This window comes from Apodemus sylvaticus, chromosome 2, assembly GCF_947179515.1.
Source record: "Apodemus sylvaticus chromosome 2, mApoSyl1.1, whole genome shotgun sequence".
Taxonomy (NCBI): Eukaryota; Metazoa; Chordata; class Mammalia; order Rodentia; family Muridae; genus Apodemus; species Apodemus sylvaticus.
The window spans coordinates 25825134-25891974 of NC_067473.1; the positions used below are offsets into that span (position 1 = coordinate 25825134).

The window sequence follows — 66841 nt, forward strand, 5'->3', positions numbered from 1 at the left end:
GGAAACATGAGGTTCCCAGGACCCAAGGGGGAGGATTTTAGCCCAAATGTGCAGAGAAGGGGAAAATAGAACCTGTAGAGACCACATCCATGGGATAGGTATACCTCCACACTTAAACAACCCTGAGATCCCCCTCCTTAAAGGGATGATACCACACACTCATTTCCAAATTTTAATTCATAAATGTTCCTCAGCAAATTAAGAACAGGGACAACAAATGGAGCAGAGACAGAAGGAAGGGACATCCAGGGGCTGCCGTACATTGGGATCCATCATAATTACAGACACCAAACCAGACACTGATGGTGTGGTCAAAAGATGTTTGCAGACAGGAACCTCTTGTGAAGGTTCTTAGGGAAGTCCAGCAGGCAACTTACCCTTGGTGCCACCCATTAGACTGAGGTCTGGAAAACTGGTGGGGAAGTTAGGGGAAAAGCTGAAGGGTCAAGGGGAATTGTAACCTCACTGGAAGAACAACATCTGTTGCCAGGATCACCCAATGTTCCCAGTGAGTAGACCATAAACAGAGGAGTGTACAGGGAGGGATCTTTAGCTCCAGATACATTGTAGCAGAGGATGGCCCTGCCTGACAACAATGGGAGGAGAGGCCCTTAGTCCGGTGGAGGATTGATGCCCCAGGGTAGTGTGATGCTGAATCTGTAGGGCAGGAAAGGGGGAGTGGGGGAGGCCCTCATACAGGCAAACGGGAGGGAGAAAGGGAAAATGTGGTTTGAGGGGTCGTTGGAGGCATAACCAGGAAGTGGTATATCATTTGAGATTTATTCAAACGGAATGATTAATAAATACATTTAAAACAATACACATATGCCAGCCATTTAATTTTAACAATGAAGACTCAGGAGCCAGATGCTGGGGTGAAACCTGCCAGGTCAGAGAGTCAGGGAAAGCCTTAAGCTGTCTTTGCTACCCTGCTGACCTCCCAGAAGGAAAGCATTCTTTATCCCTCTCCACACTGTTTTAAATATCTTTCAACTTAAAAACCTTCCTTTTGTTTAGTTATATTGATTCCATTTCAATTGGTTCCTTGCTCTGCCTTGCCCTGGAATTAACATTTGTTTGCCCTGCAATAAAGGTGTGTTCTTGGGCTAAGCCAAAGGACAATAAAGTACTTGTTTACAGTAAACAGAAAGCTCTTAGATTAAAGGTCTGTGCTAGGTCAGAGCTACACCATACAAAATGTATTTGGTAAACAACACAATCTTGGGGTTTCCAATGATAATGAATACACTGCAACATAAGTAAACAATGTTCTCTCTGCTATAGAAATCATGATGGGAACACCATGATCCTAAAGAAAATCAGAACTGGACTCTTGAAGCTGTTGCACATGACCAACAAAGACATAAAGAGCACCAAGGAGACTCTTGATCCTTATCACAAGGGATAAATTATCCATTCCTTTTGTCACATATTTTAGGTCAAGATATCACCATTCCTGGCCTTGGCTCATTGTCCTAGGTGCTGCTGAAGGGAAGGGTTGGTGTCCAGGGGTCACCCAACAAACCACAGAAACACTGAATTAAGTTAAACAGGGATGGTTTGATGAATACACACCTCACTATGGACCAATGAGGGCAACAGCTCAAACCTGAGCAGGAGACATTGTAGCAGGGAGTGGCCTTGCCTCAACAGTTGGGAGGCCCTTAGTCCCATGGAAGATTGATGCCCCAGTGGAGTGGAGTGCTGAAGCAGTAGGGGAGGAGAAGGTGCATAGGTGAGGGAGAACCATCATACAAGCAAAGGGCCCTGACTCAAGCCATTTTAGACATAATAGTGCATATTGACTTTGAATTTGATGGGTACTAGGTGAAGGATATAGATGTGAAATTTCCTAATTAAAATCCTCAAAACATGCAGTACATGACATGGTAAATGGACAGCATGACCCTGGTCTGAATCAAGATTCTTTTCTTTTGTTTTGCATGAAGGTCATGTAGGCATTTTACAACAGCAGTATAAAATAGATGGCTAGCATGTCACAAATTTGCTACAGTTATGCTATGGCACAAAAAATTATCAGAAAAAAATGTATCATTATGAAAAATTTCTGCATGACCTTACAGTTTAGACAAGTTCTGTGGCCTCAAAAGGAGCTACTTAGAGGTAGAACAGAAAAGGTGTTTGTTACCTGAAGGAGGGGCCTGAGCAGTGTTGCTCAGCCTTCTCAGTGACAATTGCACCTCACTCTGTCCCTGCAGGGGATCCCAAAGTGTCCTTCCAACTTCCCTGTGAACCAGTCTAGGCACACAAAGGCCAGGAACCAGTGCGGGTTTCCCACTCTTCACTTATGCTCCATTTTCAACAATGTACATGTAGAAGCAAATATAGCATGGCCACTTGACATTGATATTCTCCACATCTTGCTGAGGGCAGCAATTGCTTGACTACACCCAAATCTATAAAATATGTGGGCACTAGGGAAGTATATCAAGATAAAGCTAGGAGAGAGGTGCATGAACTCTGCCCTGGATTGAATGCAGAAATGTGGGCATGGGAGAAACATGTATGGTTAAATATCCCACTAAGTTCACATTGTATCTGCTTGATTTACTCTCAGGGCAAGGAAGGGTAGTATCTCTGATAATGTCTGTCAAGTCCCTCGAAAAGTTTACTGGGTTTTGGCCTCAGCACTTGATATGTGGTGATGTGGCAGTGGCACTCAGGAAAGCTGGAGTTTGTAACTGGCACTGTATCATGCTAGCAGCATTGGATAATACTCAGTTGTCCAGATGGTGATACCCACTCTCATTATTTCTTTTTTTAAAATATTTTTATTTTCTATATTCTTTGTTTACATTCCATATGATTTTCCCTTTCCCAGATCCCCCCTCCCCATATGTCCCATAAACCTTCTTCATTTCTTAATGTGAACCCAGGGAAAGAGAGAACAAAATCCTTAGAAAAGAAAGAACATTTCCCCTTCTCCATCTTCCCAGCTAGAAACACTTGCAGAGAGAAAATGGTAAATTCATTAAAATAGACAAAGATGGTAGGTGACACCTTGAATGGAGGGTGTGTTTCAGTGTTTTCTCTGAAACCAAGTCTTAAAAATTCCATTTCATCCTCTACCTGGCCTCCCAGGCTAACCTTCACCTCAGATAATCCTGCTTCCACTTTACTGTTGTTAGGCTTACAAGTGGGGCTCCTAGGAATGGTAGGACAGGACTAGTCACTGACAGAGACCTGGGTTTTCTAATGCTGAGGTGTGTACCCACCAGTGTAGCTACAGACATTTTGTTCTATGTCAGCTCCCTAGTTCAGATTGTTGCTATAATGTGCCTGCCAAATCACTGACACAGAAAAGTAACTTGTCTCAGAGGAAGGTCATGTTGACACATACTCTTATGTTCTTTATGACATTTGTTAAACTTATCATGTTCAACAAAATTTACATAGGACCCATCAAATTAATGGTCAATATACACTCTTATATCTAAAATGACCTAATCAGAAATGAGCACTGGACACTTCCTACAACTTCATAAAAGCTACATGTATTTTGGGTTTTCTGTTTGTTTGTTTTTGTTTTTTGCTTTAGAAGTTGATGAATATAGATGTTTTTAGCCATGGCTCAGCTCCCAAAATCTGATATGTGGCTGTATTCAATCAGTATTATGGTCTACATTCATTAATCCATCCCTATTTATTTGAGAAAGGTGTTTTTCTGGTTTGTGGGGCCGATCATGAACCCAAGCACAAGATGTTAGGCCCTTGCTCTGTGCACTAACATACATCTATTATATTTTCATACACCCTTACCAATTTTGACTATTTTATTTTGTTCTGACATAATCTCATTTTATAGATTATACAGGGCTATAAGCAATCCTCCTTTGGTGACACTGGTGCAGAAATGAGACTCTGCCTTAGGGCCTTTACATTGGTGGCTTCAATATTTTAGTTCCCTCTGTCAACTGATCTCCAGACTCTTGCCAGAACCATGAGGACTGCAACTCTCTCTCTCTCTCTCTCTCTCTCTCTCTCTCTCTCTCTCTCTCTCTCTCTCTCTCTCTCTCTCTCTCTCTCTCTCTCTCTCCTGTCTTTCTGCTTAGACATCTTGGGGCAGCTTTAAAAAAGCTAAGCACAAGATATCATGAGTGTAGCCCCTAACACACATCCACATATTAACCTGCCCTTCAGGCTCAGCCTGGATGTAATTTCATGCACCTGTACCAAAGACAGGAGAACTTTTGACTGCACTTTAGAACTGGAGTTATTTCTCAGTACATTTTAAAGGTTCATATTGCTGATTGAGGAAAATTTGAGATAGGATGAGACATTTCTGAGAAGGGTTTGAAAAGGAAACCCTCAGTTAGAAACACAGGGATTACTGAGGTGATGGCAATTAAGCCCAGAGTAAACCATGGCCTTGGAAGGAAGATGGGCTCAGTGGCCATGCCCCAGGAGAGTCTTCAGGAAAGAGCACTTAAGCTTCATGTTCAGTACAGGGGGAAAATTAGTAGGGAGCCAAAGGCTGTATGTAACCCATGACATCAGCAGTCCCTTCTTGAACATTCTATAATCTTCCAGAGAGTTCTTGGCATGAGCTGTGATGTCACCAGTGTTGTAGCAACAGCAGAGCATTGAGGTTTCTCAGTCGGTGTCTAGAGGATACACTGATAGACATGTTTGCTCGACTCAGAAAACTCTTTCGGAGAACCAATGTGGATGGGAGAGAGACTAGAGAGAGGAGGAAGGGAGCTGGCCTTTCATCTGAGAGTAATGAAGGACAAAGGAGGTGGTCATGGAGAATGTGGAGTAAGTACTGGGAAGTGGATAGTGAGCTTCCTGGCAGGGTGGCCCGAGCTGGCCTTTCTAGCAAATTCCAATTCTTCACTTTCACTGAATATTGTGATTGTTACTTGGGAACAGAATGAGAGCATCAGGAGTCACAGAGGATCTAACCTACACCAATTTAGGGAAGGGCATCACTGCCTTCACTACCATGCTTCTAGCTTCAGCTTCTCTGACAATAGTACCAGGGAGAGATTTGTGCCCCTGCTGATAACCTCTTGTTCTCAGAACTCCTCTGACTTCCTCTCCCTCAAAGTTCCCACCTTAGATTTCCCACTGGTTGTGGGTGGCAGGAATATTTGTACTGTAACCAAAGACCTGTCAGAGTTGATAAACCCAGCAGAGATTCCATCCTGTGGCCACTTCTGGAGTGCTTGTTGTTTCAATAGAGGAAATAAATCAGTGTGTTCTCCCCCTGCAGGATGTTTTAAGGCCATTTCCTGGGCCTACAGTAACAGAATAGGAGATCTGAACATCATATAACACTCAAGTACTTGTGAATAGTGAATTTATAGTATGACTTGTGAAACCACAGGACTGAGGACTCTGAAGCCAAGTTGTACTCTGTATATTTGTTAATAAGCCAGGAGAAGCCATCTCTGTGGTCATCATAAGAATACATAGGGAGACAGAGGACACACATGGCTGCTTACATCTCCTAGTCTCTATAGAGTGAGGGAATAACTGAGGTCCACTGAGGATGCATCTAAAGCTTGGATGAAACTCTGTGTGGTGTCACTGGGTTCTAGGCCTGTGGTATACTTTATAGGCCTCAGAGTAGACTGTCTATATTCTATGCATTCCAAAAATGTAAGTTCACTTGTGTTCTTTTACCTACAGGGGCTGGCAGGCAGACATCATCACCTGTAACTGTCCTAAGCAAGAAGCAGGCCAAGGAGGAAGAGGAGAGGCTGACCAGAGAGCTGCAGCTTGTTACCCAAGAGAGAAATGAGCTGAGAGATCGCTTGATCTATGTCACAGAGGGAGCCATGAACAAGAGGTATGCATTGCTCCAAATGCTGTGGTGTTCATCTGGAGTCAATGCCACACTTGTCTTTTTAAGGTGGTTGATTATAGGAAGGTGTGTCTTCATGATATCCCTGGGTCAAATCTTATGTCCCTAAATACTTCTTAGAGGAGAGACAGAACCTGAAGCTTGGTCAGGAGTAAGAAGGGAAATGGACTCTTCTGCTTCCTCCAGGTCAAAAGTGGGACTTGTGGTCTGACTGAAGAATTCAGGGATAGAGGCAATGGTCAGTGAGTTCCCAGAGTGCTTTTGGAAAGCCCTTGAAAGGAGGTGCTTTTGTGAGGTTCTAGGACCTGAGAGTTTGCTGTGAGTGTTTGTACTGGACTGGCAGGTGACTGAGTGCTGGAAACTGCTAGATGCAGATGGAGGGGCCTGGTCCCACATTGTTCATCTCAGTGCTTGACTAGACGCCTGAGGCTCTGCCTGTTCCTCTTTCTCTGAGTGACTTATACTCTGGTACTGTAATGTTGCATGCATTTCTTCTGCATCTCATTGTGTTCTCTCTGCTTCTGTCTCTGATTCACTCTCTCTCTCTTTCTGTTACTCTGTCTCTTTTGTCCCTTACATGTGTGTACACAAGTGTGTATATCTGTTTCTGTGTGTATGCATGTGTGTGTGCACATGATTGTGGTGTCTCTTGTGAATTAATTTTTTGCATGTTTATATTTCTCTCTACTCTTTTAAATTCAGGGATCTGTGACATCCAGGATACTTTGAGACAGTAATGTTGCATATACGCCTGCTGATTCTCATTCTGTTCTCTCTGGTTCTGTCTCTGTCTTTATTTCTTATTCTCTTGCTCTGTGTCCTTTTCTCCTAATTTGCGAGTGCCCGTCTACGAGTCTCTTTGCTTCCACGTGTGCATACAAGTGCTTTTGTTTCATATGTTTATATTTACCTCCACACTTTGGAATCTTGTGGTCTGTGTATTGGACTGAGGATTTACATGCAGTTTCAAGATGATGTGAGTCCTGATGTCTGGGAGCCCCCACATTAAATAGCACTGTTCCTTCTCTTTATGGGGACATTTATGTAAACAGTTGCACCTCTTGGGCAGATTATAAAGCATTGGTTATGTCTGGTCTCATCTCAAGAATTATGTGTAATTTCTGCCTCTGAATCCAGGAATTATAATCCCTGTTGTCAAAACAGGGAAAATATAATCACAGGTGTCTAGTTGGCAACGACCTGTGGCCTATACTCTTGAGGGCACAAGGGGCCAGATTGCCCCTCCAGATCTAATGAGTAAACACAGGGAGCCAGGGCACCCTCCATCTGGATATATAGCTTATGCTGTCCTTGGGAAAAGATAAAATGTTTCCAAAGATGAAAAAGATCCCAGCATGTAGAATCCAGGAATTGACCTTCCTGTGCTGGGAGTACAAGACCCAGTCTATGTTCATGTGTTCTTAGAAAGGAGGAGTGGCCCCTGGTTATGGAAAGCAGTAGCAGAATGGGGCAATACCAGAACAGGGAAGTGGGAAGGGGTGGATGAGGGAGTAGGGTTAGGGAAGAGGGCTTATGGGATTTTTGGAGAGTGGTAAGCCAGACAAGGGGAAAACATTTGAAATGTAAATAAAAAAATATATCGAATAAAAAAAAAAGAAACACATTTTCAGCCAGGCCATGGTAGCACACACCTGTATTCCCAGCATTTGGGAGGCAGTGGCAGATGGATTTCTGAGTTTGAGGCCAGTCTTGTCTACAGAGTGAGTTGCAGGACAGCCAGGGCTACACAGAGAAACCTTGTCTCAAATATACAAATATATATATATATATATATATATATATATATATATATATATATATATATATATATATATATATATATAATACTTCGATGTGTATGTGTTCTAAAAAGGTGTTTTAAAAAAGGCACATGTTCATAGAGTTCTATCTTCCTGGGGACAGGCCATACTACACACCAAATCCGTTATATGAAAAATTGAAGTTAAAGGAGAAGGAGATTATGACATTTCTACACACCTTAGAGAAGGAGAACATTGAGGCCAAACAGACCTTCCAGGATCTCAAGAAGGAGATTAACTTCTATCGGTAAGTACTGTTCATGGAGGTCACCAGGTGTGCAATGGCCATTTCTGCCTTCCTTTGTTTCTGGACTGCAGAGTCTGCAGGTCTGATTCTATCCCTTCTGCCTTTTAGCCATCACTGTGCCTTGGGACTTCTCCTGTCAGTTTCAAAATCTGTAAGAGACTGTTACTCATCCTAACAGTGTACAGGCATCAGCAGGAGCCTCTCATTAGAAGAGTGATTCAGATCATGAGAGGGTTATGGTACAGTTCTAGGTCTGTGGGACTCAGGCATGGTTTTACAGAGCTAAATGTGATCTAACAAAAGGATACAATGCCTTCCTCTTGATTCTACTGAATGCATTGAGGGTATCTGCAACCTACTAATTGATGTTGCTGAAATGCTTTGGGCTGTCATGGATAGTTTCAGATACCTTGTTCTTTGGAGAGACATGCAACCTTATTGGTGTTTGGGCTGCAGCAATCATTTATTTCTTCCCTCAAGTTGCTATTTGCTGTTTGTGGACCTCTCAAGAATGTATTGAGATGTACTGCATTAGGTATTCCTGGGAACCTAGGTCCTGGTGGGGTTAATGGGACCTTGATGTAGGAATGGGAGGAGGAACCTGCAGGATCTTACCATGAAGATTGTGTCTCTAGCAACCTGCACAGCCGGCTCCTGATGCAGAAGAACATTATGAATAAGAGATTGGTTACACTGAAGCAGGAGAACAAGGAAGTACATGCTGATTGGACCATCATTCAGCAATACCTGATTGACTTGAACCTGAATGTTAAAGATGAACAGGACAAGACCAGCATCCTCCAGGGCCAACAACATCAGGTAGGTACAAGCAGCTCAGCCTGGCTTATACTGACTGATAACATTTTGCTACTGCATCCATCTTTGCTTTCACACAGCACCATTCTAATGCACAGTCCCAAGCAGCCACCCACCTCATGGAATGTAGCGGGTCATTGCTAGGGCTATGCACATTCTGGGTTGTGAACCTCTTGAGATAAGCTGAAATATGGCAAGTATACCTTTCGACTCCTCTTTATTCTGAAGACCAGTAAGGGTGATACATCAATATCATGCAGCATTCCTACACCTGCTCATGATAGGTGGGCTGCTTTGCAGAGCTTTGAGTAAGTTCTGGGTCCTGTGACAGAGGGCATGCAAGGGTCATATGACTTCCAAAGTGGTTAGCAATTTGCAGGGTTAAAATTCGAACACTAATAAGAAATATGTTATTCTCCTTTTCTTTGATCTTTGTAGCATGTGGCATTTTCCTTTCCTCCTGTACCCAGTGAGGTCTCTTCCAATTGCCCATTTCTTGGTGTGCCCTGATAAAAATGAGTAGCAGCTTGTCAGCCCTACTGTTAATGTAGGTTAATGTTGCTGGATATTTTGCTGTGCCTGCAGTTGTAACAGCAATGGTGTCAGTTAAAAGATCAATGATAACATTCCTGTTGATAGGGTGGGAGGCAGCAGCCTGACAGCTGCCATTTAGATTCCCAACAAGCCTCTGTCTTAATAACTGCCTTCCTCTTCTAGGATGCAGAGAGTGTAGCAAGAGCTGAAATTTCCACAGCCCAGGAAGAGGGCCTCCTGCAGAATGAGTTGCCACTTCAGGAAGCCCCTGATGAGCTCCATCCTCAACAGCCACAAAATTCCTTGGATGAGTCTTCTACCACATAATTGAACTCCTCAGGTTGAATAGGCACTAACTACCTAGCCAGTGAGCCAATCAATTCAGGAATTTATTCCCTTTCCTGTACAAACAATACCCCTTGGGGGAGAACTGAGGTGACTGCCCTGCCACCACATGTCCAAGAGAAGAAACAGACTGTAAGTCCCTGTTGCTGAAAGTGTAGTGAGAGAACTCTGGTTCATATAATTTACTGTTAGAGTTTTGGTTGCTGTTTGGTTTCTGCTATTAACTTGTTATGTTATTGGATATTATATATTATTGTTATTGCTTTTTTTCTTATGCTTTTCACTGTTTATAGTAATTATCTTTAAAAGCCTGTTTTTGAAATGTATTTCTGATGAATAAAAATTTATTTGTAATTCCTCACTTTTGAGACCATATTACTTATTCAGGTTTTCTGTCCTATCCTGTAGACATAGACCTCATAACCACAGATGGATCTCGGTAAGCCCCAGGAAGCCTGGCTACAGACTGATTTCAAAGCCCACTAGGGTATACAAGACAATGGTCTTTTGTATGAATAATGTGGCTTCTCCCATGGATACACAGTTTAGGATGTAATCACTGACATACTCTCTCCATGCTGTCATGTATTCTCGTACTCCTAAAATGTAGAACTCTATTAGAATGGAGACCGCAGCTCATATCTATTTAATATAGCCCATGAATTTCTACCTAGAGCAATCAGACAACAAAATGACATCAAGGGCATACAAAAGGTAAGGAACAATGTCAAAGTATTGCTATTTACACATGATATGATAGTATACTTAAGTGATTCCTAAAGATGTACAAAAGAACTATACCTGATAAGCACCTACAGGGAAAGTCTCTTGATTCATAATGAACTTAAAAAAGTTAGTAGCTGTTTTTATTGAAAGGATAAAGAAGCTGAAAAAAATTAGGAAAGCCACAACATACAGTACCCAGAATTAAAAAACTGTATCTTGGTATAAGTTTATGCAAGCAATGAAAGACCTATAAGACAAGATTTTCAGATCTATGCTCCAAATGCAAGTGCACCCTCATTCGTCAAAGAATCTTTACTAAAGCTCAAATCACACATTGCACCTGACACAATAGTTGTGGGTGACTTCAACACCCCACTCTCCTCAATGAACTGATCAGGAAAGCAGAAACTAAACAGGGACACAGTGAAAAAAATGAAGTTTTAGACCAATTGGATTTAACAGATTTATATAGAGAGAACATTTTATCCTAAAGCAAAAGAATATATTTTTTCTCAGAACCTCATGGTACTTTCTCCAAAATCGACCATATAATTGGTCACAAGACATACCTCAACAGATATAAGAGGATCAAAATAATTCCATACCTCCTATCAGATCACTATGGAATAAGAGTTGTCCTCAATAGCAACAAAAACAACAGAAAGCCAACATACACAGGGAAGCTGAACAATACTCAGTGACACCTAGGTCAAGGAAGAAATAAATCAAAGACTGCTTAGAATTTAAAGAAAATAGAGGCACAACATACCCAAATTATGGGACACAATGAAAGCAGTGCTAAGAGGAAAACTCATAGCCCTGAGTGCCTCCAAAAAGAAACTGGAAAGAGCATACATTAGCACCTTAAGGACACACCTGAATGGCCTGGAACAAAAAAGTTAATTCACCCAGGAGCAGTAGAAGACAGGAAATCATCAAACTAAGGGCTGAAATCAATCAAGTAGAAACAAAGAGAACCATACAAAGAAAAAAAAAACGGAAAAATTTATCATGAGAAGGAAAGAGCTCCCATGGTCAGAGTTAACAAGGTTTACCATAGAGAAAATGGACATCTGAGGGAAAACAACTTACAGATACAATACATTCCAATCAAAATCCCAACACAATTAATTACAGGTCTTGATAGAGCCCTTCTTCTGTTCATATGGATAAACAAAAAGCCCAGTGTCTTAGTTAGGTTTCCTTTACTGTGAAAAGACACACGAACAAAGCAGCTTTGTTATAAGAGGCAACATTTAATTGGGGCTGGGTGACAGGTTCCGAGGTTCAGTCCATTATCATCATTGAGAGTAGAGCAGAGTCCAAGATGGTATGGCAATGGAGGAGCTGTGAGAAGGAGCTGTGACTTCTTCTGCATGCAAACAGAAGACTGTCTAGTTTATAGCTACTTGGAGGGTCTCAAAGACCAATCTCACTGTCACACACCTACTCCAAGGAGGCCACAACTTTTAACAGTGGTATTGCCTTGGTCAAGCTTATTTAAACCACACACTCCACTCCCTGGCTAACATAAGCTTGATCAAATGGATGAGTCTATTGTGGCCATACCAATCCATAGCATAACAGAAAATATTCTTAATCCAACTCAGAGGTCCCATAGACCATAAGAAGTTCAAAAATGTTAAAAGTCCAAACTTCAAAGTCTCTTCTTACATACACACAATCTCTAAAGTGTAATCCCCTAGAAAATCAAAAGATGTAAATCATAGGCATCTAATATCACATGATATATACCACCATTTAAAAAATGCCATACTGTGAAAGTCCCAGATTAAATCAAGACAAAAACACAGCTTCACAAACTGCAACTCTAAATTTCCCTGGGTGAACATATATGTTACAAATGAGTAGGCACCCACATTCATAAAATAAACTTCACTAAAGCTCAAATCATGCATTGAATCTCACACAATAATAGTGCGAGACTTCAACACCACATCCTCATCATTGGACAGATCATGGAAACCCAAACTAAACAGATACAGAATGAAACTAACAGCAGTTATTGACCATGTTATAACAGATATCAAAAGAATATTTTATCATAAACCAGAAGAATATATCTTCTCAGCACCTCATGGTACCTGCTCCAAAGTTGACCATCCTCTCAATCACAAAACAAGCTACACCTGATACAAGAAAATTGAAATAATTCCATGTATCCTATTGGATCACCACAGTCTAAGGCTGGTCTTCAATGGCAACAAAAACAACAGAAATCCCACATACACATGTAAGCTAAACTATACCATACTCAATGATAACTTGGTCAAGGAAGAAATAAGAAAACATTTTAGAATTTAATGAAGATGAAGACACAACATCCCCAAACTTATGGGACACAATGAATGCAGTGCTAAGATGAACACTCAAAGCTCTGAGTGCATCCATAAAGAAAATAAAGAGAACATATACTAGAAGCTTGACAGTACACCTGAAAGCTCTAGAACAAAAAGAAGCAAATATATCCAAGAGAAGTAAATGGCAAAATCACACTTGAATTAGCAAAAGGCTCATTATCAGTGAGCATCACTTGTCCCGCACCCCATTGCCTTTTATCCCCAACTTGTTTAGTTTTGGAGGCAGCGTCTCAATACATTGTAGCCCTGGATGGCCTGGAGCACTGAGATCCATTGCCTCTGCCTCACAAATGCTGGAATCATAGGCATGTGCCACCATGGCCAACAACAAGTTGTATTTCTATTTTTACTTTTTATGTGTATGAGTGTTTACCTGTATGTATGTATATATGTACACTGCATATGTGACCTAGTGCACACAAAGATCAGAAGAGGCACCAGATACCCTGAAACTGGTTCTGGGAACTAAACTCATGTCCTCTACTAGACCAACCTGTGGTCTTAGTAGTTAAGCTGTTCCTGAAGCCCACTCAACATGAATTATTATAACTTAGTAGTAGGATGAATAGGAACTTTAAGGACTTTAAGAAATGCAAAAAGGAACTTCATAGCCCTGAGTTCCTCTATAAGGGAATTAGAGAGATCTTACTCTAGCAGCCTAACTGATCATCTGAAAGCTCTAGAACAAAAAGAAGCAAATACACTCAAGAAGAGTAGATGGCAAGAAATAATGAAATTCAGGATGCAAATCAATCAAGGAGAAAGAAACAGAATTATACCAAGAATCTACAAAACCAGGAGCTGATTCTTTGAGACAATCAACAAGATAGATAAATCCTTAGCCAAACTAACTAGAGGGCACACTATCCAAATTGACAAAATAAGAAATGAAATGGAAGAAATAACAACAGAAACTGGGGAAATAGAAAAATATTCTACTCAGATTCAGATTCTACTAAAGAGGAATGCATTCAAAAAAAAGTGGAAAATCTGGATGAAATAGATAATTTTTCTCAACAGATACCACTTGCTAAAATTAAATCAGGATAAACCATCTATATAGCACCATACCCCCCACCAAAGAAATAGAAGCAGTCATTAAAAGTCCTGCAAGCAAAAATATCCAGGGACAGATGATTTTAGTGCAGAATTCTATCAGAACTTCAAAGAAGATCTACTACCAATACTTATCAAATGCTTTCCAAAAAACAGAAACAAAAGGAACATCACCGAATTCAGTCTATGAAGACACATTTATACTGATTCCAAAACCATAAACAGAACCAAAAAAGAAAGAAAACTTCAGACCAATTTCAGTTATGAATATCAACGCAAAAATACTCAATAAAACTCTCACAAACTGAATCCAGGACCACATCAAAACAATCACTCACCTTGATTAAGTAGGCTTCATCCAGGAATGCAGGGATGGTTCAATGTATGGGAATCCATCAATGTAATCCACTCTATAAACAAACTCAAAGATAATAACCACATGATTATCTCATTAAATGCTGAAAAAGCACTGGACAAAAGACAACACCCATTCATGTTAAAAGTATTGGAGAGATCATGAATTCATGCTTCATACCTAAATATAAGAAAAGCAATATACAGCAAACCAATAGCCAACATCAAACTAAATGGGTAAAAGCTCAAAGCAATCCCATTAAAATCAGGGACAAGGCAAGGCCCCAACTATTCAAAATAGTACTTGAAGTTCTAGCTAGAGCAATAAGACAACACAAGGAGGACAAAAGGATACAAATTGGAAAGGAAGAATTCAAAATGTCACTCTTTTCAGTTGATATGATAGTACACTAAAGGGACCCAAAAAATTTCTATCAGAGAGATCCTGCAACTTCAGCAAAGTGGCTGGATGTAAAATTAATTCTACCAAATCATCAGCCATTCCTCTACTCAAAGTATAAATTGTCTGAGTAAGATATTAGGGAAATTATACCTTTCACAATAGTCACAAATAATATAAAATATCTTGTTATGACTCTAAACCTCTAATGAAGCAAGTGAAAAATCTGTTTGGCAAGAACTTCAAATCCCTGAAGAAAGAAATCAAAGAACTAAAAGATGGAAAAATGTCCCAAGCTTGAGGATCAGCATGATTGACAGAGTAAAATGACTTCTCACAATCTTGCAATCTACAGGTTTACTGCAAACTCCAGGAAATTCCAAGTCAATTCTTCAGAGTTAGAAAGAGAATTTCTCAGATTCATTTGGAATAACAAACACACACACACACACACACACACACACACACACACACACACACACACACACATACACAAGATAATGAAAACTATTCTCAACAATAAAAGAACTTCTGGTGGAATCACTATCCCTGGCCTCAAACTATGCTATAGAGCAATACTGACAAAAACTGCATGGCATTGGAACAGGCACAGGCCAGTAGTTCAATGGAATAGAATTGATGATCCAGAATTGTACCCACACACCTATGGTCCCTTGATCTTTGACAAAGAAGCTAAAACCATCCAGTGGAATAAAGACAGCATTTCCATAAAATAGTGCTGGTTCAAGTGAAGTTAAGAATATAGTAGAATGCCAATTGATCCGTTTTTCCCCGAGCCCCCTTCTCCCGAACCTCACCCCCTCATGGAAATATTTTATTAGACATAAATAACTTGGTCAAGAGTTTGAATCATTAACTGCTCAGACTAGTCCAACCTGCTGCTGAGAGCAGCTACGAATACAGGGCAAACACAAAACTGTAAAATCTTAACTTTCTTTATGCGACTTTGTTCTCCAGCATGACTTAGCAGTCAACAACATCAAAAGGCTGCACCTAGAATTCTCTGCCTCCTCAATGCCCAGAGCCTTGAAGGGACAGGGAGGAGCCTGGAAGCAGCAGGGAGCTAAACTAGGGTCTGGAGGCAGTGGCTGATGGTGCCTTCCTGACTTTCTGGCACTAGGCAGGTTCCTAGGGCAGTGGGACTGGGGACAGGGGAGGGTAAAGAGGACCAGACCTGTGTCTTTCTCCAAAGAGGCCTGCTGTTGCCTCCTTCTCCATGGAGATTACCACGCTATGGAGTCCTGGGACCCAGCGGCTCACCCTGCCAGAAGCTGTGATCTTGGCAGGGGCACAGGAGGCTGGGCATAAGTCATGCCCTGGTATCTTCCATAGAGCTCTCGGACCCGCCCACAGCTCAGGAACCACCCAATCACTTCGGCATGCAGAACGTCCTGGTTGGCTGTTTGCTTGCCACTTTTCCTGGTTGAATTCATGCTACTTAGCATGGGAGCATAGCTCACTTTCCTTAAGTAGGTTTCCATGAGTAAAAATGGAAATACTACTATTCCAATGAGTAGCACCTTTACTCATTGGAATCCGAGATTCTCTCCTACTGCTGTCCAACAAGGCCATCTTCTGCTACATATGCTGTTGGAGCCATGTGTACTCTTGGGTTGTTGCTTTAGTCCGTTGGAACTCAGGGGTGTACTGGTTGATTCATACTGATGTTCCTCCTATGGAGCTGCAAACCCCTTCAGCTCCTTGGGTCCTTTCCATTGGGGACCCTTGAGAACCACTACTTTAGAGACAAGAACTCAGTGGCTACTCAGTCCACAGAGTTGGATGTCTCAGCACTGAAGACACAAGACAGAAGGCTCTCCTCCCTCTCTCACCCCAATCCGCACAAGAGTCTCTGATCCTTTATATTGAGATCATGTTGGAAGGCTGAAGAACCTTGAGTATAATATTGGGGGAGCATGGCAAAAGTAATGATAGATGCACTCAGAAAGAATTAAAGGTTGGCAGGCACACATTGGGCTTTCCTTGACCCTCTCTACATATGGGCTGCCTATTAGATGGGACCACCAAATCTGAGGATGGACGTTCAGCTAATCTCTGGAAACATTCTCACAAACACAATCAGAAATATATTTTTCAGGTCATTCTAGATCCCATTAAGTTGGTAATGGAGACCACCCATCACATGCTTTCCCCTTTGACACCCAACCACTTCCTATGTTACACTTAATTTCCAAACAAAAACAATAAAAGTGCTTGGAATGTAGCATAACTGGGAGGTGCTTGCCTGGCAGGTATGAAGCCCTGGTTTGAGTCCCAGCCCCACATAAGTTGGACATGATGGTACACAGATGTAGTGCTTAAAGTTGGCATGTTCACTAAGCAGTTCAGAAGTTCAAAGCTATCCTGAGCTACATAGATACTGATCCTTTCTTATATAAAACAAACTGGCTATCTATGAGAACCTGTCCTAAAACAAACAAAAAGACAATGGTATTGTAATTTTACCTAACATGATATAACTATCCCCATACAACCTAAGCACATTAATTATTCTCCAAGAAAAAATAGTGAAGTCCCTTTTGGAATGTTTACAGTTTAAATATGCTAATATAGATTAAAAACTTAAGTACTCATATCAACTCAATGCTATGTTATATAATAAAAGGAAAGGAAGGAAAACATGGATGTTACATAGAAGAAGACACACATAGGCACACATAGACATCTATCCTATGTATACATGTACAAATGTATCCTTAACAAAATGGGACAAAATCACTCATGACATTTATACTCCTCATTTCTGTAAATGGTCATATGGCCACAGCTGGTATTATCTCCTTATAGCTTAGTTTTTTGTTTTCTTGTTTTATTCTTTATTTGTGAATGTGAGTGTAGGCACACATGTGCCATTACACATATGTGGTAGAAAGAAGACACAACAATGGGACACAACCTCAGTCTCACCTTCTACCTTCTTTGAGACAGGCTCTCTTGTCACCTGCTGCTCTGTGTGCCAGGCTGTCTGATCCATAAGTTTTCAGGGACTCTCCTGTCAATGCCAGCTTCCTTTCGGTAGGAACGCTGGGGCTGTAGATGCCCACAAGCACATTCAAGCCTTTGTGGATTCTGGGATCTGAGGTTCAAGTCATCATGCTTGTATTCATTTCTCCTTCTTACCACCTATCTTTAAGCATTTGCACCAAGTCCTGCTGTTTTAGAATGGTCAACCCATTGAGGCCTTTCTGCACATCTACACATTTCTTTCAAGTATGCTTTAGGTGTTACTTAAACAAAGATAGATTTCCTGTAATGGCCTCTAATTTCTGTGAGTATCTGAATTTAATCTGCAAATGATCAATACCTGAACAGGAACTAAGAATAATGATAGAGTGAAGTGCTGGACCTGAGATGTTTGAGGTAATTCTTCATCTAACAGACAATACCGTGTCTCAAACATAGGAGAAAAGCCTGGCCTGTTTAGGTGATTGAAGCTATGGGGGCTAGTAAAATCTTTCAGGCCAATGCACAGAGGGAGAAGACAGGAGGAAGACATGGGGCACAGATTTGAAGAAAATTACCAACCTGAGAAATCAGGACAGACAGACCCCTTTACTAGTTCTAACCTGATAATATTTGTTTAATGTGTATTTCAAAGCATTAAACAGGTATGTATATCTGGAAGCTTGGGAGCTACTAATATTTAGAGGGTTGTCCAGTCCACAGCTGTTCACCGGCAAGCATTTTGGGGCTTGACCAAACCCACTTTTGAATTTCTTCTAGCCTATTTGGAATGTTGTTGAATTCAAGATTCCACCATCTGTTGGATGTAGGGTAGGTGAAGATCCTTTCCCAATCTAGTCTAATAGAAGAGAAAGTGGGGAAGAGCCTTGAACACAAAGGCAAAAGGAAAACCATCCTGGACAGAATACCAATGCCTTATGCTTTAAGATCAAATACAGACAAATGGCACCTCACAAAATTGCAAAACTTCTGTAAGGCAAAGGACACTGTCAATAAGACAAAACAGCAACCTACAGATTTAGTATTTTTTTTTACCAACCCTATATCTGATAGAGGGCACATATCTAAAATATACAGAGAACTCAACAAGTTTTACTCCAGAGAACCAAATAGCCCTATGAAAAAAGAGGAGTACTGAGTTAAACAGAAAAATCTCAGAGAATGCCTGAGAAGTACTTAAAGAAATGTTCAACATCCTTGGTTAACAGGGAAATACAAATCAAAACAACTTTGAGAATCCACCGCACAGGTGACAGCAGATGATAGCCAGGCTGTGGATAAAAAGGAAGAATCCTCCATTTTTGATGGGACTACAAGCGAATAAAACAACTTTAGAAATCAATCTGGCAGGGCCTAACAATATTAGAAATAGTTTTACTTGAAGACCTAGCTATACCAATACTGGGCATATACCCCAAAAAAATATTCCAACACATAACAAGGACACATTTTCTACTATCTTCATAGCAGACTTATTTATAATAGCCAGAAGCTAAAAAGAACTCAGATGTCACTCTACAGGAGAGTAGATACAGAAAATATGGTTACAGAATGGAGTACTACTAAGCAATAAAAAAAATGCCTTTATAAAATATGCAGGCAAATAAATAGAACTAGAAAATATCATCCTGAGTGAGGGATGCCAGACACAAAGTAACTCACATGTTATGTGTTTACTGATAAGTGGATATTTGCTCTAAACTTCACAATGCCCATGATACAACGCACAGAGACTATGGAGCTTAGAAGGAAGGGAGACCAGGGCATGGCTGCTTCACTCTTGCATTGAGGACATAACAGGATGATGTTGGGAAGTGGAGGTAGAGGAGACCTGGGAGGGAGAGAGGAGGGGGAGGATATAAGGGGACAGTGTCAGGTACTGGTGAGGATAAGAGGGAGGTACAGAGGGTCTGGAAATAGAACAAAAATATATAGCAGGGAGGGTGAGGAACTGGGGATAGCCACCTGAGGGACACAGACAACAGATAAACATGAGGCTCCCAGGACCCAAAGGGGATGACTTTAGCTGAAATGCACAGAGAAGGGAGAGATAGAACCTGTAGAGACCACCTACAGTGGATAGGAACACCTCCCCACACCCCCACAATCCCCAGGGACCACCCTCCTTCAAGTGATGGTCCCACCAACTCATTTCAAAATTTGTAACCCAGAAATGTTCCTGAGCAAAAGAGCAGGGACTGCTAGTAGTCCAGAGACAGAAGGAAGGGCCACCCACGCACTGCCCTACCTGGGGATCCATCATGTCTGCAGACACCAAACCAGACACTGTTGCTGTGGTAAAGAGGTGCTTGCTGACAGGATCCTCTTGTGAAGGTTCTTACAGAAGGTTGGCTAGCAGCTGACCACTGGAGCCAACCATTAGACTGAGCTCAGGGAATATGGTGGGGAGCTGAGAGAAAAGCTGGAGCAGCAGAGGGGAATGGAAACACTGTTGGAAGAACAACACCTGAAACCAGGACCACCTCGTGATCACAATGACTAGACTACAAACTGAGAAGTGTTCAGGGAGGGATCTATAACTCTAGATACATTGTAGCAGAGGATGGCCTTGCCTGACAGCAATGGAGGAGAGGCACTTAGTACTGTGGAAGTTTGATGCCCTAGGGTATGATGCTGAAGCAGTAGGTCAGGAGAGGGTGGGTGAGTGGGGGAGCGCCCTCATACAGGCAAAGAGGAGTGGGAAAGGGCAGATGTTGTTTGAGGGGTTGTTGGAGGGGTAAGCAGGAAGTGGTATACTATTTAAGATGTAATAAAATGGAATAATTAATAAATACATTTAAAAAATACACATATGCCAGTCATTTAATTTTAACAATGAAGACTCAGGAGCCAGATGCTGGGGTGAAAACCTGCCAGGTCAGAGAGGTCAAGCTCTCACCTGACCCTCCCACTCTACTCTGCCCTCAATATCTTTCAACTTAAAGACCTTCCTTTGGTTTACTTATATTCATTCCCTTTCAAGGGTTACTTGCTCTGCCTCTTGACCTGGAGTTGACTTTCTTTTGCTTTACAATACAGGTGTGTGCTAGTGTTGAGCCACAGGACAAAAAAGTAAAATGAACCGAAAGCTCTTGCGTTAAAGGTCTGTGCTAGGGCTGGGCTAAACTCTAAAATGTTTTGTTTGTTTGTTTTCAGTAAATAACACAATCTTAGAGTTTGCAATCAAAACAAATATCCTGCAACATAAGTTGGCAATGTTACCTTCATTATAGAAATCCAGATCTCTGTCAATTGTTATGGTTGTTCCCAGGCATGTCGGAGTGCATCATCATGGGAACAAAATGGTCCCAAGGAAAATCAGACCTGGGCTCTTGAAGGTGTTGCACAAGGCCTATAGGGACCTAAAAAGCACCAAGGACACCCCTGATCCTTATCACAAGGGATAAATCACCCATCCTACTGTCACATAATGTATTGCAAGATATCACCATTCCTGACCTTGGCTCACACTCCTAAGTGCTGTGAAATGGAAGGGTTCTTGTCCAGGGTTCACTCAAAAAACCAATAACTAAAAATAAAAAAAAACCCTGAATCCAGCTAAACAGGGATGGTTTATTGAATGCATACCTCAAGACTGACCAATCAGGGCAACAGATCAATAATATGCACTACCTATTTCTCAGGGACAGCTCTGTGTAAAAACCACAAGAGCTCATGCACAAGGGCTAGAAATACTGCCCTATGTGGACCCTGACTCAAGCTATTTTAGACATAATAGTAATACTGACCTTGAATTTCATGGGGCTATGGGAAGTATATAGATGTAGAAATTAGTAAGATTAACAAACCTCACAACATACGGAACATTCCATGGTACATGGTCAGCATGACTCTGCTCTGAATCAAGATTTTTCTTTTGTTTTATATCCATGACTGAGAGGCATATTACATGATATAGATGGCTGTGATATGACAAGTTTGCTACAGATATGGAAGGGGGCAAGCCTTATCAAGAAGAATTATATCATTAGGGAAAATAACAGCATGACCTTACCATGTTTAGACAAGTTGGGGGCCTCAACAGGAGCTCCTAAGAAGGAGAACAGAGACTGTGTTTTTTACCTGAAAGGAGGGGCCTGAGCAGTGTTGCTCAGCCTTCTCAGTGCCCAGGTAGTGAGGGAGCGGCTCTGGGCCTCTATGGGTGCTGGATGATTCTTACCAAATGACTTGCTCCTGCCAGTTCTCGGGAGAGTATCAGGAGGTAAGATCTTCTCCTTGTCAGATGTGGCACACGTCTACCACATCTAATGGAACAGGGCAGTGGTGATTAACCTGCTCCTTCCAGTTCTCTAGAGAGTGTCAGGAAGTGAGATCTTCCCCTTGTCAGATGTGGCACAGGTCTCTGAAAGCAGGGCTCTCTCCCTCTAAGTGCAGGACTCCATGCAAGTCAGATGCTCCCTTGAAGGATATGTGGCCAGACACCTGTAGAGCTGCCCAGTTCCTATGTGCAGAAGGAACCCAGGAGGGCTGTGTCCCAAGCAATCTTTCACTCTCGTCTTCCCTGCATTTCTGGCTGAGCTGGCTGCTTGGTCACAGGAGCCAAGATGGTGGTGACCTCAGACCGCAGGGCAATGATCTTCAAATCTTATTGAGGGCAGCAATTGCTTGACTACACCCAATTTTCTAAAAGGTCTGGGCTCTGGGGAAATAAATCAAGATAAATCTGGGATAAAGGTGCATAAACTCTGTCCTGTACTGAACTAAGAAACATGGAAGTGGGAGAAGGATGTATGGCTAATTAGACTACTAGGTCCCCATTGTGTCTGCTTGATTTAATCTCAGGACATGGAAGTGCAGTATCTCTGATGACTTCTGTCTATCCCCTTGAAAGGTTCACTGGGCTTTAGCCTCAGCACTTGATATTTCATAATGGGGCAGCAGCACTCAGGGAAGTTAGAGATTGTCATTGGCACAGTATCATGCCAGCAGCAGTGGATAATACTCAGTAGTTCAAAAAGTCATAACCACTTTCATTTGTTATTAATCTGGACCCAGGGAACAATAGAACAAAATCTTTAGAAAAGAAAAATCATCTCTACTTCTCCATCTTCCCAGAATGAAAGACTGGTAAGGAGAGAATGGTAAATTCTTTATAATAAACAAGGATTTGTAGCTGAGGCCTTGGGTGTATAGTATTTTTCAGTGTTGTTTCCTGAAACAGTGTCTCAAATATTCCATGTTGTCCTCTACCTGGCTTTCCAGGTTAACCTTCAGCTCAAACATTCCTGCTTCCACTTTCTAGTAGCTAGGCTTACAAGTGGGGCTCCTAGGACTCTTAGGTCAGTACTAGTCACTGGAAGAGAACTGGATTTTCTAATGCTGAGGCATGTACACACCAGCATAACTACAGCCATTTTTCTATGTCTGCCCCGACAATTTCAGATTGTTGCTGTAATATGCCTGCCAATCATTGACACAGAAAAACAAACTTGTCTCAGAGCAAGGTCATGGTGATCAAATCCTGTTGTGTTTAGTATGATGTTTGTTAAACTTACAAGGTTCTAAAACATTTACATGAGACCCATCGAATTAAGATCCACTATGCACTCTTATATCTGAAATGGCCTGATCAGAACTGACCACTTCATATGAGCTACTTGTGGTTGTTTTGTTTTGTTTAGTTTTGTTTTGTCTTGTTTTGAATTTATAAGTTGACAAAGACAAATGTTTTGGGTCATTGCTTAACAACAAAAAATTTAGCTATCATTCTGATCAATCAGTATTAAGATCTGAATTCAATACCCTATCTTCCTTTGATAAGTATTTGTGTGGTTTACGGAGCCAATCGTGAACTCAAACAGAGATGCTCTGTGCACTAACCTATATCTATTATTTTATCCTACACACTTTATTGCTGTTGACTATTTTATTTTGTTCTGACAGAATCTCATTTTGTAGCTTACAGAGGGCTGTAAGCAATCCTCTCTTGGTGACTCTGGTGCAGAGATGAGAGCCTCAACTCAGCCTGAGGGCCTTTCCATTGGTGGCTCAAATATTATAGTATCCCCTACCAACACATCTCAAAATTATTGCCAACACAAAGATACTGTTTCTCTCTCTCTCCTAAGGCATCTTGGGGCAATTTTGAAATGCTAAACACTGGGCTTCATGACTGTCCCCCCTAACACATACCCACATTACAACCTGCCCTGCAGGAACTGCCTGGATGTGATTTCATGAACCTGTACATGATGAGAAAGAAGAAATTTTGAATGCATATTAAAACTGGAGTGAGTTCTCAGCAGATTTTAATAGTTCATATAGCTGATTGCAAAAATTCTGAGGTAGGATGAGACATTTCTGAGAAGGTTTTGAAAAGTAAACACTCAGAAAGATACATAGGGATGACTTGGGTGTTGCCAATCAAGCCTAGAGCAAACTCTGGCTTTGGAAGGAGAATGGGCTTGATGGCTAAGCCCCAGGGGAGACTCCAGGAAAGGGCAGCTCAGCTTTCTATCAGTATAGGGAGAACATTAGCAGGGAGCCAATGGCTGTACCCATGACATCAGCATTCCCTTCTTGGACATTTATTGTTTCCTAGAGAGTTCTTGGCATCCTCTCTATTGTAACCAGTGTTGTAGCAACAACACGGACACTGAGGTTTCCAATCAGTGTATAGAGGATACTTCCATAGACATGTTTGCCTGACTGAGAAAACTTTCTGGAACAGTGAGGGTAGATGGGAGAGAGACTAGAGAGGGGAGGAAGGAAACTGCCCTTTCTTCTGAGAGTAATGAAGGACGAAGGAGATGGTCTTGGGAAATGCGGAGTAAGTTCGGGGAAGTGGATGTGCAGGGGTGGCCTGAGCTGGCCTTTCTAACAATGAGGCACAGGAACTGCAGTGTCTGTGTAGGAAAAGAACTTTCATGATTATCACAATTCTTGAAAATCAAGGATTTCAGAACATTATTTTCTCTAGTCCTTAAGGCAGGAGATGGCAAGGTCAAAGCTGTTATTCTGTGAACTCCAAGTCTTTACTTTCAATGGGTATTGTGGGTGTTACAGAGGACAGAATGAGAGCATCAGGAGTCACAGAGGGTCTAACCTATGCAAATTTAGGGCAGGGCATCACTGCCCTTCACTCTCATGGCTTCATTTAGCTTCAGTGGCTATCTGACAGTAGTAGCAGGGAGAGAATTGTGCTCCAGGCCATGACCTTAAGTTCTCCTCACCCTGACAGTTCTCACCCTACCTTTCTTTATCACCAGCTGTGGGTAGGAAGCATTTCTATACTACATACAAAAATCTGTAGCAGGGGATACACCCAGACAGAGATGTGATTCAATTGATACTTCTGGGGTGTTTGGTGTTTCAGGAGGGGGATCTGATCAGTGTGTTGAGCATGTTCTCACGCTGCATGATGTTATAATCCCATGTCCCCGGCATCAAGTAACAGGGTAGGAGATTTGAACATCTCCAAGTACTCATATACTTGTGGACCATGAATTTATCATCTGACTTGTATAACCACAGGACTGAGGACTCTGAAGCCAAGATGTACCCTGTGCAGATGTTAATAAGCCATGAAAGCCATCTCTGTGGTCATCTTAAGCATGTGTAGGGAGACAGGACACACCTGTCTGCTAACATCTCCAGGTCTCTATACGGTGATGGGAGATCTGAGATGCACTGAGGAGGCATCTCAAGCCTGAACCAAACCCTGTGTGGTGTCACTGGGTTCTAGGCCTGTTGTCCTTCTGTACAGGTCTCAGGGTTGTCTGTCTAAACTCTGTGTCCCCACCATGCAAGTTCACTTGTGTTATTCTACCTACAGGGACTGGCAGGCAGACATCATCCCCTGCAACTATCGTAAGCAAGAAGCAGGCCAAGAAGGAAGAGGAGAAGCTGACCACAGATCTGCAGCTCATTACCCAGGAGAGAAACAAGGTGAATGATCGCCTGATCTCCATCACAGAGGGAGCCATGAACAAGAGGTATGCATTGCTCCAAACACAGTGGTGTCAGTCTGGGGTCAGCAATGTCACCCTCATCTTACCCTTTTAAGGAGGGGTTTTCTAGGAAACTGTACCACCAGAATGTCCCTGTGCCCAACCTCATGTCCCAAAATACTTCTTAGAGGAAAGGCAGAACTGAAGCTTGCTCAGGAACGATGTGGTAAATGGCCTCTTCTGATCCCTCCAGAGGAAAAGAGGGACTTGTTGTGGGACTGAAGAATTCAGGGATAGAAATAGTGGAAAATGAGTCCCAGAGTGCATTTGGAACGCCCTTGACATGCGGTGGCTTTGTGAGTTCATAGGAGCTGTGAGTTTGTGCTGAGTGTTTGTAATTGCCTGGCAGGTGACTGAGTGCTGGAAGCTCCTGGAAGCAGCTGGAGAGGCCTGGTCTACATTGTTCATCTCAGTGCTTGACTAGACGCCTGATGCTCTGCCTGTTCCTCTTCACAGGCCTTATATTCTGAGACAGAAATGTTGCATGCATTTCTTCTGCATCTCATTGTGCTCTTTCCGTTTCTATCTGTCTCTCTCATTCTTTGACTCTGTTTCCATTTCTCCTTGTATGTGTGTCCAATTCTGTGTGTGTGTGTGTGTGTGTGTGTGTGTGTGCACATGCACCTACCTGTGCATGCACGTTGTATGTTTATATTGCCATTCACACTTTGGAATCTAGGAGTCTGTGTTTTGTCTTGATGATTTACCTGTAAGACAGTTTCAAGTATATGTTAGTGCTGAGCTCTGGGAGCCCCCATCAGCACTGTTCTTTGGCTCTAGGGTCACAATTGTTCATACATTTGTATCTCCTGAGCAGATTATAAAGATGTGATGATGTCTGGTCTCATCTCCACAATTATGTGTAATGTCCATCTCTAAGGTATAAGGTACTCAGGATTTAGAATTCCTGTTGTGAAAATAGGAAATATATAACCACAGGTTTCTGGTGGGCGAAGATCTGTGGCCTAAGCTCTTGAGATTATAGCTGCTTAGACTGCATCTCCAGCCCTACTGAGCGAACACAGGGAGCCATGGCACCCTCCACCTGGATGCCTAGCTTCTGCTACCCTGGAGACAGGAAAACAAGTTTCCACAGCTGAAGAATATCCCAGTATATAGAATCTAGAATGTGGTTTTCTGGGCCTGGGGTAGTAAAGGACCCAGCCTGAGATGTTGTATTCTTAACCATCCACATTCATGGAGTTCTCTGTTCCTGGGAACAGGACCTTCCTGAGGCTGAATCCAATGTAGGAACAACTGAAGTTAAAGGAGGAGGAGATCAAGTCATTTCTTCACAACATAGAGATGGAGAATACTGAGGCCCAAGAGAACATCCAGGAGCTCAAGAAGGAGATTAACTTCTATAGGTAAGTACCAGTGAGGGAGGCCACCAGTTGTGGAAAGGCCATTTCTGCCTTCCATTCTTTCTATACTGGAGAGTCTGCAGGTCTGGTTCTGTCCCTTCTGATGTTTAGCCAACAGTGTGCCTTGGGATTTTGGACTCAATTTTTATAAGTCTGTAAGAAACTGTTACCCCTCCCAGTATTATGAAGGCTGACTCAGAAGTCTCTAGATAGAAAGGTGATTTAGTTCATGAGAGGGTTATTATGCAGTCCTAGGCCTCTGGTACTCAGGCACGGTTTTACAGACCTCACTGTGATATAATACAAGAACAGAATGCCTTCCTCTTGGTTCTACTGACCTTCTTTGATTGGATTTGCTCCCTACTAATAGATGTTGCCCCATTGCATTGGGCTGTTATGGATAGTTGGAGATCCCCCTTTCTTTTGGAGAAATGTGGACACTTACTGGTATTTGGGCTGCAGCAATACTTACTCCCTCAAGTTGCTGTTTGCTATTTGTTCAGGTGTGATGGATGTATTGAGATGTATTGTATTAGGTCTTCATGGGAACCTGGGTCCTGGTGGGGTTAATGAGACCTGTAAGTATGAATGGGAGGAGGATCTTACTATACAGAATGTGCTTCCAGCAACCTGCATAGCCGGCTCCTCATGGAGAAGATGCTTGTGAAGAAGAGAAGGGTCATGTTGATGCAGGAGAGCAAGGAAGTACTTCTTGACTGGTCTCTCATAGAGAAATACTTGGTTGACTTGAACATGAATGGTAAAGACAAACAGGAGAAGACCAGCAACCTCCAAACCCAACATCAGGTAGGGACAAGCAGCTCAATCAGGCTAATACTGTTTTATACCATTTTTCCATTGGATCCATCTTTGCTTTCACCTACCTTTCTAATCCACATGCTCAAGCAGTCACTGACCTCATGGAATGCAGTTGTACATTGCTTTGTCTATGTGCTAGTATTCTGGGATGTTAGGCTCTTGTGAGATACTGAATTATTGTCAAGTGAATTTTGCTGCTCTGCTTGAAACTACAGTACAATAAGGGTGACAGATGAATAACCAGACACATTCCTACATGTGCTCATTATAGGGGAGATGCCATGCAGAGCTTTGAGCAAATTATAGGTCGTGTAATGCTCCATTATGTTCATAGCAGCCTTATTTATAATAGACGGAAGCTGGAAAGAACCCAGATGTCCCTCAATGGAGGAATGGATACAGAAAATGTGGTATATGTACACAATGGAATACTACTCAGCAATTAAAAACAATGAATTCAAGAAATTTTTAGGCAAATGGTTGGATCTGGAAAATATCATCCTAAGTGAGGCAACCCAATCACAAAAGAATACATATGGAATGCAATCTCTGATAAGTGGATATTAATTAGCCCAGAAGCTCTGAATACCCAAGGCACAATTACCATAACAAATCACTCCCATGAAGAAGTAAGGTGAGGGTCCTGATCCTGGAAAGGCTTGATCTAGCATTGGAGGGGAGTATCAGGACAGAGAAAAAGGAGGGAGGTGATTGGAGAATGAGTGGAGAGAAGAAGGTTTATGGGACATATGGTGAGGGGGGAAAGGGGAATGGGGAAATCATTTGGAATGTAAACAAAGAATATAGAAAGTAAAAATATATAATTTTAAAAAAGAAAAAAAAATATAGGTCGTGTAACAGAGGTCATGCATGGGGCGTATGACTTCCCAGGTGGGAAACAACTTTCAGGAATAAAAGCCAAATGGAAATATCATTGCGAGCTTCTCATTTTAATTGATCAGGGTGGCATGTGGCCTTCTGCTTTTTGGGGGGGGGGGAACACAATGAAGTCTCTTCCCATTGCCCATTTATTGATTTGCTCTGATAGAACTCTGGGTGGCAGCTTGTCAGCCTAAGAATTTGTGAGTGCTGCTGAATATTTTGCCCTGCCTGCAGTTATAACAGCAATGGTGTCAGTTCAAAGATCAATGATAACTTTCCTGCTGAGGTAGTGGGAGGCAGAAGCCAGACAGGTGACATTTATGTCCCCACCAAGCTTCTATCTTAATAGCTGCCTTCCTCTTCCAGGTCCCAGAAATGGTAGCAAGAGCTGAAATTTCCACAGACCAGGATGAGGGCCTCATGCAGAATGATTTCCCACCTCAGGAGCCCCCTGCTGAGCTCCATCCTCAACAACCACATAATTTTTTGGATGGATCTTCCTCTACATAATTCAATTCCTCAGGGCGAATAGGCCCTAACTACCCAGCCAATGAGCCAGCTGATTCAGGATGTCATTCCCTTTCCTGCTCTGACAACACCCCTTGAGAGAGAACTGAGGTGACTGCCCTGCCACCAAGTGTCCAAGAGGAGAAACAGGCTGTACCTCTGTGTTCCTAAGAGTGCAGTGAGAGAACTGTGCTTCATATAATTTACTGTTAGACTTTTGGTTGAAGTTCTGTTTTTTATTGTTTTGCTATTTCTTAAGTTATTGGGATGTTATATGTTCTTATTATTACTTTTCATTTTTGCTCATGCTTTTTACTGTTTTTATTAACTGTCATTTTAAAGCCAGTTTTTTTATTTATTTATGAATGAAAATTTGATTTGTAAATCTTGACTCCTTTCTTCGAAGCCACTTTGTGCATTAGCTAATTAATGAGTTATTTTCATACACTCCATATTTTATACCCCACCCCACCACCTCCTGTACACCCTCCAACTGATCCATATCCCATACCTCCTCCTCTCCCCATCTCCACGTGGATGTCCCCACCCCACCCCACCTGACCTCTAAATTCCCTGGAACCTCTTATCTCTTGAGGGTTAGGTAAACCATCTTTAAATGAACACAGGCATGGCAGACCTCTAGTGTATGTGTCCTGGTGGCCTCATATCAGCTGGTGTATGCTGCCTGTTTGGTGGGCCAGTGTTTGAGAGATCCTGGAGGTCCAGAGTAATTGAGACTGCTGGTCCTCCTCCTGGATCACCCTCAGCTTCTTTCAGCCTTCCCTAGCTCATTAACAGGGATCAGGTGCTTCTGTCATTGATTGGGTGCACATATCTGCATCCACTGTTTCAGCTGTTTGTTGGGTCTTTCAGAGTCCTGCCATGCTAGGTCCTTTTTTGTGAGTGCACTCTCTGGTTGATGGGTTTGTCCCTGTGAGCTCTGGGAGTACTATGTGGCTCATATTGTTGTTCCTCCTATGGTGCTGCAAACCCCTTCAGATACTTGGATCCTTTCTCTACCTCCGCTATTGGTGATCCTCTTCAGTGGCTTGCTGAGACTGTCCCCCTTTGTATTTGGCATGTACTAGCAGAGCCTCCCAGGTGACATCTAAATCCTATATCTGGCTCCAGTCAGCAAGTACTTGTGGGCATCGATAATAGTGTCTGGGTTTTGTAACTGTATATGGGATGGATCACTAGGTGGGGTAGTCTCTGGATGTTCTTTCCCTCAGTCTCTGCTCCACACTTTGTGGGAATTTTGTTCCCCCTTCTAAGAAGAACTAGAGTATTTATACTTTGTTCTTCCTTCTTGAGTATCATTTGATATGTGAATTGTGTCTTGGTTATTCCTGGAAACCAAGACAGAAAATCAATGTGCTGTCCATATGATGAAGTGCTTTTGCAAACAGAAAGTAATCATAATTACATTAATTGCTGATGGAAGATATACAACATAAAATTTGCCTAACTATTTTCCTTGGCCAATTTCTAGCAACCACACGATGATCAGTCCCAGAGACAATGGGTGCTTTCTTTACAGCACTTCAAGTCACATGACACATTACATCTTAACAATATTACTTATCATGAGCTCAAACCACTGACAAAACATAGCAGACATATGCATTCCATGCCCAGTCATGCCAACAGGAGTTCTTAGGAGTTTCAGCTGCATTCAGCAGCAGGAGTGGAATGGGCCCATGGTCAGTTCTTCGTAGCACTAACCACATGGATGTCCAAATGTCACTTCAGAGATACTTCATCCTGACGTGTTTCCAAAATTGTAATATGTAAGAAGTGTTCATTAAAATAATCACATGGCTTTGATCAATTTCATAGCAGTAGGAGGTTGGTCTGGTGCTGCTTGTTATCAAATGATAAAGTTTATACATCAAGATCTGGTTGCCCCATGAAGATATTCTCACTTACACCAAGGGATGCTGTGTAACCTTGCTCCACAAGTTAATTGGCAAATAAAAGGCTAAGCCTGGGATTGGGCAATAGATAGAGATAGCTGGGATTTTAGTTATCTGACTTGGGGCTATAAGTGTAAACAGGAGAGAGAGAAGAGGGGAGACCAAAGGAGGAGGGAGCCGCCATGAGAGACGGACCATGAGTACTTGGCCAGGAGAAACAGCAAGTAACAAGGGACATAGGACTGGGATGTAAGTCAGAATAGCTCCAAAACCTGCGCAATCTAGGCTGACAGTGTGTAAATAAATGAGTAAAAGAGTGGAGTCTGGCCTCACTTGAAATACGAACTAAGTATCTATTGACAGGAGATTATGTGGAGTTCTCATACTCAAAAATCATAAAGCTTTTGCCTGTCTGAAGTAATGGCTTAGCAGTTGAGAATGTTTGCTGATTTTCCAGAGGACCTGAGTTCAGTTCCCAGCACTTACATGGCTGGCTCACAACGAAATCCAGCTCTGAGGCGCCTGACACCCTCCTCTGAACTCCATGTACAATCTGCACACATGTGGCAAGTGCACATAGGGAAACACACAAACACACACACACACACACACACACACACACACACACACACACGAGCTAAAGTGATCCACCAGAGATGCATGAAGCAACATGATTATCAAACCCAACAGTAACAACACTAAGTATCCTGTTTGCTAAAGAACAAATAGGAAGCAGCAAAACTATTGAGATGTAGTTTTTGACAAGAGAAGGCAGAATAATTTTTAAAACAGGCATGGATTTAACATGGCACCCATGACAATGACATCTCCAAGGAGAAAGAGACACTGTGGATACCAACAGATCACTGGGTAGACAGTATAGCCAAATTGGCAGGCTACAGTTCCAAAGGGAGACCCTGTATCAAAAGGGAAAGTGTGAGTAATAGAGGGAACCCAACATGGACTCTAAATTCACCTGTGTGTGCACACATGCATATGAGACAGAAACAGACAGAGACCAAACAAATTCTTTCCTGAAACAATTAATAAAAGGGAATTGGTAGTAGATAAATGAGACTTGGGGGCTTGGAAGTCACTGTAAATACAGGGGCAAAAATGTCAGCACAGAAAGAAGCAATGAATCAAAGTTAGAGAGGACAAGTCTGTCTATGTTTCCTATGTCAGCAAAATGATGTCAGGAATAAAGGAAGCTTATGAGAAGGTGGAGGAACCCAATATTTAAACTTGCTGTGTTAGCTGGAAATTTACATGCTCACACAAATATAAAAAGAAAAATAGTAAGTTCATCAAGTGCCCACAGAAATGTCACAAAAACTCACTTGAAAAGGAAGTTTTAATAAATTCCAAGCGGTTTATCAGTGGGATCACATTCTGTCACCAAGATGAAATTCAATTAGTAAACAAAAAGTGAAAGGATACTGTCTAAGCACTAGCATCTGTCTGAGAGTCTCTCATTGGCTCTTGTTGGTAACCTCTGATTGGCTTCTAAAGCAGGAAGAATGGACTCTCCCCCTTCCAGGGCTGCTTAACTGTTTACAGAGCCTGGGATCAGAGCTGAGGTTCAGCTCTGACTCAAATGGTGGCAGTGACACAAAGTGGCCACTAGATGGAAATGGCACTTCATATTTTTTTTTTTCATTTTTTTTTTATTCGATATAATTTATTTACATTTCAAATGATTTCCCCTTTTCTAGCCCCCCCACTCCCCGAAAGTCCCTCAAGCCCCCTTCTCTCCCTCTGTCCTCCCACCCATCCCTTCCCACTTCCCTGTTCTGGTTTTGCTGAATACTGCTTCACTGAGTCTTTCCAGAACCAGGGGCCACTCCTCCTTTCTTCTTGTACCTCATTTGATATGTGGATTATGTTTTGGGTATTCCAGTTTTCTAGGTTAACACCCACTTATTAGTGAGTGCATACCATGATTCACCTTTTGAGTCTGGGTTACCTCACTTAGTATGATGTTCTCTAGCTCCATCCATTTGCCTAAGAATTTCATGAATTCATTGTTTCTAATGGCTGAATAGTACTCAATTGTGTAGATATACCACATTTTTGCATCCACTCTTCTGTTGAGGGATACCTGGGTTCTTTCCAGCATCTGGCAATTATAAATAGGGCTGCTATGAACATAGTAGAGCATGTATCCTTATTACATGGTGGGGAATCCTCTGGGTATATGCCCAGGAGTGGTATAGCAGGATCGTCTGGAAGTGAGGTGCCCAGTTTTCGGAGGAACCGCCAGACTGATTTCCAGAGTGGTTGTAACAATTTGCAACCCCACCAGCAGTGGAGGAGTGTTCCTCTTTTTCCACACCCTCTCCAACACCTGCTGTCTCCTGAATTTTTAATCTTAGGCATTCTGAGTGGTGTAAGATGAAATCTCAGGGTTGTTTTGATTTGCATTTCCCTAATGACTAATGAAGTTGAGCATTTTTTAAGATGCTTCTCTGCCATCCGAAGTTCTTTTATCTTCATTGGCCAGTATCCTAGAGCATCCATCAATCCATAAGCAAAATAAAGGCTTGCTTTTGAAATTAAATTCTGGGCCTTTCACGGTTTGTCTCAAATAGCTAATAATGAGAAAGTATTATTATTTATGTTCAATCATTTATTGTCCCATAAGCATAATATTTCCTGCTTATTATTTTTCTAAAGCACTTTTGAGATCCTTTAAGAGATAAGAGCAAGACCTTTGCTGTATGCTAAATTGTTAGGAAAAAATTGAAGCATTTTAAGTTTTCTCTAAATATGCAATAAACTGTCTCTGTTTAACAACACAAGCATATAAATTCATGAAAAGAGTCTTGAAAAAATCTATCCTGTGTATTTTCATTCAATTAAAAATAACAGACATAAAAACTGACAAATAGGAAGCAACTCTATTTTTAAAGATTCTATTGGAGGAAACCATCAGTCAGGAAGTTGCTCCTGTTCCAAATGCCCCTGGTGAAGTGTAATCCCATTTCCCTTAGGACAGGCTTCCAGGGAGGATGAAGGCCATCTGTAGATGTGGACTGTAACACCCTGGCATCCTGGGTTGTGCAACTGAGGCTCCCAGTCAGAGAGGTGCAAGCCCTCTCAGGTAAACCAATAGAATACGAGAAAGAAGCTCTAAAACAAAAGCCTGATTCACAGAGGTGTGAGCGTGTGCACATTCATGTGAGTGCATAACCATATTACATACATACATACATACATACATACATACATACATACATACATACAAAGAGATCAAACCTTGACGTTCAAAGAAAGAACCTTAAGGTAAAGAGATAAAGGTACTGAAAAGAGCTAACAGCAGATGTTCTGGAATCTTCTACTCTGTCTTTCTAAATAAATACTAACAAACATTAAGGGAGGCAGGATGCAGAAGTCAAGGCCTGGACCAGACAGTTCCTTGTACCCAGGCCTATGGTGCACTTTTAAGATTAGGACTGTGATTGTGCAGGCCTTTCCTGCTGTCCCCTCCCTCCTCTCTCTCTTCTCCCTACCCCATCTCCTCTTCCTCCCTATCCCTAAGCAACATTCCCAGACCTTCCCGCCTTCCTTTTTCCTGCTTCCTTCCATATTTTTTTTAAACATCACAACCACTCCATCCTCGAGAAAAAAAAAATCAAGCAATACTGGTCTAACAAAATGAAAAAGTTAAAACCTTGCTGCTGCCTCTGGCTAGGCAGTAACCATGGGCACCAAAATGGTTGTTTCCTCTGTCTCTCTTGGGGCATTCCCATGCATCCTCAGAGATAATGGAAGGACAGGAGCAGAGAAGGAAAGAGAAGAGAGTAGTGTCCACATGCCTGGGGCAGTTCTGCATGCTCTGCTCTGCAGTCTGTCTCTCACACTAAAGCATGGAGTGCAATGTTTTAACCTTTGCACTATGTGAGACCAGCATCCCAGGGACTGAATATGTTTTTACCTAGCTGTTCTTTGTACTTCATGAACACAGACATGCCCCCATGTCTGTAATCCTAGGAACAGGATTGCCAAGAATTTGGGGCTAACCTTGACTACACAGAGAGATCCTGCCTCAAAAAATAAAAAGCAAGCAAACATTCCCAAGAGATATTTGGGGAGGGTCTATACGATTGGTTGAACATTTTCCCCTGATAGCTATTTAAACTGTCCCACTGGAAACTCAGGACAACCTTGCATGGAATCCAGTTAACAGAAAGCCACATGACACATGGCCAGCAGGCAAGGCCTGCACAGTCACGATCTCACTTTGATGACTACACTAATCTAGGAAGAAATGTCAGGTAAAATAATTAAGTGACTTGGGAAGTTCAAGGTGTTTCTCTGTGGACTGCAGCTTGGGGGTTTCTGGTTGGAATGGTCCATACTTAGAGTTCTAGGTGGCCTCCGTGTCACACAGGAAACAAGTGTAGCCTTCCCTGGGCTCTGACAGATTCAGTGAGCACTGGAAAGCTTTATCAGCACACCTTCTGCAGGATGTCACTCCCCACACTACAGTGAGGTCTTTGCCTGCCCACATCTCACATGTCATGTGTCTTCTGCTAAGTGGATTCCACACCAGACTGTCTGAGTCTCAAGGACAATCTACAGTCGAATCTACAATCATCTGATTGTAGAATTAGACTTTGTATGCTGATATTACATGAGGTAGGAACCAAGGCTCATACACATTTTACTTGTTTTTCAGAAGCACTTGCCTATGTGTACACGGGTATATCAAAATTAGAGATCTGCCTCGAGTGTTGTTCCTGGGGTCACAGACGCATTGTTTGTTTGTTTGTTTTGTTACTTCAGGGGGCATCTTTTCCTGTCCTTTGCTAGCTGATTAGGCTAGGCTGCCTGGCAAGTAAACCACAGGGATGTGCCTGTCTCTGCCTCCCAACACTGGGATTACAGGCTCATGGTACCATCTCTCACTTCTTTATATGGATTCTGGGAATCAAACTCAAGTTCTCACGCTGGCCCAGCAAACACTTTACCAACTAAAAAGTCAGAATGGTGTGGTTAACCATCTACATGGTAAATAATCCCTAAGAACCTCCTATATCATTTATGGAAATGAGATCAAACAGGATTGCTTTCATTTTGATGAGCACTGAACTAATCAAGGGAAGGAATGCTAAATGAAAATTTTTAATGGCATGGAGAGTTGGAGGTGTTTATTCTGTAGGCTGGAGAATCCTGGATGGAATGGTCCATACCTTAGAGATCTGGGGGAATGCCATGCCAGGAAAAAATTGTAGCCTGCCCTGGGAGTGAGGTAGAGAGTTACCATATTCAGTGTGCATTGTGGTGGTTCATCAGCATGCCTACTGCAGGGCCTGACCTCTCTGCTGGGCCACTGACCTTTCTAAGTGCACATCATGGCCACTGCCTGACAGGCATGACAAGAAGACAGACAATGGCCAAGAAGGAGACACTCACAGAGGAGAAAATGCACTCATTCAAGGGATTTACTGGTCAGGGATATCATGTCTTATGTCCAATTCCAGGATGCATGTGGTGGTGTTTAAGCCGTGTATATTCAACTCAACAAATGAAAGGAATAACTGTTATCAGCTTGTGGGCATGAACATATCCCTAAGAATCAAAGGTTGTTTGGTTGCAGAGCCTAACAGTCTACAAAGTTGTTCTTTGCTATGAAGTTTTAAATCAACTTTTACAAGATTTAGATCATTAAAATTGGTTAGAATATCATGAGACTGATTGCAAAGGCTGAACAGACTCTGGAGATAACAGAATCACACAGGGGTCTGCAGTCAGGAGACAAATGCACCCGGGTCCTGGGTTCCTCCCAAAGTGGTCGGAAAACCATGGCCCTCTCTACCTCACAGTACCTAACAACTTGTGTGTGTGTGTGTGTGTGTTGTTGTTGTTGTTGTTGTTATTGTTGTATTGGGGAAAAGGGCTACTTCTCCAAAGGAACAGTGGTTAAAGGAAGGTAATGCCCTTTTAACTGTAACCAGATCCACTGATTATGAACCTAGGTAAGGAGAAGGAATAATCATAGGGTGTGTTATAAGTCCAACTAAAATGTGTTTCTGGTATTGGTCATCCTAGTAATCTTTCCCATTAATTCCTTCTGAGCAGCATATGTTCTTAAATCACAAGGATCCTTACAAAGTCTACAGCAGTTTCTGCTTCCAAATATGGTAGGACTAATTTGGCAATTTCATAAAAGTCAAGAACTCTAATCCTAGACAGGTTGCCATCAATGTTCAAGTTAGTGAGAATGTAATTGAACTTCACTGCTTCAGACTAAGCACCTGCACTGGGCTATAGCCTGGCATGTTTGTAGATTAAGATGACAGTCCAGGCCAGCCTCTGGTACATCAGAGAAATAACTTTCTTGTGGGTCCTTAAGCCTGTATGATTGAAATAACAGTTGCTCAGATTGCATAAGAAGCACTGAAGAACACTGAACATGTTAACATAGTCAGCCACAAATAAAAGGGAGGTCTGGGTGATTATCCTAGTATATTTTACATTGTCATATTTTTTTTTTAAAAAGCTACCATTTGTGCTTGCATTCATGTACGGATTCTCCTTCTTATCATTCTTAGAAAGGGGAACAAAATACCCAGAGGAAGAGATACAAAGACAAAGTGTGGAACAGAGACTGAGGGAAAGACAATCCAGAGACTGGCCCACCTAGGCATCCATTCCATATACTGTTATAAACCCAGACACTACTGTGGATTCCAAAAAGTGCTTGTCGACAGGAGCCTGATATACCTTTCACATGGGAGTCTCTGCTACTGCAGGACAAATACAGAGGACTGCCTTGTTGGACATCAAAGGGAGGAGAGGCCCTTGGTCCTGAGAATGTTCCATGCCCCAGTATATGGGAATGCCTGGACAGGGAAACTGGAGTGGGTGGATTGGTGAGCAGGGGAAGGGAGATGGGTTAGGGGATTTTCAGGGGGAAAGCAGGAAAGGGGGAAACATTTGAAATGTAAATAAAGAATATATCTAATAAAACATTTTTAAAAATAAATCAATCTGGTGGTATGTAAGAAAATTGGAAATGTTTTTACCCGAAGACACAAATATATCACTACTAGGCATATATCCAAAAAATGTTCCTACACATAAAAAGTACATATATTCCACTAAGTTTATAGCACCCTTATTGATAACAGTCAGAAGCTGGGAAGAACCCAGATGTCCTTCTACAGAAGAATGGATACAGAAAATATGGTTACAGAATGGAATACTACTAAGCAATTAAAAAACAATAACTTCTTAAAATTTGTAGGCAAATGAATGGAAACAGAAAATATCATCCTGAGTGAGGTAACACAGACAGTAGGAACATACAGGGTATGTGTTTACTGAGAGGGGGATATTTGCCCTAAAATTCACAATGCACATGATACAACCTGCAGACGTTATGGAGCTCCTAAGAAGGGAGACCTGGTTATGGTCAATGCTTCAGTCCTGCATTGAGGGGCAGACAGGATGATCTTGGGAGGTGGAGGTAGAGGAGATCTGGGAGGGAGAAAGGACAAGAAGGATATAAGCGGCAGAATCAGGTACTGGAGAGGGTGGAAGAGAGGTACAGAGGGTCTGGAAAAGGAACAAAAATGTGTAGCATGGAGAAGAGGAACTGGGGATAACCCCGTGAGGGAACTCGGCACCAGGGAAATGTAAGGACACAAAGCGTTATGACTTTAGCCAAATTGTGCAGAGAAGGGGGAAAGAGAAACTGTAGAGACCACCTTCAGTGAATAGGTGCATAACCACCCAACACCAACATAACCCTCCTGAAGCCCCTCAGTCTAGGGAGGTGCCATCCATTTTTCATAAAGTTTGTAAACCAGAAATATTCCTAAGCAAAATAAGAGCAGAGAAAGCAATTGGAGAAGAGACTGAAAGAAGGGCCATGCAGGGACTGCCCTATGTTGGAATCCATCAAGTCTGCAGACACCAAACCAGACACTGCTGGTGTAGTCAAGAGGTGCTTCTGCCTAGGAACCACTTGAGAAGGTTCTTAGGGAAATCCTTCCAAAAACTGACCCTTGGAGCCAAACATTAGACTGAGATCAGGGAACCTGGTGGGGGAGCTTGGGGAAAACCTAGAGGAGCAGATGGGGATTCCAATTCCATTGGAAGAACAACATATGCTGCCAGGATCACCTAGTGCTTCCAGTTACTAGACCACAAACCCAGGAGTGTTAAGGGAGAGATCTATAGTTCCAGATACATTGTAGCAGAGGATAGCCTTGCCTGACAGCAAGGGTAGGAAGGCCATTCATCCTGTGGAGGTTTGATGCCCCAGTGTAGTGGGATGCAGAAGCAGTGGGGCAGGAGAAGGTAGGGGGGTGGCGAAGTGGCCTCATACAGGCAAAGGGGAAAGGAAGGGGCAGATGTGAGTTGAGGGGAGGTTGAAATGATATCCAGGGAGCAGAATATCATTTGAGATGTAATTGATGGAATGATTAAAGAATAAATTTAAAACAATGCACATGTGCCAGGCATTTAATTTTAACAATGAAGACTCAGGAACCAGATGCTGGTGTGACAACCTGGAAGGTCATAGAGGCAGGGAAAGCCCTCAGCTGACCTTCCTATTCCTCTGATCTCCCAGAAGGAAAGCATTCTTTATCCCTCTCCATACTTTTATCCCTAAGAGCGCCTTGACTCAACCCATCTTAGACATAATAGTGCATATTGACCTTGGATTAGATGGATCCTTGGTGAAGCTTATAGATGTGGAATTTCATAAGTTTAAAATCCTGACAACATAAAGAACATAACATGGGACAATGGTCAGCATAACCGTGATTTGAATCAAGATTAAGGCTAGCAAGATCTGGGCCCTGAGGAAGTATATCAAGACAAATCTGGGATAGTGGTATATGAACTCTACCCTGGATAAAACTCACAAATGTGAGGTGGGAGAATGATGTATTGTTAAATAGCACACTAAGTTCACATTGTGTTTGCTTGATTTAATCTCGGGACAAGGAAGTGCAGCATCTCTGATGGCTTCTCTCTAGCCCCTTGAAAGGTTCACTAGGCTGTAGCCTCAGCACTTGATACTTCATGATGGGACAACAGCACTCAGGGAAGCTAGAGATTGTCATTGGCACAGTATCATGCCAGCAGCAGAGGGGACTACTCAGTTATTCAGAAGGTGATACCCATTCTCATTTGTTCTTAATATGAACCCAGGTAAAGAGAGAACAAGGTCTGTAGAACAGAAAGATCATTTGCACTTCTTTGTCTTCCCAGCAAGAAATACTTGTAGAGAGAGACGGGTAAGTTCTTTATAATAGCCAAAAATTGGTAGGTAAGGCCTTGGATGTAATGTGAGTTTCAGTGTTGTTTTCTGAAACAGGGTCTCAAATATTCCATGTTGTCTTCTACCTTGGTGCCCAGGTAAACATTCACCTCAGATAATCCTGTTTCCACTTTCCTATTCCTAGGCTTACAAATGTTGTTCATAGGAATGTTAGGAAAGCACTAGTCAGTGATAGAGACCTGGGTTTTCTAAAGCTGAGGTGTGTACCCACCAGTGTAATTACCGCCAGTTAATCTATGTCTGCTCCCTAGTTCAGCTTGTTGCTGTAATGTGCCTGCCAATCACTGGCACAGAAAAATAACTTGTCTTAAAGCAAGTTCATTTTGATCACATATTCTTATGTTCTTTATGGCATTTGTTAATCTAACAATGTTCCACAAAGCTTTACATAGGACTCATCAAATTAACGGCAAATGTACACTGTTATATTTAAATGGCCTGATCAGAACTCAATATTGGACACTTTCTGTAAATTCATATGAGCTACTTTTACTTTATCTTTGTTTATTTGTAATGGTTTTATTTTTTGCTTTATAGATTGAGAAAGATTTCTGGGGCCATGGCTCACCTCCCAAAATCTTTGCTATGGTTCTATTCAATCAGTATAAGGATCTGCATTCGTTAAATCATCCATTTTGCACAGATATATATGTTTATCTGGTTTGGGGGGCCAATCATGAAACCAAAAACAAGATCTTAGGCCCTTGCTCTGTTCACTTACCTATATCTATTGCATTTCCATACACCCTTAACTCTGTTGACTATATTAATTTTTTTCTGACAAACATCTCATTTTATAACTTACAGAGGTCTGTAAGCAATCCTCCTTTGGTTACTCTGGTTCACAGATGAGAGCCTCATACTCAGCCTGAGGGTCTTTTCATTGGTGGCTCCAATATTTTACTATCCTCTGCCAACAGATCTCAAGAATTTTGCCCCCACAATGAAGATTACAACTCTATCTCCCCTAAGGAATCTTGGGACAAGTTTCAAATGTTAAGCACAATACTTCATGAATATAACCTCTAACACACACTCACATAGCAACATGTTATACACCCTCTGCCTGGATGTGATTTCATGCAACTGTACCTGAAAAGACAGGAGAAATTTGTGGCTTCATAGTCAAACTGGTATGAAATCTTAGTAGGTTTTAATGTGTCGTATTGCTGACTGAGGGAAATTTGAGGTAGTATGAGACATTACTATGAAGTGTTTGAATAAGAAACACTCAGATACATGGGGATGATTTACGTGTTGCCAATCAGGCCTAGAGCAAACCCTGTCTTTAGAAAGTGGATGGGCTCAATGGCTATGACCTAGGAGAGTCTCCAAGAAAGCACACCTTAGTTTCCTGTCAGTATAGGGAAAAAAAATTAGCAAGAAGCCAATGCCATAACCCATGACATCAGCATTCCATTCATGAACATTCTATTGTCTCGTGGAGAGTTCTTGGCATTAGCTGTGATCTCACCAGTGTTGTAGCAACAGGAGAAGCACTAGAGTTACTCAGTTTGTAGAGGATACTTCGATGAACATGTTTGCCAAACTCTGCAAACATTTTGGGAGAGCCAATGTGGATGGAAGAGAGACTAGAGAGAGGAGGAAGGAAGTTGGCCTTTCATCTGAGAGTAATGAAGGATAAGAATGTGTTTGGGGGGAATGTGGATTAAGTACTGGGAAAGGAAGTTGAGCTTCCTGGCAGAGTGGCTGACCTGGCCTTTCTAGCAAAGGGGCAAAGGAATTGGAGCGTCTTGGAAACAAAATAATTTCCATGATTGTCACAACTCTTGAACATCAAGGATGTGAGAACATTATTTTCTACATCCCTTAAAGCAGGAGAGGCCAGACCAAAGCTTTAATGATGAGAACTCCAAGTCTTTACTTTTTCTGGGTGTTCTGGACATGGACAGAACGAGACCATCAGGAGTCACAGAGGGAATTACCTAGGCCAATGTAGGGCAGGGCACCACTGCTTTTCCTCCCATGGGTTCTTTTAACTTCAGCTTTTCTCTGACAGTAGTACCAGGGAAAGAGTTGTGCTCCTGGGAATAATGTTTTGATCTCAGATGTCCTCTGACCTCCACTCCCTAACAGAGTTCCCACCATAGCTATTTTTATCACTAGACGTATGTGGCAGGCATTTCTGTACTGTAACCAAAGCCCTGTAAGTGTTGATACACTCAGTCAGAGAGTAGATACTCTTGCCATCTCTGGGGTGTTTGTTGTTTCAGTAGAGGAAATTAATCAATGTGTTGGCCATGTTCTCCCCATGCATGACCTTTGAAGGCCATGTCCTGGGACTAGAGTAACAGGGCAGGAGATCTGAGCATCTCCAAGGACTGAAGTAAATGTGGATAGTGAATTTATCATCTGACATGTGAAACCACAGGATTGAAGGCTCTCAAACCAAGATATACCCCTAGCAGTTGTCAATAAGCCAAGAGAAGTCATCTCTCTGGTCATCATAAGCATGTGTATGGAGAAAGAGTACACACCTGTATTCTTACATCTCCTGGTCTCTGTACAGTGATGGGAGAGCTGAGAGCCACTGAGGAGACATCTCGAGCAAGGACCATACTCTGTGTGTTGTCACTGGGTTCTAGGCATGTTGTCCTTCTTATGGGCCTCAGGGTCATCTGTATATACTTTGTGCATTCCCACGATGTAAGTTCACTTGTGTTATTCTCTCTACAGAGGCTGGCATGAACACATCATGCCATGCAACAATCCTAAGCAAGAAGCAGGCCAAGAAGGAAGAGAAGATGCTGACCAGAGAGCTGCAGCTCATTACCCAAGAGAGAAATGTTCTAAGAGAACGCCTGATGTATGTCACAGAGGGAGCCATGAATAAGAGGTATGCATCCCTCCAAATTCTCTGTTATTTGTCTGGGATCACCAGTGTCATGATAATCTTTTTAAGGTGGTTCATCCTATAAAGATATATCTTCATGATGTCCCTGTACCCAATCTATTGTGCCTAAATACATCTTAGAAGAGAGAGAGAACCTGAAACTGGGTCAGGACTGAGATGGGAAAGGGACCCTTCTGATCCCTCCAATTGAAAAGAGAATTCAGGGATAGAGGCTATAGAAAGTGAGTTTCCAGAGTGTGCATGGAAAGACCTTGAGAGGAGGTGGCTTTGTGAGGCGCTAGGACTTGAGAGTTTGTGGTGAATTTTTGTACATGTCTGGCAGTTAAGTGAGTGAAGGAAGCTCCTGGATGCACCTGGAAGCACATTGTTCATCTCAGTGCTTGATTGGACACCTGAGGTTCATGCCTGTTCCTTTTTTTCTGTGTGCCTTATACTCTGAAAGTTCAAGATGCTTTTGTTCTCAATGCTTCTGTCTCTGAATCATGTTCTCTCTCATTCTTTGACTCAGTCTCCTTTTCTAATTCTCAAGTGTATACCCAAGATTGTGTGTGTGTGTGTTTTTATGTCCATGTTTGTGTCCACTTGTGTGTGTGTGTGCACATGTTTGTGTTTTCTCCTGTGCATGAATTTTTCTTTTTTATATTTCTCTCCACTCTGAAATTCAGGGATCTGTGAAATACTGTATATTCTGAGACAGTACTGGTTCTACTGGTTCTTAATTTAATATCTCTGTTTCTGTCTCTGTCTCTGTTTCTCATTCTCTGGTAGTGTCCCTTTACCCTTTTTCTTTCTCTGTGGCATTCTGTGTGTGTGCACATGTACATATGTGCTTATGCTGGGCCATTATAAAACATTTGAGATGGATGGTCTAAATCTAGAATTATGTATAATGTCTGCCTCTGAAGAAGTAATTATCTAGGATTTAGAATCCTTTTGTCAAAACAGAGAAATATATAATCACAGGTATGTAGTAGGAAAAGTCCTGTGGCCTAGGCTACTGAGAGCACACGGAACTAGACTGCCCTTCCAGCACAACTGAGTGAACACACGGAGCCCGGGCACCATCCAGCTGGATGCTTAATTTCTGCTGTCCTTAGGACAGAATAAAAGTTTCCAAAGATGAAGAAGATCCCAGCATGTAGAACCCAGGAATTGACCTTCCTGAGCTGGGGTAATACAAGACCCAATCTGAGTTCATGTGTTCCTAAAAGCAAAGGTTCATGGAGCTCTGTCTTCCTGGAGACAGGCCCTACTATACACCAAATCCATTCTATGAAAAATTGAAGTTAAAAGAGAAGGAGATCATGGCATTTCTACAAAACTTAGAGATGGAGAACATTGAGGCCCGACAGAAATTCGAGGAGCACAAGAAGGAGATCAACTTCTATCGGTAAGTATTGTTCAGGGAGTCCACCATGTATGGAATGGATATTTCTGCCTTCCTTGATTCTGGACTGGAGAGTCTGCAGGACTGGTTCTGTCTGTTCTGCTTTTTAGTAATCAGTGGGCATTGGGACTTTTGGAATCAGTTTTCAAAATCTCTAAGAAACTCCTTACTCCATTACTCCTACAGGCATTGTCTAGGCATCCACAGGAGCCTTTCAATAGAAGAGTGATACATATTATGAGAAATGTATTATACATTACCAGGTCTGTGGGGCACAGGTATGGTTTTACAGAGCCGAATGTGATGCAACACAAAAATAGAATGTCCTCCTCTTGGTTCTACTGACCGATGTTGAGGGGATTTGCAAACTACAAAGTGATATTGCTGAAATGCATTGCAGTGTCATGGATAGTTGGAGTTCCCTCTTTCTTTTGCTGAGATAAGCAACCCTTTGGTGTTTGGTCTGCAGCAATAATTTTTTTCTTTCCTCAATTTGCTATTTGCACTTTGTGCAGCTCTCATGGATATATTAGGTCTCCATGGGAACCTGTATCCTAGTGGGGTTAATGGGACCTTGATGTAGGAATGGGAGAAAGAGCCTGCAGGATCTTACCGTGCAGAATGTGTTTCCAGGAACCTGGAGAGCTGCCTCCTGATACAGAAAGACATTATGAATAAGAGGATGGCCGAACTGAAGCAGGAGAACAAGGAAGTACATGCTGATTGGACCATCATTCAGCAATACCTTATTGACTTGAATCTGAGTGATAAATTCGAAAAGGAGAAGGCCAGAATTCTCCAGGACCAACAACATCAGGTAAGTTTAAGCAGATCAGCTTGGCTATTATTGACTGAGAACATTTGCCCACTGCATCCATTTTTGCTTTCACCCAGCATTTTCTAATCCACACCCCCAAGGAGCCACCTACCTCATGGAATGTAGTTGTTCATTGCTCAGTCTATGCACAAGTATTCTGAGATGTTAGTCCCTTGTGAGAAACTGAAGTATTGGCAAGTATACCTTGCTACTCCTCTTTAATGTGAAGACTAGTAAGGATGAAAGATCAATAACATGCCAGTTTCCTCCATGTGGTAATGATAGGTGTGATGCTTTGCAGAGCTTAGAACAAGTTAGTTCTAGGTCTTGCAACAGAGTTCATGAAAGGATCATGTGACTTCCAAAATGGAAACATCTTACAGGGTTAAAATGCAAATGGAAATACAAAATATTTGCTCCTCATTGTCATTGATCTGGGTGCCCTGTGGCATTTTCCTTACTTCCTGCAACACAATTAGGTCTCTTCCAATTGCCCATTTCTTTTTTTTTTTTTAATTTTTTTTATTCGATATAATTTATTCACATTTCAAATGATTTCCCTTTTTCTAGCCCCCCACTCCCCAAAAGTCCCGTAAGCCCCCTTCTCTTCCTCTTTCCTCCCACCCACCCCTTCCCACTTCCCCGTTCTGGTTTTGCCGAATACTGTTTCACTGAGTCTTTCCAGAACCAGGGGCCACTCCTCCTTTCTTCTTGTACCTCATTTGATGTGTGGATTATGTTTTGGGTATTCCAGTTTTCTTGGTTAATAACCACTTATTAGTGATTGCATACCATGATTCACCTTTTGAGTCTGGGTTACCTCACTTAGTATGATGTTCTTGTTATGCACTGATGGAAGTCTGAGTAGCAGCTTGACAGCCCATGTATTTAGTAAATGTTATGGATATTTTGCCCTGCCTCAACTTATAACCCCAATGGTGTCAGTTAAATGGTCAATGATAACATTCCTGTTGAGTTGGTGGGAGGTAGCAGCCTGACAGCTGACATTTAGTTCCTGACCAAGCTTCTGTCTTAATAAGACCCTTCCTCTTCTAGGTCTCCAAAACTGTAGCAAAAGCTGAAATTTCCACAGCCCAGGAAGAGGGCCTACTGCAGAATGAGTTGCCACCTCAGGAGCCCCCTGCTGAGCTCCATTCTCAACAGCCAAAAAACTCCTTGGAGGAATCTTCTTCTACATAATTCAATTCCTCATGATGAATAGGCCCTAAATACCTAACCAGTGAGCCACCCAATTCATAAGTTATTCCCTTTCCTGTTCTGAAAACACCCCTTGAGAGATAACTGAGGTGACTGCCCTGCCACAGTATGTAAAAGAGGAGAAACAGGCTGTACATCTGTGTTGCTAAAAGCACAGTGAGAGATCTTTGTTTCATAGAGTAATTGTCATTTGAAGCCTATTTTCTTTAAATTGTATTTCTGGGGAATAAAAATTTATTTGTGACTCGGGACGCTTAAGACAATGTTTCTTATTCATGTGTTCTGTCTTCTTCTGTAGACCTAGATCTCACAGTCAGAGATGGATCTCTGTAAGCTCTAGGCAGCCTGGGCTACAGAGTGAATTCAGACTCAACTAGGTTATATAAGGCAATGCCTTTCTGTATGAATATTGTGGTTTCCCCCAATGATACACAGTTTATGATTGATTTACTGCCATAATAGATCCATGCTGTCGTGTATTCTCATGTACAGGTGTTATTGTCATTGATCATGCATTTTCTGGTTTTTGTTTTGTTTGGTTTGGTTTTGTTTCGTGGCTTTCTTTAGATTCATATTTATTATTAATGACAATTGTGTGCTTTCCTACTGTATGTATGTGACCTGCCTGTGTGCAGTTGCCTCAGAAGCAGGAAGAAGAAATAATTTCTCCTGTTGTAGATTTTGCCCTCCCCCTTCCCCCAGCAGCCATTTTAGCAGGAATTCCAGACCTCAGTGCTTGCCACAATCTCCTACACATAGAGTGGAGTGCTCAGACCAAGGTGAAGTCCAGTGTTCTTCCAGATCTACAATTCCATGATTTAAGCAGGCTACCCAACTAGCAGTGGAGAGTTGGAGCCAACACAGGATGAGCAGACTCTCAAACCTTGGGGGAAAGAATCTTGCCCCCAACCTTAAATTCTTAGTCACCGATTAAAACTTGGACCTTGATCAGCAATCTGTGGTCATGGTCTCCTTCCATTCTCACTGCCTTCCCATTCATCCCCAGCTTCCCTTCCAGGTAATGCATTCGATATAACTGCAGGCAGTTGCAGTAGATGATTGTTAGGTACCATGTTGGTCTTCTGTCAGCATTAGATTTTCTAACCTGTTAGTCTTAATCACATCTCCTACACTTGGCTCTTGTCCTTCCAGATCATGTGATATGTTATGCGGACTGTATCACATAAAATTGAGTGCAGACATCTCAGGAGACTTTTAGGTACCACTACTTGAGCTGCACATGCTCATGGTTTAATGCTGCAAGGCATCAGTACAGGTCTCTGATATTACCACTGCTCTGTGGGCATTTAGGTTTTGCCCCAGTAATCTTATTTTCAATTTTAGTGCAGATTTTTCCCCTCTGATCTGGGATGACACTGTAAACTAGGCATATATGTAAAATTCAGAATGGAGCCTAGCCTCCTATAGGCTGTGCTGGGATAATGAATCACTCTTGCTAACAAAAAAAAAATGACCGCTGATCTAAGGAGCTTTGATAGGAAGCTCAAGAGCAGCCACAGAGAAGGGAGCCTGCAGCTGTGAGCACATGTGTCCACTGCAAAGCATGACTGTGCAAGTGTGGAACCTAGGAGGGACAGGTAGAGCTGCTCTTTTGCCAAAGAAGTTCTGAGAGGATATGGATAGTTCCTTCCTAGTGACTCTTACTTTTTGAATGGAACTGACTAACTGACACCTTAGGATAGTCAGAGTGTTAAAAATGTCAAGGAAGTAAGCCAGTGGGTCCACAAACAGCTACTGGAAAACCAGAGAATTTAGCTCAGCCTCCAGAGCATCAGGGTAGACAGGCTTTGGTTACTCTCTACCTTAGGTCCTCTGGCTTTTACGAGCTGATTCTTATGGAGAAAGAGTCATCAGTAGCACAATGGGAACAAGGTAAGACATGATTTAGAACAAACTACCAGGTTACTATTGTATTTGTGGGGTTTCCTTGAACATCGTAGAACACATAAGTGGTCTGGGTCTTGGTAAGCCTACTCACATATGGGTTATCATTGTTTTTGGTTTGGTTGATAGACACTAGCAGATGCATACATTATGAGATGATATTTCATGTCAGTTCTAACAAGACTAAATTGTCCTCAATGTACAATGTGAAATACCCTGCTGTATTTTCTCTCCCCGCTAACTGAACTGTTCCCAGGCTTAAAAGCATTCTGTCATTCATTCTGACTGACCTCTGACAAACAGAGGTTTGTACAGGGTTCTGTTAATGTCTCATGGCAACTTGCAGATAACACTGACATGATGGAATAGCTAAATACATTCTAAATGCTGGCTGTATAATGTGTCCAGTAAAGGTGTGGTATACATCATCCACACACAAAACAGCAAGAGCTTCATTTATTGCATGATCCAGTTCCCAATGTCAGGCAAAACCTGAAACCACTGAGAGATAGGATTTGATGGCAGGAAACAAAATCTGGGCTGAAAAAAGAGAATAATATAAATAGTCAAGGAAATGAAGAGCTGGTACTTTGATAAAATCAGCAAAGCAGAAAACACCTCTAAACTAATCAAAAGGCACAACAAAAACGCCCAAATTATCAAAATCAGTAATGAAAAGGGGGATATAACGATAGACACTGGAGGCATGAAAAAAATCAGTAGTTCTAATTTTAGAAGCCTAAACTACAAAAAAAAAAAAAAAGGATAATCTAAATGACTTGCTAGACAGACATCAATTATCCAACCTCAATCCAGAACTGAAAAGTGATAAAGTAATCTTATAACCCCTAAGGAAATAGAAATAGTCATCAAAAAACTCCCAAAATAAATAGCAAAAGTCCAAATGATTTTAATGTAGAACTCTTCCAGAATTTTAAAAAAGTGCTAATACCAACAATCTTCAAAGAATTCCAGTGAATAAAAATAGATGAAATATTGCCAAACTCAATCTCTGAGGCCACAATCAAACTGATAAAGCACACAAATATTCATCATGAGAAAGGTATTCAGAACAATTTCCATGATGAACATTGAGGTAAAACTATTCCATAAAATATTTGCAAACAGAATCCAAGGACATACAAAAGACATTCTCTACCTTGATCAAGTAGGCTTCTTTTCAAGAATGCAAGCATGGTAAAATATAGGAAAACACTGCAATGCAATCTACCAATTAACCACAATGAAAGAAATATAACCATATGATCATTAGATGGATAAAATATCACTGGCAAGATCAAACTCACCTTCATGTTAAAAGTCCTGTAGTACAGGGATAAAAGGCAAATAACTAAATATAATAAAATTAATAAATACCAAGTCTATAGAAATCATCAAATTCAATGGAGAAAAACTTAAAGCTCTTTAATTAAAATCAAGGCCAAGGAATGGCTACTCACTCTCTCACAATATATTCATTAGAGTCCTTTAATTTCTAGTGAGAGCAATCATAAACCAAAACGACATCAAGAGGATAGAACAGGTAAAGGAAAACGTTAAAGTACTGAATTTGCAAATGATGTAATTCCAAAGATGTACCAGAGAAGTACAGCTGATAAACAACTACAGCAAAGTATCTAGATACAAAATGAATTATAAAAGTCAGTAGACATCTTTATTGAAATGGTATAGGCTGAAAAATAAATTGGGATTGCAACATCTTAAGATACACAGAAATATAATTTTTTTTTAATTTCCTCAGCTTCTGTTCTTATTTTTCCCCTTTCATTTCTGGTTAGTCTGGCTAAAGTTTATCTATCTTGTTGATTTTCTCAAAGAAACAGCTCCTGGTTTTCTTGATTATTAGTATAGCTCTTTCTGCTTCAACATGGTTGATTTCAGCCCTGATTTTGATGATTTCCTGCATTCTACTCCTCATGCAATACACAGGGTGTATTAGCTTCTTTCTGTTCTAAAGCTCTCAGGTGTGCTATTAAGCTGCTAGTGTATGCTGTCTCCAGTTTCTTTTTGGAAGCTCTCAGAACTATGAATTTTACACTTAGCACTGCTTTCATTGTGTACCATAAATTTGAATATGTTGTGCCTTCATCTTCATTAAATCCTAAAATGTCTTATTTCTTCCTTGACCAACTTACATTGAGTAGGATATTGTTCTGCTTCCATGTGTATGTGGGCTTTCTGTTGTTTTTGTTGCTATTGAAGACCAGCCTTAGTCCATGGAGATCTAATAGGATGCATCAGATTATTTCAATTTTCTTGTGTCAGTTCAAGCTTTTTTTGTGATCAAGAGGATGGTGAACTTTGTAGCATGTACCATGAGGTGCTGAGAAGAAGGTATATTCTTCTATGTTAGGATTAAATATTCTTTCAATATCTATTATTCCATTGTCAGTAACAGCTCTTAGTTTCATTCTGTCTCTGTTAACTTTGGGTTTCCATGGACTGTCCAATGATTAGAATGTGGTCTTGAAGTCTCCACACCATTATTGTGTGAGATGCAATGCATGCTTTTACCTTTAGTAAAATTTATTTTATGAATGTGGGTGCCCTGGCATTTGGAACATAGATGTTCAGAAATGGAAACTTAGAGTTGCAGTTTGAGAAGCTGTGTTTTTGTCTTGCTTTAGTCTGGTACTTTCTCAGCATGACATTTTTAAATGACAGTAGATATCCTGTGATTTTTAGACATATGTGATCTACATCTTCTTTTGATTTTATAGGGGATTATACTTTAGAGAATGTGTGTATGCAAGAAGAGACAATGAATTTGGACTTTTAATATTCTTGAACCTCCTAGGGTCTATGGGACATCTGAGTTTGATTAAGTATATTTTCTGTTATGGTATCGATAGGTATGGCCACAATAGACTCATCCATTTGAACAAACTTATATTAGCCAGGGAGTGGAATGTGTGGTTTCAATATACTTGACTAAAGCAATAGCACTGTTAAAAGGTGTGACCTCCTTGGAGTAGATGTGTGACAGTGGGGTTGGGCTTTGAAGACCTCCTTGCGGCTATATGCTAGATAGCCTTCACCTGTTTGCATGCAGAAGACACCCCTCCTTCTCACAGTTCTTCCAGTGCCTCCATCTTGTACTCTGCTCTACTCTCAATGATGATAATGGACTGAACTTCAGAACATGTCGGTCAGTCCCAATTAAATGTTGTCCCTTATAACAAATTTGCTTTGGTCATTGTGTCTTTTCACAGTAATGGAAAATGTAAATAACACACCGTTTTGCTTTTCCATATGAATGTAAGAAGGGTTCTATCAAGAACTGTAATTAATTGTTTTAAACTTTTGATGGGAATGCATTGAATCTGATTCAATCAAAACTTTAAGACACAGAAAAAATTGAATAAGAAACACGAAATGGAATGCCTTTCCATGTTCAAATATAATAGGATTAATATTGTTATATGGAATCCTACTATAATCAATATAAAGGTTTAAATGCATCCCATCATAATTCCAATAAAGAGCTTCATAGAATAAGGGAAAAAGAATCTAAAAACTAATACGACATCAGAACTCTGCCTCCCGCCAGTCAGTTACCAGGGCTCCATATTGGTTCTCGGTCGCCAGAGAAATCAGACTGAGGTACGCAAATATAACCCGAGACCAACATCGCGGGCGTCTAAGCCCGACGGGCGTTGGCCTGCACCCAGGCCCTGGGCTGATCGGAGGTCCACCGGGGTGCAAACCCGGCCAGGAGGTTTTTTTCCTCCAGGGCCAGCGCGCGCACCACCACCATTTTGCCTAAGGGAAGCCAGGGAGACCTAGCAGGCAAAACCAAACCGGCTAACAGGCATAGCTCGAGGCGGACATAGCAGGGGTCTCAGACGGTCAGGCCCCGGACTGCCCCCAGGTCCTGGGCTGCTCAGCGGGCCATCTGTGTGCCAACCCAGCCAGGAGCTTGTTTGCCTGGGCCGGCGCGCACCGCCGCCATTTTGCCTACGGGAAGCCAGAGAGACTAGCAGACAAAACCAAACCAGCTAACAGGCATAGCCCAAGGCGGACATAGCAGGGGTCTCAGACGGTCAGGCCCTGGACTGCCCCCAGGCCCTGGGCTGCTCGGTGGGCCATCTGTGTGCCAACCCGGCCAGGAGGTTGTTTATCCGGGCCAGTTTGCGCACCACCGCCATTTTGACTACGGGAAGCCAGAGAGACCTAGCAGGCAAAACCAAACCAGCTAACAGGCATAGCCCAAGGAGGACATAGCAGGGGTCTCAGACGGTCAGGCCCTGGACTGCCCCCAGGCCCTGGGCTGCTCATTGGGCCATCTGTGTGCTGACCCAGCCAGGAGGTTGTTAGCCCAGCAGACTCTCCCAGCACTCTCAGGGAACTAGAGCATCCCACCATCCTAGCCACCTGACACACCCAATTAACACCCACAGCTGAGGGGAGCTTTGCACCAACATTGGCCTGCCAGGCTTTTGCCTAGACTCAGGGCCTGAGCAGCTAGGCTAGCCTTGTGTGCACCAACCCGGTTGGGAGTTCTGCTGCCCAGATCAGCCTGGGCGGCAGCACCACATATCCAAGTCCTGCAAGTGGCTAGCTGGGTTTCCGGGCGGCCAGCTGGGAGAAGTCAGTGTGCTCCAGTGAATCCAGCGGGCCCCAGCGGGAGCCTTCGGGTGCCTGCTTTGGGATCTGAACAGCCTGGGCAGCAGCACCCTGTCTACAAGCAGCGCAGGAGGTAAGCTGTGCACCAGAGGCCAACTGGGAAGGGGCAGCTTGCACTGGTGAGTCCAGCACTGACAAGAAAAACTAACACCAGTGAGAACTAGATGGCAAAAGGCAAACGCAGGAACGTCACTAACAGAAATCAAGCCAATATGGCAACATCTGAACCCAATTCTCCTCTACCAACATGTCCTGGATACCCCATCACACCAGTAAAACAAGATTTGCATTTAAAATCACTGGTCATGATGCTGGTACAGGAACACATGAAGGACACACTTAAAGAAATTCAGGAGAAAATGGATCAAAAGTTAGAAGCCCTTGCAAGGGAAACACAAAAATCATTGAAAGAAATCCAGGAGAATACAAAAGCCAACAAGGAGGAAATGCAAAAAACACTTAAAGAAATACAGGAGAACTTTGATCAACAGGCTGAGGTCATGAAAGACGAAACACAAAAATCTCTTAAAGAAATACAGGAGAACTTTGGTCAACAGGCTGAGCTCATGAAAGAGGAAACACAAAAATCTCTTAAAGAATTACAGGAAAACACAAACATGCAAGTGAAGGAGCTAAGCAAAACCATCCAGGATCTAAAATCAGAAGTAGAAACAACTAAGAAAACTCAAAGGGAGACAACTTTGGAGATAGAAAGCCTTGGGAAGAAATCAGGGGACAGAGATACAAATATCAACAACAGGATATAAGAGATAGAAGAAAGAATCTCAGATGCTGAAGATTCCATAGAAACCATGGACTCAACAGTTAAAGAAAATGCAAAATGCAAAAAGCTTGTAACCCAAAATATCCAGGAAATCCAGGACACAATGAGAAGACCAAACCTAAGGATTATAGGCATACATGACAGTGAAGATTTACAACTTAAAGGGCCAGCAAATATCTTCAATAAAATTATGGAAGAAAACTTCCCTAACCTAAAAAGAGAGATGCCCATGAATATACAAGAAGCCTACAGAACTCCAAACAGACTGGACCAGAACAAAAATACTTCCCGTCACATAATAATCAACACACCAAATGTTCTAAACAAAGAAAGAATACTAAAGGCAGTAAGAGAAAAAGGCCAAGTAACATATAAAGGAAGACCTATCAGAATCACAGCAGACTTTTCACCTGAGACTATGAAGGCTAGAAGGTCCTGGGCAGATCTCATGCAGACTCTAAGAGAACACAAATGCCAACCAAAACTACTATATCCAGCAAACCATAGATGGAGAAACTAAGATATTTCATGACAAAACCAAGTTTACCCAATATCTATCCACAAACCCGGCCCTAAAAAGGATAATAGGAGGACAACACCAATACAAGGAGGGAAACTTCACCCTGGAAAAAGCAAGATAGTAACCTTTCATCAAACCCAAAAGAAGTTAAGCATTCAAATTTAAAAAATAACGTCAAAAATGACAGGAAGTAACAATCACTATTCCTTAATATCTCTTAACATCAATGGACTTAATGCCCCAATAAAAAGACACAGACTAACTGACTGGATACGTAAACAGGACCCTACATTTTGCTGCTTAAAGGAAACACACCTCAGGGTCAAAGACAAACACTACCTTAGAGTAAAAGGCTGGAAGACAATTTTACAAGCAAATGGTCTCAGGAAACAAGCTGGAGTAGCCATTTTAATATCAGATAAAATTGACTTTCAACCCAAAGTCATCAAAAGAGACCCTGAGGGACACTTCTTGCTGGTCAAAGGAAAAATACAAAAAGAACTGTCAATCCTGAACATCTATGCCCCAAATGCAAGGGCACCCTCTTTCGTAAAAGAAACTTTATTAAAAGTAAAAGCACACATTGCACCTAACACAATAATTGTGGGTGACTTCAACACTGCACTTTCCTCAATGGACTGATCAGGAAAACAGAAACTAAACAGGGACACAATGAAACTAATTGAAGCTTTGGACCAATTAGATTTAACAGATATATAAAGAACATTCTATCCTAAAACAAAAGAATATACCTTTTTCTCAACACCTCATGGTACCTTCTCCAAAATCGACCATATAATTGGTCACAAGACAGACCTCAACAAATATAAGAAGATAGAACTAATCCCATGCCTCCTATCTGATCACTATGGAGTAAAAGTGGTCTTCAATAGCAACAGAAACAACAGAAAACCCACATACACGTGGAAACTTAACAATACTCTACTCAATGATACCTTGATCAAGGAAGAAATAAAGAAAGAAATTAAAGACTTTTTAGAACACAATGAAAATGAAAACACAACATACCCAAATCTATGGGACACAATGAAAGCAGTGCTAAGAGGAAAACTCATAGCCCTGAGTGCCTCCAAAAAGAAAATGGAGAGAGCATACATTACCAGCTTAATGACACACCTGAAAGCCCTAGAACAAAAAGAAGCTACTTCGCCCAGGAGGAGTAGAAGGCAGGAAATCATCAAACTCAGGGCCGAAATCAATCAAGTAGAAACAAAGAGAACCATACAAAAAATCAACAAAACCAGGAGCTGGTTCTTTGAGAAAATCAACAAGATAGATAAACCCTTAGCCAGACTGACCAAAGGGCACAGAGAAAGTATCCAAATTAAAAACTTAGAAATGAAAAGGGAGATATAACAACGGAAACTGAGGAAATCCAAAAAATCATCAGATCCTACTACAAGAGCCTGTACTCAACACAACTGGAGAATCTGGAGGAAATGGACAATTTCCTTGACAGATACCAGATACCAAAATTAAATCAGGACAAACTAGACCATCTAAACAGTCCCATAATGCCTAAAGAAATAGAAGGAGTCATAGAAAGTCTTCCAACCAAAAAAAGCACAGGACCAGATGGCTTCAGTGCAGAATTCTACCAGACCTTCAAAGAAGAGTTAACACCAATACTCTTCAAACTATTCCACAAAATAGAAACAGAAGGAACACTACCCAATTCCTTCTATGAAGCCACAATTACGCTGATACCAAAGCCACACAAAGATCCAACAAAGAAAGAGAACTTCAGACCAATTTCCCTTATGAACATCGATGCAAAAATACTCAATAAAATTCTTGCCAACCGAATCCAATAACACATCAAAACGATCATCCACCATGATCAAGTAGGCTTTATCCCGGGAATGCAGGGTTGGTTCAATATACGGAAATCCATCAATACAATCCACTACATAAACAAACTCAAAGAAAAAAACCACATGGTCATTTCATTGGATGCTGAAAAAGCATTTGACAAAATTCAGCATCCCTTCATGCTTAAAGTCTTGGAGAGAACAGGAATTCAAGGCCCATACCTAAACATAGTAAAAGCAATATACAGCAAACTGGTAGCCAGCATCAAACTAAATGGAGAGAAACTTGAAGCAATCCCACTGAAATCAGGGACCAGACAAGGCTGCCCCCTTTCTCCTTATCTTTTCAATATTGTACTTGAGGTACTAGCTCGGGCAATTCGACAACATAAGGAGGTCAAAGGGATACAAATTGGAAAGGAAGAAGTCAAACTATCATTATTTGCAGACGACATGATCGTCTACCTAAGTGACCCAAAGAACTCCACTAGAGAGCTCCTACAGCTGATAAACAACTTCAGCAAAGTGGCAGGTTATAAAATCAACTCAAGCAAATCAGTGGCCTTCCTATACTCAAAGGATAAGCAGGCTGAGAAAGAAATTAGGGAAATGACCCCCTTCACAATAGCCTCAAACAGTATAAAGTATCTTGGGGTGACTCTTACCAAACATGTGAAAGATCTGTATGACAAGAACTTCAAGACTCTGAAGAAGGAAATGGAAGAAGACCTCAAAAAATGGGAAAACCTCCCATGCTCATGGATCGGTAGAATCAATATAGTTAAAATGGCCATTTTGCCTAAAGCACTATACAGATTCAATGCAATACCCATCAAAATCCCAACTCAATTCTTCACAGAGTTAGAAAGAGCAATTATCAAATTCATCTGGAACAACAAAAAACCCAGGATAGCTAAAACTATTCTCAGCAACAAAAGAAAATCTGGGGGAATCAGTATCCCTGACCTCAAGCAATACTACAGAGCAATAGTGTTAAAAACTGCATGGTATTGGTACAGTGACAGGCAGGAGGATCAATGGAACAGGATTGAAGATCCAGAAATGAATCCACACACCTATGGCCACTTGATCCTCGACAAAGGGGCTGAAAACATCCAATGGAAAAAAGATAGCGTTTTCAACAAATGGTGCTGGTTCAACTGCAGGTCAGCATGCAGAAGAATGCGAATTGATCCATCCTTGTCTCCTTGTACTAAGCTCAAATCCAAATGGATCAAGGACCTCCACATAAAGCCAGACACTCTGAAGCTAATAGAAAAGAAACTGGGGAAGACCCTTGAGGACATCGGTACAGGGAGAAAGTTTCTGAACAGAACACCAATAGCGTATGCTCTAAGAGCAAGAATTGACAAATGGGACCTCATAAAATTACAAAGTTTCTGTAAGGCAAAGGACACCATCAAGAGGACAAATCGGCAACCAACAAATTGGGAAAAGATCTTCACCAATCCTACATCAGACAGAGGGCTAATATCCAATATATATAAAGAACTCAAGAAGTTAGACTCCAGAAAACCAAACAACCCTATTAAAAAATGGGGTACAGAGTTAAACAAAGAATTCTCACCTGAAGAACTTCGGATGGCGGAGAAGCATCTTAAAAAATGCTCAACTTCATTAGTCATTAGGGAAATGCAAATCAAAACAACCCTAAGATTTCATCTTACACCAGTCAGAATGGCTATGATTAAAAATTCAGGAGACAGCAGGTGTTGGAGAGGGTGTGGAGAAAGAGGAACACTCCTCCACTCCTGGTGGGGTTGCAAATTGGTACAACCACTCTGGAAATCAGTCTGGCGGTTCCTCCGAAAACTGGGCACCTCACTTCCAGAAGATCCTGCTATACCACTCCTGGGCATATACCCAGAAGACTCCCCACCATGTAATAAGGATACATGTTCTACTATGTTCATAGCAGCCCTATTTATAATTGCCAGATGTTGGAAAGAACCCAGGTATCCCTCAACAGAAGAGTGGATGCAAAAAATGTGGTATATCTACACAATGGAGTACTATTCAGCCATTAGAAACAACGAATTCATGAAATTCTTAGGCAAATGGATGGAGCTAGAGAATATCATACTCAGTGAGGTAACCCAGACTCAAAAGGTGAATCATGGTATGCACTCACTAATAAGTGGATATTAACCTAGAAATCTGGAATACCCAAAACATAATCCACACATCAAATGAGGTACAAGAAGAAAGGAGGAGTGGCCCCTGGTTCTGGAAAGACTCAGTGAAACAGTATTCAGCAAAACCAGAACGGGGAAGTGGGAAGGGGTGGGTGGGAGGACAGGGGAAGAGAAGGGGACTTACGGGACATTCGGGGAGTGGGGGGGTCTAGAAAAGGGGAAATCATTTGAAATGTAAATAAATTATATCGAATAAAAAAAATTAAAAAAAAAAAAACTAATACAGAATCACAAATGAGCAGGGTAGTCCAGATAATCTTAAATAATAAAACAGTAAAACTGAGGTGGACCCATTACCATTCATAATTTCTAGTTGATTACAAGTCATAGTTTTAAAAACAACATGTTAATGTCATAAGAACAGACACATTGACTAATGGAGTAATAGTGAGAACCCTGATTTTAGGCTATGCTCTTACATCCATCTGGGTTTTGACAAAGAGGCAAAACAAACAAACAAATCACACATACACACATACACACACACACATGAGTAGCTGTTTTCAACCTGTGTGTTGCAACTTCTTTGGGGGAGCTCATATATCAGATATATTATATATCAGATATTAACATTACAATTCATAACTGTAGCAAAATTACAGTTATGACTTTATGTCATAACTGTAAATAAAAGCAACAAAATAATTTTCTAGTTGGAGATTGGTCACCACAAGGCAAACAAGTGTATTAAAGGGTTGAATCATTATGAAGGCTGAGAACCCTTGCATTTTAAATGGAGTTAACCTGCAGCAGGAGAACAATAAATTTAAAGACATCCGGTCTAGGAAATACAAATTCTATCACCAGATTGATGTTACTTCTTTTGAAATTGTTGTTCAGTGGTTTTCCATAGATACCTTCCCATCCATACACATTACAGACTGGCTATTGCTCTTGGTCAACATCCAGAGTTCGATAGTCAACCCTATTGTTGAAGATATTATAAAATTGAGTCATGAGAAATTTAGAAACCAAGATGATATAAACCTGGAAGTTTTATTAGTGGTGGCTAACTTTTATACTTGTGTGGGTTTTTTTTTTTTTTTTTTGTATATGTTTGGCCCAGGGATTGGCACACAATTGAAGGTTTGGTCTTGTTGGAGTAGGTATGGCCTTGTTGAAAAAGTAAGTCATTATGGGGGTGGCCTTTGAGAGCTTCTTTCTAGCTTCTGAGGACATCAGACCTCTCCTGTTTGCCTTCAGAACAAGATGTAGAACTCTTGAATCTTCCAGCACCATGCCTGCCTGGATGCTGTCATGCTCCCTGCCATGACTGTAATTGACTGAACCTCTGAACTTGTAAGACATCCCCAATTAACTTCTATAAGTTTCAATGTGTCTCTGTTTAGTTTCTGTTTCCATGGTCTGCCCACTAATGAGAGTGGGGTGTTGAAATCTCCCACTATTATAGTATGAGGTGCAGTGTTTTCTTTGAGCTTTAATAAAGTTTCTTTTATGAATGTTGGTTTTTTTGCATTTGGAGCATAGATGTTCAGAATTGAGAGTTCATAATGGTAAATGTTTCCTTAGACTAGTACGAAGTTTCTTTCCTTTTCCTTTTTTAGAAATTTTGGTTGAATGTTGATTTTAATCAATAGTAGAATGGCTACTGCAGCTTGTTTGGGGGACCATTTTCTTGGAAAATTGTTTCCCTGCCTTTTATTTTGAGGTAGTGTCTCTTTTTGTCACTGATGTGTGTTTCCTGTATACAGCAAAATACTGGGTTCTGGTTATGTATCCAGTCTGCTAGTCTATGTCTTTTATGGGGAAATTGAATTGATTAATATTAAGAGGTATTAAGGAAAAATGAGGTTTGTGTTGCTATCTTCTATTGGGTTTGTTGAGAGGAGATACTGGATTACTTTATATACTTGAGCAAGCATTTTGTGAAATCCAATACATCTCAATGAAGCACTTACACACACACAGACACACACACACACACACACACACAAACACAGACACATTTTTAAACATATACATGCACACATTATTGCTTAGTTTATTTTGTTTCTAATTAGTGTGATCTCTACTTTTAGTGTCAACTTGAATACACCTGGAATAAACTGAAATCCAATACATCTCAATGAAGCACTTACACACACACAGACACACACATACACACACACACACACAAACACAGACACCTTTTTAAACATATACATGCACATATTATTGCTTAGTTTATTTTGTTTCTAATTAGTGTGATCTCTACTTTTAGTGTCAACTTGAATACACCTGGAATAAACTGAAAAACAACCAACTGTTTACATTGAGAAGCATTTTTCTTTTTATTTTATTTTATTTTTTTTATTCGATGTATTCTTTATTTACATTTCAAATGATTTCCCATTTTCTGGATCCCCACTCCCACAAGTACCATAAGCCCTCTTCCCTGTTCCTCCATCCACTCCTTCCCACTTCCCTGTTCTGGTATTCCCATTTACTGTTGCATTGAGTCCTTCCAGAACCAGGGGCCACTCCTCTGTTCTTTTTGGACATCATTTAATATGTGGATTATTTCTTGGGTATTCCAAGTTTCTAGGTTATTATCCACTTATCAGTGAGTGCATACCATGATTGATCTTTTGAGACTGGGTTACCTCACTTAGTATGATGTTCTCCAGCTCCATCCATTTGTATACGAATTTCATGAATTCATTGTTTCCAATGGCTAAATAGTACTCCATTGTGTAAATATACCACATTTTTTGTATCCATTCCTCTGTTGAGGGACACCTGGGTTGTTTCCAGCTTCTGGCTACTACAAATAGGGCTGCTATGAACATAGTGGAGCATGTGACCTTATTACATGCTGGGGAATCCTCTGGGTATATGCCCAAGAGTGGTATAGCAGGGTCCTCCAGAAGTCCCATGCCCAGTTTTCTGAGGAACCGCCAGACTGATTTCCAAAGTGGTTGCACCATCTTACAATCCCACCAGCAGTGGAGGAGTGTTCCTCTTTCTCCACATCCTCGCCAGCACCTGCTGTCTCCTGAGTTTTTGACCTTAGCCATTCTGACTGGTGTGAGGTGAAATTTCAGGGTTGTTTTGATTTGCATTTCCCTAATGATTAATGATGTTGAACATTTCTTAAGGTGTTTCTCAGCCCTCTGAAGTTCTTCATGTGAAAAATCTTTGTTTAGTTCAGTACCCCACTAATGGGTTTATTTGGTTCTCTAGGTTCTACCTTCTTGAGTTCTCTGTATATATTAGATATTAGCCCTCTGTCAGATTTAGGGTTGGTGAAGTTCCTTTCCCAATCTGTTGGTTGATGTTTTGTCCTTTTGACAGTGTTCTTTGCCTTACAGAATCTTTGTACTTTTATGAGGTCCCATTTGTGAATTCTTGATCTTAGAGCATGAGCTATTGGTGTTCTATTGAGGAACTTTTCCCCTGGGCCCATGTCCTCAAGGGTCTTCCCCAGTTTCTTTTCTATTAGTTTCACTGTGTCAGGTTTTATGTGGAGGTCCTTGATTCATTTGGAGTTGAGCTTAGTACAAGGAGATAAGAATGGATCGATTCTTAGCCCTGAATACCCAAGGCACAAATCGCATAACAAATGACTCCCATGAAGAATTATTGGGAAGGTCCTGATCCTGTAAAGGACTGACCTAGCATTGGAGGGGAATATAAAGACAGAGAAAAAAAGGAGGGAGGTCATTGGAGAATGAATGGAGAGAAGAAGGTTTATGGGACATATGGGGAGGGGGGATCCGGGAAAGGGGAAATCATTTGGAATGTAAACAAAGAATATAGAAAATAAAAATACTAAAAAAAAAAAAAAAAAACCAAAGAAAACTTTGCTTAATTTAAGTCACTCATTCATATTTGAGGTCATTATATAACTGTGTCAGTTTTGCCCAGGAATATATGAAGTAACACACTGTCAGAAGTAATACCCTGTTTTCTAGAATGTAATTGTTGTCCAAAACAGATTCCAAAAAAACCAAGTTTCAAGTTTTTTTGTAAAGAATTTTGTTTGATAACTTTTCCATTGAGAGATTTATTAGAGGGGATGATTTCCCATTTATCAAGTTTTTACTTATTAATATCTCTCTTTTAAATGATTAGGGCACTAGACTGGCTGCTTTACCTTGGTCATGAACTCTGTTGACAGTCTTGTAACACCCAGAAGTTCCACTTCCAGGAGCTCTAAGACACCCAGGATCATAGGATGAGACATAAGGAGGACAAAACATCTGTCCTAACACCACTGGACATCACTGGGACTAGTGGGATCCAGAAATACAGGATACATGCCCGATCAGTGGCATGGGTACATTTCAGTCTTGGCTGGTTTACCTTGGTTACTAACTCTGAAGGCAGTCCAGCAACACCAAGAGGAAACTATAATCCTAGGTGCTCTAACATGATCAGAATCACAGTATTCCTGGGTCCCAAGATCCCAGGAGCTTGGTCAAACAAAGATTATAAGATCCCAGAGGCAACTTGACTCCCAGGAGCTCTGACACATCCAGGATTTCAGGATCACAAAATCTCAGAATCACAGAACCACAGAGGCAGCTAGACTCTCATGAATTCTGACACAACCAGGATAACAGGCTCCAATCACATTTAGTCAGGGCAGGTAGCACTAGAGATAATCAGATGGAAGGAAGCAATCAAAAGACCATAAGTAACAGATACCATGGGAACTTGGCATCATCAGAACCCAATTCTCCTACCATATTAAGTTGTGCATAAAGCATTACACTGGAAAAGCAAGATTGAGATATAAACATCACTTTTCATGATGACAATGGAGGACCTAAGAAGGACAAGAACGACTTCCATAAAAAGTACAGGAGAACACAGGTAAACAGGCAGGAGCCATTTAAGAGGAAACTTAAAATTCCATTAAAGAAGTATAGGAAAACACAATCTAACAGGCAAACAAAATGAACAAAACAATCCAAGATCTAAAAATGGAAATAGAAACAATAAAGAAATCAAAAAGGGAGACAAACCTGGAGTTAGAAAACCTAGGAAAGAGATCAGGAGTTGTCAACAGAATACAAGAGATAGAAGAGAGACTTTCAGGAGCAGAAGTTACCATACAAAACATTGACACAACAGTCAAAGAAATGCAAAAGAAAAAAGGCCCTAACCCAAAACATGCAGAAAATTTAGGATATAATGAGTAGAGCAAACCTAAGGATAATAGTTATAGAAAAGAATGAAGATGCACACCTTAATGGACCAATAACTATCTAAAACAAAGTTATCAATGAAACATCCCTAAACTAAAGAAAGAGATACCCATAAACCATAAGAAGCCAACAGTACTCCAAATAGACTGGACTAGAACAGAAATTTCTCCTGTCGAATAATAATCAAAACACCAAATTCACTTAACAAAATAAAACATTAAAAGCAGTAAGGGGAAAATATCATGTAACATATAAAGACAGACATATCTAAATTATACCAGACTTCTCACCAGAAACTAGGAAAGCTGGAAGATCCTGGGAAGATTTCATAAAGACCATTAGAGAAAAGAAATGGGAGCCCAGGCTAAAATACCCAGAAAAATTCTCAATTACCATAGATGGGGAAAACAAAATAGTCCATGACAAAACCAAATTTACACAATAACTTTCCACAAACCCAGCTCTACAAAGGATATTATTAGAAATACAGCAACACTTGGAGGGAACTACAACCTAGAAAAAGGAAGAAGGTAATCTTTAAACAAACCCAAATAGCCAAACAAATATTATCCCAATTCTAACAACAAAATAACAGGAAGTAAAAATCACTTTTCCTTAATACGTCTTAACACCAATTAAAAAAAATTTCCCCAATAAAAAGACATAGACCAACAGACTGGATACATAAATAGGTCTCAGCATTTTGATGTATACAGGAAATACAACTCAATGACAAAGACAGATACTACCTCAGAGTAAAAGTTTGGAAAACAATTAATATTCAATAAAATCAACTTTTAACCAGAAGTTATCAAAAAATAATGAGGAAGGATACTATGTATTCATCAAAGGAAAAATACACCAAGATTAACTCATTTTTAAACATCTATGCAGCAAACAGTAGGGCACCCATATTTGCAAAGAAAACAATACTGTAATTAAATGCACAACCCTCACAAGATAAGAATAAGACTTCTTATAACAATAAGAAGAGGAGAGCTCAACACCCCTCTCTCACCAATGGACAGATCATGGAAACAGAAACAAGAGACACAATGAAATTAAAAGAAGTTATAAAGCCAATGGATTTAACAGATATCTAAAGAACACTTCGCCTGAAAATGTAGACGGACACAAAACAAACCTCAACAGATACCAGAACATTGAATTATTTCCATGAATTCTATTGAACCACCACAGATTCAGACAAGTCTTCAAAAACAAAAGGAACAACAAGAACAACATGCACAGTGAAGCTGAACAACTTCCTACTCAATGAGAACTTGATCAGGGAAGAAATAAAGAAATAAATTAAAGATTTTTTAAAGTTTAATAAAAATGAAGATACAACATATCCAAACTTATGGGACACAATGAAAGCAGTGCTTGCTAAGAGGAAATCTCATAGTCATGAGTGCATTCATAAAGAAATTGGAGAAATCTAACACTAGGAGCTCAACTGCTCTTCTGAAAGCTCTTGAAGTAAAAGAAGAATATTCATAGATTAATAGTAGACGGTAGGAAATCATCACACTCAGGGCTGAAATCAATCAAGTAGAAGCAAAGAGAACTAGACAAAAAAAAATCATCAAAACTAGGAGTTGGTTCTTTGAGAAAATTGACAAGATAGATAATCACTTACCAAGTCTAACCAGAAGGCACAGAGACTGTATCCAAATTGAAAAAAATCATGACATAACATAACAACAGAAACAGAAACAGAAACAGAAGAAACAACAGTACATAACAACAGAAACAGAAACAACAGAAAGTGAAGACATTCAAAAAATCAGATGCTGCTGCTGAAGAATATATTTAACAAAATTGGAACATATAGATAAAAATGGATGATTTTTCTAGACAGATATCAGGGACTAAAGCAAAATCAGGATCAGATAGACCAACTAAATAACCCCATATCTTCTAGGGAAATAGAAGCAGTCATTAGAATTCTCCAAAGCAAGAAAAGCCAAGGGCCAGATAGATTTAGTGCAGGATTCTATCAGGCCTCAAAGAAGATCTAATAACAATATATCTCCAAGTCTTTCATAAAATAGAAATAGAAAGACTGCTCAGATCTATCTATGCACTCACAAGTATATTGATACCTAAACCATAAAAAACAACAATGAAAGAGAACTTCAGACCAAATTACCTTATAAATATCACCTCAAATATATTCAATTAAATACTTTCAAACTGATCCCCAAAAATGTGTTAAATCAGCATGATCAAGTACGTTTTATTCAAGAATACAGAGATTTTTCAAAGTATGGAATTCCATCACTGTAGTCCACTCTATAAACAAACTCAAAGATGATAACTACATGAACATCCCATTACATCCTGAAAAATTACTGGACAAAAGACAAAACCCATTGATGTTAAAATTATCAGAGAGATCAGGAATTCAAGCTTTATACCTAAATATAAGAAAAGCACCATAGAGCAAAACAATAGTTAATATCAAACTAAATGGAGAGAAACTCAAAGCAATCCTGTTAAAAGACAAGGACCTACCTATGAAAAATAGTACTCGAAGTTTTGCTTAGAAAAATAAGAAAACAAAAGGAAGTCAAAAAGATACCTATTGGAAAGGAAGAAGTCAAAATAACATTATTTTCAGATGATATGATAGTATACATAATTGACCGCAAAACTTCAACCACGAAGGTCCTACCACTGATAAACATGATCAGCAAAGTAGCTAGATATAAAATTAACAGAATAAATCAGTATCCTATTTATACTCAACTCAAAGTATAAATGGGCTGGGAATGATGTAAGGGAAACAACACCCTTCACAATAGTCACAAATTCTATAAAATATCTTGCTGTGAGTCTAACCAAGCAAGTGAAAAAAATCTTCTATATGACTAGAACTTCAAATCCCTAAAGTAAGAAATAGAACACAGAAGATGGAAAAAATCTCCAAAGCTCATAGATCAGCATGATTAACAGAGTAAAAATGGCCATCTAAAAATCTTGCAATCTAAAAATTGAATGCAATTACCATCAAAATGCCCACACAATGGAATTAGAAAGAGCAATTGTCAAATTCATTTGGAATAACAAAAACACCCAATATAGCAACAAATTCTCTAAACAATAAAAGAAATTCTGGATGAATCAACATAAAAATCTATATGGTATTGGTATGGGGACACTCAGGTGGATCAGTGAAATAGAAATGAAGACCCAGGAATGAATCCA

General features: G+C 41.0%; 1 protein-coding gene and 1 pseudogene across 1 annotated transcript; both read left to right on the forward strand.

Annotated features, from left to right (window-relative positions):
* Positions 1 to 4646: 4646 nt before the first annotated feature.
* Positions 4647 to 9574, forward strand: LOC127677787 (disks large homolog 5-like). The gene is made up of 5 exons (XM_052172790.1): positions 4647 to 4779; positions 5656 to 5815; positions 7754 to 7897; positions 8533 to 8716; positions 9431 to 9574. The coding sequence occupies exons 1-5, from the start codon at positions 4647 to 4649 to the stop codon at positions 9572 to 9574; spliced, it is 765 nt and encodes a 254-aa protein (XP_052028750.1).
* A 10523-nt stretch (positions 9575 to 20097) lies between these two features.
* On the forward strand, positions 20098 to 46553 carry LOC127677788 (disks large homolog 5-like; annotated as a pseudogene).
* Positions 46554 to 66841: the final 20288 nt, after the last annotated feature.

Coding starts and splice junctions, on each gene's coding strand:
- LOC127677787 (XM_052172790.1), top strand. CDS start 4,647: ATGTTTGCTCGACTCAGAAAACTCTTTCGGAGAACCAATGTGGATGGG. Junction 4,780..5,655: donor GTGGTCATGGAGAATGTGGA/GTAAGTACTGGG, acceptor TTTTACCTACAG/GGGCTGGCAGGCAGACATCA. Junction 7,898..8,532: donor AAGGAGATTAACTTCTATCG/GTAAGTACTGTT, acceptor TTGTGTCTCTAG/CAACCTGCACAGCCGGCTCC.